Source organism: Sorex araneus, chromosome X (genome assembly GCF_027595985.1).
Source record: "Sorex araneus isolate mSorAra2 chromosome X, mSorAra2.pri, whole genome shotgun sequence".
Lineage (NCBI taxonomy): Eukaryota > Metazoa > Chordata > Mammalia > Eulipotyphla > Soricidae > Sorex > Sorex araneus.
In genome coordinates this window covers 16153406-16225494 of record NC_073313.1, presented here as the reverse complement: position 1 = coordinate 16225494, position 72089 = coordinate 16153406, and the positions used below count along the sequence as shown (strand labels likewise).

The following is a 72089-nucleotide window of genomic DNA, read 5'->3' as shown; positions in this document are numbered from 1 at the left end:
AATAAAGAATGGGAATTTTTTCCAGGTTGATAAACATCAGCATTAATAAAATAAGTTTTATTTTTCAGTACAGTAAGTATCTGGTGAAATTGTATCCTGGTCTTCGGTTGTTTCTGTGAAATGGTGTGATTTTAAGATACTAATAAAAATGTTCTTCTTGGGCAATCCCTCAAACTTTACTTGTTAGTTTAATTATTTTACTGGCAGTAGCTAATGCCAAAGGGTACAGTTCCAATTTTTTGTGTGTGTGATTTCTATGAAGAAAAACAAGTAATAGAAAGACATGATAGGCTTAATTCAACTGAAATTTTGCCATCCAGAGGACATCCGACAATGTCAGGAGTCATTTTGGGTTGTTATCACTAGAGGGCACCACTGGTCTAGTGGGTAGTGATTAGGGATGCTGTTAAACATTCTACAATGTACAAGGCAAGCCTCACAACAAGACGCGATCTGGTCTACACTATCAGTAGTGGTGCCAAGACTCAGAAACCTTGCTTATAGATTCAGTATAATCTGAGATCAAATGGAGCCAATATTTAAATTCTACTACTATAAACATCATGCATACTGTAAATATCTTGATTCTGTTTCTGGAGAAGAGGAACTCAGGGGCACAAAATATAAATACTTTCTTCTTTGGAGGATGTTCTGAGCCACACCCAAACGTGCTTGGGGTCTACTCTCAGAGTCTGCCACATACAAGTGAGCAAGAAATATCTTCTTAAAGCTAATAGGTGACAAACTCAAAACTCAGGCTATATTGCTTAAATAACTGTAATACAGACTAAATAGCATTAATAGAAGTAAACCTTCCTTAGGAAGTAATTATTTCATACAGAGCTTTATTGAAGAAAGGTAATATATTCCTGAGGATTGATAAAAAATTAGAAAACTGATCAGAGAGGGCCGGAGAGATAGTACAGTGGGTAGAACTCTTGCCTTGCATGTGGCTGACCTGGGTTCAATCCCCGGCACCCCAGATAGTCCCCCAAGCACCACCAGGAGTGATTATTTTTTCCCCTTTTCATACAATGTTCCAACACCCATCCCTCCACCAGTGTATATATTTCTCAGCACCAATGTCTGCAGTTTCCCTCCCACCCTCCTACCAACTTCCTCCCACTCCAGCCTGCCTCTATGACAGGCATCTCTCTTCACCAGGAGTGATTTTTTTTCTTTTTTGCTCTTTTGGTCACATCCGGCTATGCACAGGGGTTACTCCTGGCACATGCACTCAGGAATCACTCCTGGATGTGCTTGGGGGACCATATGGGATGCTGGGAATCGAACCCGGGTCGGCCGTGTGCAAGGCAAATGCCCTACCCGCTGTTCTATCGCTCCAGCCTCCAGGAGTGATTCTCGAGGAGCACAGGGTCAGGAGTAACCCTTGAGCATGGATTGGTGTGTCCCCCAAACAAAGAAACACAACAAAAATAAAGGTAAGGCAAAAATAAAATTGATCAAGTATGTTTTCATTGCAAAGTAGCAATTACTTAGAATACCTCTAGGTTTCATAGACTTTATAAAGATATTTAATTTTTTTGTTTGCTTTTGACTTACACCCAGCATTGCTTAGCACTTATTCCTGACTTTGCACTCAGAAATTACTCCTGGTGGTCCTTGGGGGACCATATGGGATGCTGGGGAACAAACCTGGGTCAGCTGTTTGCAACGCAAATGTTCTACCCTCTGTACTACTGCTCCAGCCCCGGGGCATTTATATTTTTAACTTATTTATTTGATTATCTAATAAGTGATTCTCAGAAACTCCATTGGCACATATGTTCCAAGAGAGGAAGAATTTTTTGTTTTGTTCTCATCTGCCTTGAGTGTTCTGATTTTTAATGTTTCCCTAGCATTGAACATAAGCGTCAGCCAATATTTTCTTTAAAAGGCCAGAGAGTGGGGCTGGAGTGATAGCACAGTGGGTAGGACGTTTGCCTTGCACACGGTCAACCTGGGTTCGATTCCCAGCATTCCATATGGTCCCTCAAGCACTACCAGGAGTAATTCCTGAGTGCAGAGCCAGGATTAACCCCTGTGCATCTCCAGGTGTGACCCAGAAGGCAATAATAATAATAATAATTTTTAAAAAGGCCAGAGAGTATTATTTGCACCATTGTATTGCATATGATTCATACTACAACTACTCAATCTATAGACACCATGTAAATGAACATATGTGGTTGAGTTTCAATATTTTTTTTTCCCAAAAGCAGGCAGTGGGATGAATTTGACTTGCAAGCGAACATTTGTCAACCCCTAGAGGAACTTACTACTTCAAAGCACATTTTATAAAAATCACAAATACAACCTGAATACAGGTTTCTCCCATTATCTGAAAGTAGAACGTTTTGAGTTGGTATGATATTGTAGGCTATTGTTTTGGTCTGGAAATGCTAAAATAGTATTTCCATATAAATCATTGGAAACGGTATCCCAACAGTAACCTCTCAAGTCATAGAAGTCAGGAGCAATCTACTTGTGGAGAGTAGGGAAAAATCTATATTGTCTTTGTAAATGAGTCAGAAAATCAGACCATAAAACATTACTCTTTCTTGGGTAACTATTACAGAAAATAGCACCCTGTAATAAAGGAACAAACAGGATCAACGTAAGGTGATAGATGGAGTTTTGCTGGTAATGGGTAGTGGTAGACATAATCTAAGTTCCTAGTCTCTGTCAATTATTTTTTACTAACTCTAATCTCTCCAAATTGATTCCCCCAAGGAGTGGACTGCATTAATGGAGGGGTTTAATGGTAAGGGTGAAGATTCTGCCTAGAATAATGCTGTTAATGACTTGTATTTTCAGAGCAAGTGCAGAGTAAGCATGGGAAGCTGAGATTGATGAAAAATGTCATTTTCCCCCTTCTTTATGTAAGTCATCAGAAATGAACTGCGTATTTCAAAGCGCTCTTTTATTTATTTGGCAATGTTGAAACAATTTCTTAAATTATCTATCATGACTATCTGTATCTATTTTCTGATGCTACTCTCCCATTACGATTTACTTTTCATATTAGGTGAATGAATGTATTTTTACCATCACTTGAAAAATCATTGCATTTGACTTAAGGCACTGCATGAAAATAATGACATAAAGTGGCACTTCCCTGCCATATTCTTCTAAATAAAGGTTTTCTTGACTTGGGCATTATTGATATTTGAGCTGAGTCATTCTTTGTTGTGAAGGATTTTTCTGTGCCTTATAAGATCATTAGCGATGTTCCTGGTTTCTGCTCAGTAAATGCTCACTCACTGTGACAACCAAAAAGATCTCTGGACCTTACTACATATCCCCTATGGGGCAAAATTGCCCCTGGCTGAGAACCTTTGTTGTAAATGAACAAATGTGCATGATATTCCTATTGTGAAAGGTGTGAAACCTTTGTATAAATGGTCAGAGCAGACTTTCAGCTTTTAAAAAAATTGTCTTTAAATCAAGAGAAAGGCCCCTTACAACCACGACAAGAATGGTTACAAGATTACTGAGAGCAAAACCAAGGGCCAGATTCTTCACAGTTATTATCTATTTGTCCTGTACAATCTAATTTTTTAATAAAGAAACAGTAGCTCAGAAGGTGGAAAAGCTTACCCAGGCCCAGAGAGTGAGGCAGTGACAGAAGGGCACGAAATCTAGGTCTTTTTGGCTCTTTGGCTCGAGGTCACTTAGGTGGCCATTTGACCCCTCGGTCAAAAAAGAGCAATGTTTGTGGCAAATCCACTTTCCCATCATGCCCACTGCATATTGGACACCTCCTCTGTGCTAGCCTCTGGGCTCCGCGTTCTATTTTACACTGAAAGTATCCTTGGGCTTGAGCGCCATCATTATTACCCACACTATGAAAGGGAGGAAGATGAGCTTGGAGAGGGCCAGTAACCTGCCTCTGACCCCAGCGTCAATAAATGGATGACCGCAGACTGCCTGTCTGCTTCTCAACTCAAAACTCACCAAGGAGCTGAGCTTGGACACCATCTAGCCTTTACACCATCACTGCCACCGATAACAGTAACTATAATAACAGCACAGTAGATATTAAAATATTTAGAGAGGGTTTACTAAGCACTTAGCGTCATTCTTCCTAATTCTTTAGAACGTTCTTGTTTTACAGAGGAAGTCACCGAGGCAAGAGAGATCGTGGAACTTACTCATAGGTGGTGTCACTATGATTAGAATATAGCTCTTGACCACTCCATGGAATAGAAAGTCCAGAGTGAAACTTCTCTCAAGAGTCTCCAAAGGCAAGGGGAAACTCATGTGTTTTGTATTTTCGTCTTTTTGTCCTGGCTTTTTGGACCACACCCGGTGGTGCTCAGGGCTTACTTCTGACTTTGCATGTAGGAATCACTGTTGGCAGGCTTTTGGGACTCTATGTGGCGGTTGGGTATTGAACCCAGGTTGGCTGTGTGCAAGGCAAGTACCCTACCAACTATACTATCGCTCTGGTGCCGGAGACTTATGTTTTGCTAGAAGATTCCACCACAACCTGCTACCCACTGCGTGGGTAGTGACTTCACCTTAAAGTTGTCCATGGCATATTCAAATTTGTCCTTTGCTTATTCTGTGTCCAGTTCACATTCAATTGCTGATCTAACTGAACTTGGGTGCCTTCTGGCTCAATTGCCAGATGCAGAGAAAACAGCTTTACATGAACTGGTCCACCCCTCAGCCCCCCCATCCCCCATAATGAAGCTCTCATCAGTAACTGTGCTTCTGTTTCTCTGTGAGCCCTGATGGGTTCAGATTTTCATCTAGAAATTATTTCCCCCCTTCTCATGAATAATTCAAGGAAGTGTCAGGCGCAATATTCTTTGGTATGGAGTCATTGAAATGGATATTTTATGTACTTTGTGTCCTAAGTTAAACTCAATGTGAAAATGGGATCAGATTATTTTCAGAAGAATCACCTTGTTCCTCAAGTACTGGTGAATTATGTTTTTTCTGATGGAAAGTTGTCTTCTGAATGGAAACCACTGAAATTGTTGATGATGTATATTGATTCAGCAATTCTAACAATCAGATTTTAGTTAAATTACTCCATAGCTGTCCTGAGAGACCCTTGGTCAAATTCTCTTTTGTAAGGGTTTAAATTATCCTGAATTGCCCTATTTGTCTTAACATTCAATATGTAGGTAGTGATTTTTCCACTTTGTGGGAGATAAATGGGACCAAAATCAACTTTTTGCACTTGTACTTACTAAGTTACACCGTGTACTTGTCTCCAAAGACTGTTTCTGTGTAGTGCAATGAACGAAATACATACTTGTGAAATAGTCTGGTAACAGGTTTCTCTTAGCCTAGAGATGGCAAGAGAAATATAATTCCTGCTGTCTCCACTCTTTGAGGAAGTCCTCTGATCCTCATGGGAAAACTTCTTTGTGTTCTTAGGTTCCCAGTATGTCTTAGGTTCCCAGTATGTCTTAATGAGGGGCTGGATTACTCTTTGTTGTGGAAGAGTATTTATTAGCATCTGGGCATCTCTTCCTACTAGATCCTAGTGGTACAACCATCATAAATTATCCAGAACTTGTCAGTTTGCCTTGGGAGTCAGGTGGGAAGAATCACCCCCAGTTAAGAACCAAGGGCGTTTTGATCTAGACATACTTGGACAATAGTTTGGGGAGAAAAGAAGTGTCTGGGGGTGTGTGAAGCCATGATGGCGCAATCTGATACTGCTTGTTATTGTTTGGACAATGAGAAAGGACACCACATGGGCTCCTTAGTGGCCCCTCTACCAAATCAGTGGGATGATCTTCCTTACTGCCAGATGACATGAGCCAGAACAGGGGGCTGTATTGCTGTGAGTTCTAGAAGACATTTGATGCCTTTGTCTGTTTCTCAGGGAAATAAATTCCTTCCTGCGGGCTTCATTCACTGGCTGCACAGTTAGTATTCCAATACTGACTCACTGTGACCAGTTACCAGGTAATATGCAAAAAGAAATACTGCTGTTAGACTTGGTTTTTGTTGTTAGGTTTGGTTTTGATCTTGGGCCACACATGGCAGTACTCAGGGGGTGCTCCTGGTACAGCCTTAGAGAGTGGGGAGACACCCTTTGCAGTGGACAGGGGTCATGCTATGCCTAGGCTCCAGCCAGTTGTACTCTTGCTCCAGCCCTGCCTTCGGTCTGTTATTTCCAGTCATAGGACAGTCAAGTTTTCCAGAAAAACTCTCCAGCTACAAACAGCTTATAATACAGAATAAAAAATATTATAAGAGCTAATACCTGACAAGGGTGAAAGGGATACACCAATAATAGATTGAATAGAGACAGGAAGCCAGAGAGCCACTGAAGCAGGCTTTGCCACGAGGTGCAGCCAAGTTGATAAGGACCTAGACTTCAGTGTGATACTGCTGTGGCATCGATTGAGAAGAAGCAGCTCCTTAAGAGAAAAAGCCTGACAGTAAAACTGCAGCCATAACACTTGGCAGTTCAAAAGGCAATAATCTTAAGGGACTACAATGAAAATTACTCTATCCGTTCACTTACTTATTTTGGTTTGTTTGGAGGCACACCTTGTGGTGTTCAGGGGTTACTCCTGGCTCTGTGCTCAGGAATCACTTGGTGGGACTCAGGGAATCATCTGGGATGCTGGGGATTGAACCTGGGTCAGCTGCATGCAAGGTAAACATCTTACCTGTTGTACTATCTCTCCAGCACCATACTCTGCTTATCTTTTTTTGATGGAAATAAAGAGATACTCTCAGAAATATGTAGTTATAAGTTGGTTCTTTAGAGCAAAGGCAGCATGCATTCATATTTCATGTGTTCAGCAAGATTATTTATTTCAGAATAAATAATCTCCATTTAATATTAGTTACTGTGAAATTACAAAGTTAATCATGATTGGGTTCCAGGGATACACTGTTTCAATACCAATCCCTTCACCAATGTCTATTCCCTTCACCAATTTCCCCTTTTCACCCTTCTCTTCCCTCAACCCCCTTTGCCTCCCACCCACTATTCTGTCTCTAGGAGGGACATTTTTTTTAAGTATGTAAGTTTTTGCGTTGTGGTTCACTGTACTCTTACCAATAGGGTTTCATACATGACACTTCACCACCTTTCAGCACCGCTTCCTCCTCCTGTTTGATCTTCCCTCCACATAGTCATTACCCCCTCCCTGTCCTATCTCCCTCAGGTGGTTTGTTTCCTACTGAAGACCAGTTCTCACGTTCTTTGTTTCCTTTGGGCATTCATTATTCCCCCATTATGTTTTCTTATTCTCTGTATTGAGAGAGGTCATTCTGTGTTGGTTTCTGTCCCTCTGACTCACTTTATTCAGAATGCTACTTTCCAGTTCCCTTCATTAGCAGCAAACTACATGACCTTATCTTTTCTTATGGCTGAGTAATATTCCATTGTGTATATGTGCCATAGTTTATTTAAAATTTTTAATTGACTATCCATGAGGTAGATGATTGCAAAACTGTTCATAATTAGGTTTCAGTCGTACAATGATGCAGCACCAATCCCTCCACCAGTGCATATTTCCCACCACCAATGTCTCCTGTTTCTCTCCCACCATCCCCTAACCCCCCACCCCCAACTCCCAGCCTCTCTCTATGGAAAGCATTTTCCTTCTTGCTCTCTCGCTTTTTCCTTTTGTGCATTATGGTTTGCAGTACAGGTGATAAGAGGTCATGGTGTTTGTTCAGGGTATTCAGTATTTTTATCGGGATGGTAAGGCTGGATTAGCTTTTTAACTCAGTTTTTGATGGTAGCTTTTGGGTTTGTATGTGACTGCAGAAGCTTCCAGAAGTACAAGAAGGTTGGAAGAGGTAGCCCATCTTGACCTGAGAAAGCCTGGCAATTTCAGTCACAAAACCTGCATACCAGAATTTTCAGCAGATTATGTCTCGGTGAGGTCCATCCTGAGATGGTAGAGTCAAGTGGAGGGTATTGTGGTGATTTTGGATTGTGGGAGCAAGAGGCTGCTGGGGCCTCTGCTTGGGTGGGCACCAGCTGACCACTCCACCCCCCGATTTACCCCAATCTGTTCAGCCATGTGTGGGTCCGAGATTAACTGAGACTTTTGGTCTTTTTTGAGATTTATTTATGGGTCTCTGAAGCAAGGCCAGTAATAGAGCTTACATGGTGGCACTGAGTTGGTTCATGGTGACTGCAAGTGCTTCCAGCAGCATTGGGAAGTGGGGGAGGTAGCCCATCCCAACTCTGAGAAAGCCTGGAGATTTCACTCACAAAACCCTGTGCCATAGTTTTTTTTATTCAGTCATCTATTCTTAGACACTTAGGTTGTTTCCAGGTTTTGGCTATTGTGGATAGTGCTACATGAAATATAGGGGTGAAAATGTCTTTTCTTTATTTTGGTTTTGGGCCCTTAGAGTATATTTAGAGAAGTGAGGTTGCTGAGTCAAATGGAAACTCAATTCCTAGGTTTTAGAGGAATGTCCACATCTTTTTTCAACAAAAGTTTGGACCAGTCAACATTCCCAACAGCAGTGAATTAGAGTCCCTTTCTCCCTTTATCTGAGCCAGTACCAGTTGTTCTTGTCATTTTTGATGTGTGTCACTCCCTGTGGCACATTATCTACTTTTGGCACACATCTTCCATCCTGACTGATTCCTCCAGCCATCATTTTCTTAGTGATTCCTTCCATGGGAGAAACTATTTACCCAGCACTCATCTGATAAGGAGTTAATATCCAAGATGTACAAAGCACTGGTATAACTTCATAAAAACAAAACAAAACATACAACCCCATCAAAAACTAAGGAAAAGATATGAACAATGAAGTATCATATATATATAATATACTACAAAGAAACTAAAACAGCAGAATGATATTGAAACAAAATGATATCATGAGTATAGAAAGACAACCAAACAAATAGAGATTAAATTTATAGTAAAGGGACCAAAAGCATACAAAGGAGAAAGAAAAGTCACTTCAGTAAATAGAGTTGGCAATATTAGACAGCCCATGTGCAAACGAATAACACTAGACCACTAACACCGTAAATAAGCATTCAGTCAAGATAAAGACCTGGATATAAGACCTGAAACATTCAAACTGAAAAATTATATACAGGGCTACAGAGATAAAACAGTGGGTAGTGCTCGCCTTTCGTGTGGCTGACCCAGGTTCAATTCCCGCCACCATATATGCCTCTGACCTCTGCCAGGAGTAAGCTGAGCAGTGTCTGGTGTGGCCCCCAAACAAAACAAACAAAAGTATAAGCAATACCCCTTCTGTCATTAATTTTTTTCCTCCAGGCATTTTTTTTTGCTACTCAATATCTTTTATAGCTCCAAATAAATTGTATAAAATGACAAAAAGAACAAGTTTTGGAGAAAACACAGAGAGAAACATACCCTGGAAAGGCACTGGTGCAGTGACTATGGGATGTAAGAATTCCTTTAAAAATTGGTGATGTAAGAATTCCTTAAAAATTGGAAATAAAAATTCCATATGACTCAGTTCTCCTACTTCTAGATACCCAATTACTAAAAACACACTAATACAAAGATATGTACTCTGAAATGTATTGCATAAATATTTTTAGACAACAAATGCAAAGAAATTAAGTGCCATTATCAGTTGGGTAAAGAAAATATGGTTTATATACACAATGAAATGCTATTTAGCTATACACAAAAATTAAAACCTGTCATTTACCAAAAAAAACCTCAACAGAGGAGTTTAATATAAATTAGATTTAGTTGGAGGAAAACTAATGAACTGGAAGATTTGCTGGAAGAAATTAACCAGAACTCATCAGAGAAAGAAAACAAGGAAAATACGAATGCAGGGTTGAATGGTGTGGAGAATAAATAACTGAGAAGATTAATATACACCTCAGCAGAATTATAAATGGCAAACAGAGCAAATAGGCAAAAGTAATACTTTGAACACACAGTTAAAAATAAAATGATAGGGCGTAATCCACATTTCATTCAATGGGAATTCGTAATTTGTTTTCACGGGGAATGATCATTCCATAAGAAAAATACAAAATATTCAACAGAAGTGTTGAACTAATTTAAAAACACAAGATTTTAAAGATATTTAGAAATGAATCATTAGCAAGGAAACCTTAACATATCAAGTCAACTCAGTAGCTGTAGAAAAAAACATTTGAAACAAATCTGCATTATTTATAATATAAAAGCTCACTCCCTTTGAAAAACAGCAGATGAGGCGGAAATTACCTACACCTGGTATAAGCATTAAACTATGTGACATTGCTGTTTTTTTTTAAATAATTTATTTATTTTTAATTAGAGAATCACCGTGAGGGTACAGTTACAGATTTATACACTTTTGAACTTATACTTCCCTCATACAAAGTTCGGAAACCCATTCCTTCACCAGTGCCCATTCTCCACCACCCGTAAACCCAGCGTCCCTCCCACCCTCCCCAATCCCATCTCCCCCCCAACCCACCCTGCCACTGTGGCAGGGCATTCCCTTCTGTTCTCTCTCTCTAATTAGCTGTTGTGGTTTGCAATAAAGGTGTTGAGTGGCCGCTGTGCTCAGTCTCTAGCCCTCATTCAGCCCGCAACTCCCTTCCCCCACATGGCCTTCGACTACAATGTAGTTGGTGATCGCTTCTCTGAGTTGACCTTTCCCCGGAACGTGAGGCCAGCCTCGAAGCCATGGGGTCAACCTCCTGGTACTTATTTCTACAGTTCTTGGGTATTAGTCTCCCACTCTGATATTCTATATACCATAGATGAGTGCAGTCTTTCTATGTCTGTCTCTCTCTGTCTGACTCATTTCACTCAGCATGAAACTTTTCATGCCCATCCACTTAACTACAAAATTCTTGACTTCCTTTTTTCTAACAGCTGCATAGTATTCCATTGTATAGATGTACCAAAGTTTCCTCACAAGGTCAATTGTCATCAAGTTTTGCATAATTCAATTTAATACAAAAAGTAGTAGTTGGTATGACAGTCAGGGCCCATATTGAGGCCTTTCCACTGGAACTCAGGTTCCAGTGTGAATTCAAGGGTTCTCTCATCACTTCCATTCAACACTGTGCTAATATCCTGGTTAGTTTGGAGACATAAAATTCACCTTTTCAGATGGAATAGAGAAGGGATCACTAAGAAAATGATGACTGGAGGAATCTGTCGGGATGGGAGATGTGTGCCGAAAGTAGATAATGGACCAAACATGATGACCTCTCAGTGTCTGTGCTGCAAGCCATAATGCCCAAAAGTAGAGCGAGAGTATGGGGAATATTGTCTGCCATGGAGGCAGGGGCAGGGTGGGAAAGGGGGGCTATACCGGGGATATTGGTGATGGGGAATGTACACTGGTGGAGGGATTGTGTGATTGTAACCCAAACATGAAAGCTTGTAACTATCTCACGGTGATTCAATAAAATTAAACAAATTTAAACAAAAAAATTCACCTTTTGTTTGTTTTTGTTTGGGGGCCACACCCAGGGATACTCAGGGCTTACTCTTGGCTCTGCACTGAGGAATCACTCCTGATGGTATTCAGGGCAACATATTGGACGTGGGGTCACCCTGTTGGGCTCCGTGCAAGGCAAGCATCTTACCCACTGTACTATCTGGCCCCAGAAAACTATTCTTGATTTTTGCCTAGCTCCTAAACTATTTTTCCCTGCTAGGGTTGGTGATTCCCTATTCCTTGGAGATTTGAAAGACCCAAGAATACAAAGGCATTTTTATCCCTAATCCATGGGTTCACAGAAGAGGTACACTGTGTTTTGTCCACTCACCTGTCAGCCATGCATGAAGCCACCTTTCCTGGAGCAAGTGCTGTAGGATCCCCTTACCCTTCTAACAAGTTCTTCTCAGACCTCAGTTGAAAGTTAGCTCTTCCTCCCTGGTTCTCACTTTGCTCATTCTTGAGCGTTTGTGTGTAAGATGTTGCCCAGGTGTAAGGCATTTGCCTGGCACCACATAGAGTTCTTCCAACCTTGCCAGGAGTGATTCCTGAGCACAGTGCCAAGAGTAAGCCCTGAACACTGCCTGATGTGGAAAAAAAACAGAGAAGGGTTGAACCCCCTGGAGGCTACAGTGCTGCTTGGCTCATGTGCTGGTGGGAACCATGAGGGCTGCCCAGCAAATGCTCATGGCGTTCCCTTGCTGTATCTTCGCCTTGGTTTGGGGAGTACCTGTGTATAGACCTCTGCAGCTCCTCCCAACTAGCCCAGAGTCCTTCCTGGAGAAAATTAGGGACACCTGAGCCTGGAGAGGATGTATCCAAGATGAATGGGCTCCTATATGCGCGACCGAGTCTTCCCTGACTTCTCCATCCTCCTCACCTGGGTCCCTGAGATGGGCAGCTAGTCTATTTTGGGGGTACCAATGAGCTGCCACCCCTGATCTGGATCCTGACTGGGGAGATCCCAGCAACCACCAGGTCGGGGGTCGAGGTGAGCCTACTCCAGTCACAACCGTCTAGGCAGGGAAAGATACAGAAGGAGTCCAGGGGACCTTCGGGACAGAGTCCTCCCCTCATTCCTCATGCTGGGGCCTTGCCGGTCTGCCTCGGCCTCCTTAGACCTAGTTTCACTGTGCCTGGGTACCCTGTGCTCCAGGGGCCTCCAGCTGCTGGTTAGCCTCTGGGAGACCACCTTGATTCTGAATTCTAGGCTGTTGCTCTCCCCAAGTGTTCATAACCGGGGATCATATCTGGATTCCGACCTCCTCAATTAAAGATCTCCCTGCAAATTTGTGTGGGGGGTGGGAGGGCTTTAGGGGGGATTGGGGCCCCACCTAGCTGTGCTCAGGGCTTACTCCTGGCTCTGTGCTCAAAGACCGTATGAGGTATTGGAGATTGAACCCACATTGGCCACGTGCAAGGCAAGTGCCTGACCCACTGGCTCCATCCCTCTGCAAACACGTGAGCATCTTTTCTGCTGCAAACCTGGCAGATAAGGCGAGTGCCCAGGCGAACTGGGGGTTGGGGATGCTGTTGGTGATGACAGTGTGTGCTGAGGATGAGTGGGACCTCAGGGACAAGTCAGGATCATCCCTCTCCTCTTCCTGACTCTCCCAGCAGTGGATGCCGCTCTATCAATTTTCTGTGGGGAAGAGACAGAGCACGTGCTTCTGTGAACATGTCTTGGGGGCCATCTGACCGCCTCTGCGAGCTGGTCACATGGTCAGTGATTCTGGTCTGGTCTTGATGCAGAGCACAGATCCACGATTCCCACGCTGGCGCAGTTTCCAAGCAGGGCGTTGTGAACTGAGGCTTGGTTTCGTGATCTAAGATACATCATTGGGCTGGGAGAAGACCTGTGAGTTGACTCACACCCCTAGCTGCCTCGGGTTGAGAGGGGCAGAGCAGGAGGGCACCGGGAGCTTTCCCGTGGGGTGTCTTGGCAGCCCTTCCACTTCCCAGTGTGAACCCTGCGAATTTTGAGTACCAGCCTTATGTGTGGCAAACTGGAGAAAACAACAAAACGAAAAAGAGAAACAAACAAACAAACAAACAAAAACACCCCTGAGGGGCTGGAGTGATAGCACAGCGGGTAGGGCGTTTGCCTTGCACGTGGCCGACCCGGGTTCAATCTCCGGCATCCCATATGGTCCCCCAAGCACCGCCAGGAGTAATTCCTGAGTGCAAAGCCAGGAGTAACCCCTGAGCATCGCTGGGTGTGACCCAAAAAGAACAAAAAAACAACAACCCCTGAGTCAGCCAAAATGCTGCTCAGTAAACTCAACACCATACTATTACTTCCTCAGGAAGTCATTTGGTGTGGGTATAGGGGCTGAGGGCTCTAGTTCCACGCACTGCTGAGCCAACGGTGCGTGAAGACCAGCCACTTTTCTTTGCTTTGGATGCCCTTGCTCTTCATCCATCCCTTTGTCCTTCATGTCGCCCCCCCACCCCCAAGTGTAGGTCCGGGGAGTGATGGTCCTGCCCCCACAGAGACTGCGGGCTGGGGGCCCTGGGACCAGTGCAAAGTGGGCTGGCAGTCCGGTGGCTGTGGCAAGTCACCCTCATTTTCTGGATGTCTCTGGGCACAAAGTGTAATACCTTGAGCTCACCTACATAAGCTCACCCACATATGGGTGGGCCCAGAAGTCCCTCCCAGCCTGCCCCAGGTGTGTGTGTGTGTGTGTGTGTGTGTGTGTGTGTGTGTGTGTGGTGTGGTGTGTCAGGTGTGGCACATTGCTCTTGGCTTGCCACAGCCTTCAGGAAGTACCTACCAGCATCCTTGCAGGCAGCCGGCTGACTCAGATCCCCAAGTGCAGGACGATCTGACCCGACCCACACCCAGCGCTGTGCAGCCCTGCTGCCTCCCCCCCACCCAGAGGCTGGCCAAGCTGCCAGCCTGCCTGTGTAGGGCGTTTATGTTGGAGGGCATCTACCTCGAATCTCTTTCCTGCTTACCTCCCCCTTTGAAACAATTTTTAAAAATTATTTTCTTGAGACACGGTGTTCTGGTGATTTTCAAAGTTTCTCAGAGTTGAGTTTAGGCTTTACCATGTTCCAGCACCAAACCTAGCGTCAGGGTCAACTTCTGTCCACCAATGTTCCCAGCTTCCTTTCCACCCTCCAGCCTGTCTCCTTGACGGGACATTTAAGTTTGGTCAACCAACTTCCAACCCCACACCTTCCACCAGTGTGTCCCCTGCTGGACTGGAGAGATAGTACAGCAGGTAGGACACTTGCCTTTCACATGGCTGGCCTGGGTTCGATCCTTGGCATCCCATATGGTGCCCCAAGCATCAGCAGGAGTGATCTCTGAGTTCAGAGGCAGGAGTAAGCCCTGGGCATTGCCAAATGTAGTGCCCAAACCCAAGTCAAAAGCAAAACAGTGTGTCCATTTCTCCCTACCATTGTCCCAATGTCCCGCACCTTGGTGCTTCAGGTTTAGGCGTTTGGGCCTGTTTGGTCTCCATGTTCCTTTCTTTCTTCTGCTTCTCTTGTGTTTGTTTTTTTATTGAATCACAGCAATTACAAAGTTCCAAAGATATTTATGACTGAGTTTCAGGTGTACAATGTCCCAAGGCTAATCTCCTCACCAGTGTCCACTACTCTCCACCAATGTCCCCAGTCTACTTTTTTTTTATTAATGTGTTTTTTTAAAATTTTGATTTCCCCCATTTTTGAAGTGCCATGATTTTTAATACCGTATCAGGCGTCTGGAATCCCATTATCTCTACCACCAGAATGACCCCTTCTCTTCACTAGCGTCCCAAAGATCCCCTCACCCCCAAGCCCCAGGTAAGCTCAGTGGTATAGACCAACTTCCTCCAGTTCTGTGGCCTGTGACCAGTAATGTGTCCCCATGTTTCTGGCAGAGGCTGCTATGTCACTTGTCAATGTAGCTCCAGACCTCTCCAAAAGGCTGGTGTTCAAGTCACCCTTGCAGGACAAATGTACAGTGGCCCTGAATTGTAAGTCAGGAGACTGCATTCCTCTCAGATTCTTGCTTGGATAAGCTAATAAGCAAATTCAGGTCCCTACTAATTTTACTAATTAGTAAAATTTACTAAATTTACTAATTACTACTAAAATTACTACTAAATTTACTAATAAAAAATTAATAGTATTATTAGTTAAACCAAAAATCACCTTTTCTTTTTGTTTGTTCTCACTGCCTCGTTAGCCAAAGATTTCGCTGTGGCTCTTCTTTCTCACCCTTTACAGCAATGCTCCCTTTCCTTGTGTGGGGTCACAAAGACGCAAGGCTTTTCATACTGTTTGGCAAAACGCAGACTTTTAACTCTCCTATTTAGCCACAAATGCGGAAGCCCCATGATGCCTAACAGCTTTGGAATCTAAAGAAACCTTACAAATAGAACACACACAGGAACACAGAAGGGCACATTTTAAAGCAGTGTATTCAGAACACCACAAAGAAGGCATGTATTAGACGTTCACCCCTGCTGATTAGAATGATGCAAAAGCACCCTTTCAGGCTTAAGTCACTGCCAGGGACTTTATCTGGGGTTGTTTTCAGACCTGGCCTGGCCACGGGCCCTAGCGTGGGCAGAAGCAGCAATTTTGGCTGTAGCTCGGGCTTGGACACGCTCTTCTTCAGCGCGCAAAGCCTCTTCATAACAAGATGAGAAAGTGCTAGGTGGTGTGCCATTGACCTTAGCCATAAATTCCAGCACCTGCATCTTACTGACTTCGTCACGGGCTCTGGGACCCCACAGGAATTCGTAGCTAGGTGGAACCTTACCAGGTACCTGGCGGTATTCCAGGTACTCCTCATCCACCAGGTCTTTGGTGATGAGCTTCCTGGGTTCCCCAAAGATGAAATGCTTCCTGCCGTCATAGATGCCCAGCATACTCAGAAACTCCCACATATCTTCCTCCGACACCCGATTGCCACTCATGAAGATGACGCCGAGGAGAGGCATGAGAAGCCCGCTCTTGGGGAAGTCCGAGCCGTCATTGTTTATGTTGTTTTCGTTGACAAGGTCGAGTTTGCTGATGAGCAGGTAAGTGTGATTGGTGGAGTCAATCTCCTTCAGGTCAAGGCCGAAGACGAGCTCCATGCGCTCCGAGGTTCTATGCAGGACCTCAGCAAAATGCGACCTGAAACTGTTGCCGATGAATTTCAGCATTTCAGCCTTGGTGATAGGCTCTTTCAGTTTGTATTTGTGCAGCAGAAAATGCATTAGAATGTCTGCCTTCTGCGTCACGGGGTCTTTGGGTGAGAAATCTGGGTAGCCCGGGGGCCGCTCATACCCAGCAGAGGTGCCCGGCTGGCTGCTGGGGGGCTGTGCGGAGCTGCAAATGACAGTCGACACAGGGTAATAGTACTCATCAGCTGCTACAATGGCTTCGGCTTCTCTCTGGAACTCAGCACGGAGTATTTGGCGCTTCTCCTGGGTACGGCGCTTGCTTTTCTGCCCCCTAGGCATGGCTGTGGGCAGAGAAGGTGGGAAGAGGGTCAGGGGCCACCTTGGAGCATCTTCAGCCATGGCCTTCCTTCACTGCCTTTGAGGTCACTCTAGAACTCCACCGTGGAGTGGTCCCTGAGTGCTCTCTGAGGTTCTCAGCTGGTCCCCTGAGAAACTCAGAGAGCAGAGAGGGGGTGTGCAGCCAGCACTGCAGTTTTCCAGCCTTGCCTATCAGCACTGGAGCAAGATCCCCCTTGTTGGTTCCTCTGAGACAACCCTCCCTGCCCTGTGGCTGGTTTTCCTGGTCTTTGGTCTGTTTCCCTCTTTCTCTCTTTTTTAAAAAAAAAAATTAAATTTATTTTTTAATTGAATACCCATGAGATAGTTACAAAACTTTCATGTTTGAGTTTCAGTCATACAATGATCGGGTACCCATCCCTCCACCAGTGCACATTCTCCACCATGAATGTCCCCAGTATACCCAGTTCCCCTGTTTCTCAGACAGGCTTACCACCCCCGTGCCCAGGACCTGGGGTGCCTCTGATGAGCTGCAGCAGCCAGGTTCTCAGCCACTAAAGCCCTGTAAGCTCAGCCCTGGGCCTGTCCCCCACAAGTGAAGCGGGGTGAACTCTCTCCCTGGAGGGGGACTGGTGGGTCCCTGTTTCCTCACTCCTGGCCTAGGAGTGCACCTCCCGTTCTGCCCTGTTCACGGTGAACTCAATGTCTTCCACTCCAACTCGGGCTACGTCTTCGGTGGGTCCTGTTCATTTTATTCTTTTTAATTTGGAGAGAGGGTTAGGTACTGCTGGTAGTGGTGTGGGAACTGGCCCGTTATCTGCATCCACATCATGCATTCAGCCCTTAAAGCCGCGTCCTTGACCCTGGCCACCCTTCTGTGCACAGAGGAGACCATCATGAACACTCAGGGCCTTTGCCTGGGAGACACTAGTTCCATCATGTCACCTCCTGCTGCAGAACGGGAGCACCAGAGACCCATGCTGTCCTCTCTGGGCCTTTCCAGTAGAAGTCAGCCACAGATACCACAGACACTGCACTGCCTCCCAGAACTGGGGTAGGAGTCGGGTAGGGGTGCACTGGAGGACAGTGTGTGTGTGTGTGTGTATGTGTGTGTCTGTGTCTCTGTGTGTGTATGTGAGTTTGCTGGGTCTCCATCTCCATATCTGGTCAGTCCTGGAGACCCACTCTTTTTTTTGTTTTTATTGGTTTTGGGGGCCACACCCTGCTACACTCAGTGGCTTTGCTCTCAGTAATCACTCCTGACTTTGTTCCAGGGACCATACGGGATGCAGAGGATGGAACCCTAGTCGGCCATATGCAAGGCAAACGCCCTCCCTGCTTCCACCCCCAGTCACCAAGTTTACTCACTGGACTGCACACTCATCTCAGAAGCCATCCCCACCCCCATCCCACCCCCTGCTGCTTTCTACTTGACAGACATATAAAAAAATAGAGCAGGGGGAGGGACTCGACACTCTGCAATGGAAGCAAATCCTGAGACATGGTCAATAGATCTGGGAGGAGAGCCTGGGACGGGGACACTGGTGGAAAGATCTGGAAACATTGGGGAGGGGATTGGTGCAGCAGCTCTGCAACTGTAAAACAGCCTAGAATTCAATACTACTGTCAACTGTGAAGCCTCGGAAAAAAGAAAAAAGTAAAATAAACCACACATGAAACTACCCTTAGCAGTATTGTAAATCATGGTGCCTTCATCAAATGGGGCGTGGGGATTAGAATCTAATAAAATAAAGTGAGAGCAAAGTGAGGTTCCTCCAGACCCGGTAGTTGGGGTGGGGGATACATCTGAGGGGCAGGGGACCGGACTGTTGGGAACCCCACTGAAACATCAAAGCCCCAGCTTCTCCCCCTCCCTCTCCTCGCGGGGTGCCCCTGCCTCCCCCAGCCTCACGTCCAAACCCTCAGGTCCCTGGGTTGCTTGACAAGTGGTGGGGGCGCACCCCCTCCCTCTCCCCCTCCCCCTCCCCCTGCCTGATGACAGCGCTGGGGCTGGTCCCCACCCATAGCCCCGAAGGGAAAGGGCCCCTCGCTCAAATCTGGGGTGCTTCCAGGACTCGGGTTTGACTGATCTTGGCGCCTGAGGCCAGGCCGGCTCCGGCTCCCGGGGCCTTCGCCCACTTTACACGCCCCTGATTGTGACGTGGCCTGTGAGCGTGGACCTGTATGACGTCATAGTCAGGTCTCAGCCAAAGGCTGGCGGAGTGGGGCCATCGGTCTACTTTCAGGACTACTTTACCTGGACTCCTGAGATTCCACGCCCCTATGGACTTTCCCTCAACTCCAGATAGTCCACGCCCCTTGGGGCCTTCCTACCCAAGGCCTCACTGCAGCCTCGGCTGCCCCGGCGCCCATGACAACGGGGCTGGCGGTGCGGGCATTCTAGGAACCTGAGTGTGACCAATCCCGTGAAGCCACGTCTCCCTTCCACCTCACACCCTCTCTGTGGGCCCCAGAAAGCCAGCTCGGGCCCCTCAACCCCCCCCCACCTCTGCCATTACCTGCCTTAGACTGCACTCTTGATCACAGCAGTCCCTCTCGGCTGTCGCATCTCCATCAGAGGTCCGGGTGCAGCCGGCGCTCCTCTGACTCAACAGTGGGCCACACCTTCCTCCGGGGAACGTCACCCCCACCCCACCCCCACACTGCTGTGACGCGCTGGACGGAAACCAGGCCTGAGCCCTGGGGGTGCGTGCGCCTGTGGTGGCAGTGGTGGTGCTGGTGGAATCTTTGCAATTGTTACATCCTCACCCCGACGCCTGCTACTTCCTGGGTCTCCTCTGTGGGATGGGCCACACCCAACGAAAACTCCCCTCACAATGACCCTCTCGAACCCCTGGAGGCCCAGTGCAAGGACTCATTTAGGGCCCAGCCTGATGACTCCCTCCGATTCCTCTAGGTCTCGGGGGGGAACTGTGCGGCCTTCTCCATAGAGTGGTGGTGGGCGGGGTCATTTCTTCATCCTTTAGGAAGACGTATCACCAGTCCCAATTACAGTCAAAGGGAACCCAAGTATTGCTGTAAAATTGGTCCTGGCATGTGAAGGCGTGCCCACCCCTGATGAGTGATTGTGCTACAGATGAAAGTTCCTTGGCGGTTTTGTGATTTTTAAAAAATCATTTTGGCGCCACACCCAACGTTGCTCAAGGCTTCCTCCTGCCTCTGTGCTCAGGGATCACTCCTACCAGGCTCCAGGGGTTGGTATAGTGTGCCGGGGAATCAAACACTACTCAGCCCAGGGCAAACACCCTATCCTCTGTACTATCGCTCTGGTCCCTGTTTGGCAGCTCTATTGGGGGTGGTAAGAAAAGTGAATATTACTATTTGCCAAAAAGGTAGATGGACTCTCACTCTTCCTGCCTTACTTCACCGACCTGTATTCCAGGCTTTAGTTGTGAGGCTGATACCATAATACTCCACAAAGAGTTACAGAATAGTCCTGTATAGAATAACTTTCCCTCACAATGGTTCCCACTGTGAACCTTGCCACTGGCCAGAGGGGTGCTGGGAGGATTGGGGGGTGGTAACTGAGCAGGGTGCTTTCTTTTTTTTTTGAAATTTTAAAATGTATCTCTTTATTTTATTTATTTATTTTTTATTGAATCACCATGTGGAAAGTTACAAAGCGTTCAGGCTTAAGTCTCAGTTATACAATGCTCCAACACCCATTCCTTCACCAGTGCACATATTCCACCACCAAGAATCACAGTATACCTCCCCCCACCCCCCAGCCCCCAACCCTTCCTGTGTAGCTGATAAATTCCACTTTACTTTCTCTTTACTTTGATTACATTCAATATTTCAACAAAAAACTCACTATTATTGTTTGGAGTTTCCTCCCCACAAAGTCGGACCGAGCAGGGTGCTTTCTGTTATTTACTTAAAGAAGGTAGCTAAAGGGTGTGGGGGTCTGATCAATTGTTTCTCTGGAAAGGAGGTAGTAAGTCAAATCAATTTGTTTGTTGGCTTTTGGGAACATGCCCAGTTACCCAGCAGGGTTCGGGGACTATTCCTGACTCTTTGCTCAGGGGTTACTTCCAGTAATAGTTAGGGGACTATAGGTTGTGCCGGGGATCGAAACAGGGTTAACCATAGGCAAGGAACATGCTTTAGCCCCTTGTACAATCTCTCCATCCCCAGAACATGAATCAACCTTAAATATCAGTTTGGGTTTTTGTGTCCTGTTGTTTTCAAAGATTTTGTCTGCTTATAGTCCCATCTAATCCAGGAAAACTAGAGATAGAGAGTCTACTTGAGGCACAATTATGAATCGCTTTTAGCTGTAAAGCATGACACTCTCAGGAAGCAATTAAAATGGAATTACTTAAATGGTGGGGGTTACATGCCAAACACCCAATGAGGGCAGGGTCAGGCCGGCGTGGCAGGGATGCTGAGGTATCTAGGAAGCAGAGGCTTCTCCCAAAGTAACCCCCCTGGTGCTGCTTATACAGTCCCCCACACTTGGTCTGGCTGTCAATGTGACCCTCAAGGAATCTTCTGATTGGTTAGTCATGCCTGATTATGCCTTCTCATCATCAGTGCTGGGGCAGCCCCCATTTGCAACCGATTATTGCTTCCTTTCTTATTCTCTGATGCCTTGAAGCCAAGGCTTTTAAAACTTACAACTCCAGTCCCCCAAGGCAGCAATTGGGACTGCCTATCCAAAAGATAAAAGTCCATGCTCTTTCCCCCCTGCAATTGGACATTTTGATTTCTTCCTACGGTAACACTTGCTCATGCATGAAATATGTTATTCATCGCAGCATGGTTCCTACTGACAAAGTAGCAGAAACAACCTAGACGTTCATCAAGGAAGGTGGAAAAACTACAATAGGAGGGAGATACCATTTGGGGAAGAACGTCATATAAAGGTATGGAAAAGCCTCCAAGATACGGGGTGTCGTGAAACAAGCAAGGGGTGACAAAATGCATAACAATATGCTAACATTTGAGTAAAATGCTGGTGAGAGGCAGAAAATCACTGCAGAGAGTGTCTGAGAGGATACAGATATATTTGAAATGGTCGTAGTGGTTACCATTGCAGGGACTGGTGATGGAGGTGAGAAGTGGAAGGGCAGAGTTCACTAATGACTTCTTGGGAAAACTTTCTAGGTTTTGGATGTTACACCATGAAAATAGCTTACTTATTCGATAATAACTCAACTGCTTATTTTAAAACTAAAAAAAAAGAGAAAACTCTAATGTTCTGTGGAAACAGCTAGAGTCCTGATGAAAAAATGCAAGATTGCATTTTTGGCCTCACCCCTTGATGTTCCAAGTCAATACGGATGTACATTTTGCTACAAGCTTGCTGATTTTGATGTAAATGATCCAAAGAACGGAGGAACTAGGTGGCTTAAGATCACAGACTATATTCATGCAGCAGCTGTACTTTTATTGAACATTGAACACATGCGTCTCCCCATTTCATCCATTAGGCCTTATATTAAGAAATCAAATTCGTGTTTATCTTCCATGACTTCAATATGTAGGCCTAGTTCACTGGAGTTGACTCGGTGTCACATGGATCAGGTACAGTGTGATAGAAGCAGTGAAAACATTTCTTGAAAAACAACACAATCAAATCTACACACTTCACAGGTAGTTTCACATGGTGACACAGTTAAGTTTACACATTTAAAAAGGATTTGAATCATTACATGAATATTGTGAACTTCATAAATAATTTATTAGTCTAAGGCGTCTAGGGAAAGCCAAGCCATGACATTATTTATATTATACCACACCTGGAACTTGTTCTGAATTATTCAACACCGAGCACATTTTAACTCAATAAATATTTACAATTAATAATAACAAGTGCAATGATAATTTATAAAATATGAGAATGGTGTTTAAAACCAAAGCATAAAATGATATTAGTTTGTGACATGGATTTTTTACAATTCACTGAATTGACCCCAAGTCCTATTGACTTGAATGCACAAAAGATCATTTATGTTTGAATCATTTAAGCCCAGACAACAGAAAGATTTTTTAAAATAAAATAATCTTTACTTGCTTAATGTTACAGTCTATCCATGTCAATATATAAATGATAATAGCTAAACTGGAAGCAAGTGATGAAAAATTGAGATCCACAACAGGCCCACATTATAGAATGTATCTTAAACACTGAAATCCTGGGTTATACTAAAAACTGCCAAGCTTGTCTGGGAATTAATGAGTAGTGGAATGTTTGAGGTTTCACTGTTCACCAAAATAATTCGCGTAAAAGACCATAAAATTATGTGAGTCCTTTCATGTTATTATATGACCTTGGGATGAATTTTAAATGGGTGAGGGGGAGTAGTCTTCTAGAAATGTGATCTGAGAGAGGGCAGGGAGATGGTGATGTCTGGGTTTATCCTAGGAGAACTAGGGCTCAGCATTCAGATGCCCACATCCATTCCTGAGCTTATCACCTTTGCTTTAGTCCAGGAGAGAATTTTCTATTACAGGCTACTCATATCTTCATGTATTAATTTTCCAAGCTCTTGGAAACCATCCACTGTCATATCTTACTCTTGGGAATGAAATAGGAGTGGGTGGTTATACTTCTTCCTGACACCATTTTTTCCTCTTCACCAATGCTTTTTAAAAAAAATTTCCTTAGTTTGTCACAGAATCAAGTGAGAAATTATTCTGATGTCTTCCAGTTTTAATTGAATTGTGTATCTGGAGGGCAATCACATGAAAGGACTTCCTTGTCCACCTACTTTATACTGCATTTCAGTTCTTCTTGTATCAAGTCCTTAACTTATGTGCTTAGAGACATATGTGATCAGCTTTGTGTATATTCTTTTGACTCTACAATACTTCAGGCCTTTGGACAAAAATCTAGAGAAGGGTACCTAGCTGCCTAGTATGGTCTATAACCTAATCTCTTGTCTAGGGTATGTTTGTGAGGAGATGCTAAGCCATGGAATGAACACGGACTTCAAAGAAATCCAAGTCGACGCTGATACTCTGTCAATCAACTGTGCTCTGTGACCCTGGGAATGTGAAGGAGTATCCATGAGCTCAGTTCACCATCAGAACACTTTCGACGGTGCTTGCAAGAGTGAACAGAAATGTGTTGAGCTTCGTATCTGGCATATCATCGCTGAAGTGAGCTCCTCTTCAACTCTCCTAGAGCAAGAGAACTCCAACCAAGTGTCATCTCAGTGTGGCTTGTGTTTCTGCTTCTGAGGCTTCCGCTCTTCTCTTAGACTTCTACTTCTTTGTGATACAGAATGGTGTTCGCGTTGAAGTGCCTCTCTCTCCTGGAAAGACCAATAACGACATTATTCACTTCCTTATGCCAAGTGAGTGTAACAGACTCAATTTGAGGACAACAATCAAGCTTGCAAGCTTGAGAAATGATGCCTAGCACTGTTCTTTAGCAGCACCGTAGGGGCCACGAATGCAATCCAGTCGCATAATAGGGAATCCCCTTTCATTAGTCAAATAAGACACAATACTGGCAGTTTCATATGTGACAGCCACGGGCCTTTTAATTCAATAGAATATGATCACTGTATAAGTGAATTTAATATTTACAAATTCCCATAGAAAGGGATGCATAGTAGCTATATGGCTAGCAGGGAAGGCTTCAGTTAGATGAAACGATGAGCATACAAGTAATTTATAGACCCTGAACAATGCCAGGCAAAGGCAAAATATTTTTTAAATTAATCATGAACATACAATAGTTTAATCCAGGGACACTTAGACTGATACATGCAATAGTGGAAGTTTTTGGTTGTGTGTGTGTGTGTGTGTGTGTGTGTGTAAATTCCACTGAATTCATTTCTTCTTTTCTGGGGGTCACACTTAGGGATAGGTTAACTCCTGGTTTTGACCTCAGGAATTGCTTGCGTTGGTGCTCAAAGAACCAGAGAAGAATATGGGATACTGGGGATTGAACCTCAGTCGGCCTCATGCAAGGCAAGTTGCCCTACCCACTGTACTATCTTCCCAGGCTCAGAACTCATTTCTAAGGTGAAACTTCAGAAAAGAAAAGTCTGTTTCCATGGGGGCTATTTGCTGATTGCTCTGGATATATTCAGCTAGTGTTAGTGCTTAGTTCCTGACAAAATAGGGGTATCTTTGAAGGTCAAACTTATGGGGAAAAGCTACTTGAGATGGTCTTGTGCTGCTCATGTTTGGTGCGGAGGCTCCAGGGGGAGGAGGTGAGAGCCTGAGGAGGATGGCTGTCTGTGGAGGTACAGGATAAAGCAGAGCTGAAGCGCTCACACAAAGACTGGGCCCGCGAGAGTGACGAATTTCTTTGTGTTCAACTATTAATCCATTGTTCTAAAAGTTGAGCCCCGAAATGTGCCAAATGTGCCACATTCCTCCCAGCAACCCAGAGTTCATTCTAAGTTATTCTCTGGTAAGATCTCCTTCCTGGTGTGGCTGTGCAGACACAAGCAAGACCATATCCCTAGGATGTGGCAAATCCTATCAGTCAGCTCTCATGCCCGGGCTCCCAGGCCAAGTGTTTCTAGTTCGTTTCTGGGAAAAGTGGCTTAGATACTATTGAGCCTACAGATTGAGGACGTCATTCAACTTTGTAGTCCCCAAACAAAGCTAATCTCTCTGATTGCCAGCCATTTGGTACATGGATAGACTCAGAAGCCAATAACGAGTGGCGACTTTTGGCTTAAATGAAGACGTCATAACCGCATTGCACGCCCATGCCCTATGGCCAAGTTCATTTCCTTCTGCTCCATATGCATTTTTAGACCGAGCTGAGCTCGGGTCATCTGATGTAGCCTTGAAACTGTTTATTGACCTACGGGTCCTGCATCTCTCAAGATGAAACCGAACTGTGGGGCCAAGAGGGGAATCCGGGGTTTGTTAATGAGGTGGAAGGCTGGGTTTGCGGGTGGCCAGACAAACAGGGCTTAGCCGTCCACATTTATGGGGACTCATCAAACCAACAACAGGGAGGGGCTTCGAGTGTGCCAAGCTGGCGGGAGGGTGAGGGGGGGGAAATCATCTTGCTGTGGAATATCACTCCTCACGGCAGCTGCAGTCTCCCTGCCGGCGGCAGTAGCTGGTGGAAAGACTGCTTTGTTTATTGCTTAATCTATCACTGTTGAGTTGCCCGCCTCAGGGAGGCTCAATTTAAGATAGATTGAAAGGTAGTGTCTGTCAATTGAATAAACACAGATGGTTTTCCACAGCAAAAATTGATTTTTTTTCCCTTGCCAAAGACATAAGCGCTAAACGTGATTATCTTTGGAAGCCAGGCGTGAAATGTCTTAGCTCCAGTCCCTGCCACACTTGTGTCCTAGCAGAGGGGTAATGCCACCTGGGGGCTTGGGTCTCTGTCTGTCTCTCTCTCCCCAGGATTTTAGGTTCTGGAGGTGAGGCGGATATCTGACTTTTTCTAGCAAAGGGGTTGCGATCCCAGGAGGAAGGTTTGAGTCCATCCATCAGTGGAGTCGTAAGATCCTTTTCCAGTTGGCTAGGGAAGCCCTCCTTGACTGGTTCATTTCAGAACCGATAAGATTTGCCTAAGTAAGTTCCCCTAGACTTCAGCCCCCTACTGCTTTCTCAGAAACTAGGAGAGAGGCCTGACACCCCCTTTGCCATGGTGTTACCAGAAGACTCAACTCCCGAAATAGAAGTTGCTTCTGAGATGGGTGAAGAACTCCTTTGGGAGCCTCAAATGCTGCACATTTTAGTAAGCAACTGGGCCCAGAGACATGGATACCCCAGAGTTTTGAAGAAAGCTAAGGGTGGAAGTCAGGAGCAAAAATTTAAAATAATGGGTGCACCAAGGCTGAAGAGAGGTGATGAGGAATGGAAACTGATGTTGGATATTTTCTTTGGGGTGTTTCTCTTGAATTTCCAAAGGCAACAAGCCCTGGGGACCGCCTTCATCCCCCAGGCCCAAGGAGCCCCTGGAAGTGATAGAAAGCCTTTCGCAGTGTTGCTGTGAACAGAGGCCGGGTGGTGGCAGAGGATATACCAAAAGGGGTAGTGGTAGCAGCCTTGCAGTTGCTGGAAGCACGCAGGGAAATGCTTTGGGGGCAGAGCTAGAAGCAACGAAGAGATTCAGTGGCCAAGAGCAGGAGGTGGAGCTGGAGCAATGTCCTCTCATTTTGAAATTGGGGAGAAAAAAGGGAACTTGATGGTCAAGGGCATATAGCTAGAGACAGTTGGGATGGCAAGCTGCCATTGCCTTGTCAGCGAAACGGTCTTGCTTTTCAGACCCGCCGATGGAGGTAGAACTTCTAGGAAGGCAAGTGGCCACAGGGTAGTGGTGGCTGTAGCAGTCAGAAGTGGCTGGCTTTTTCTCCAGCCAATGCACCTGTGAACACAGATCTTTACGACTGTCTTGGTCATAACTTCCTTAGCTCTGCAAACGCTATGCACTTTCTCCTATCAATAGACAAAAATCTCGTAACGTGTCCTGTGGACCAGAGAGCTGACAGTTCTTTCTCTTTTGGAACGAGGATAGTCAGAACTAAGACCCTCTTAGGGTGTAAGGGAGCTACTTTACAGCACACGGGCAGATTTTTGTTTGTTTGCAGGCCACACCTGACCAAGTTCAGGGCTCAGTCCTGGCTCTGTGCTCAGGGATCACTCCTGGCAGGCTCAGAGATTGTATGGGGTGCCAGGGATTGAGTCCAGGTTGGCCCTGTGTAAGGGCAAGCGCTCTCCCTCCTATACCCGCCCCAGATTTTGACTATCTGAATGTGGGTGTATCTGTTTGCAATCTGTCAGAATTGGTCAGCACTTCAGCTGAATTCACTGGGGGGTAAATAAAGTGAAATAGTCAAACTCTTCTACTCAGAAAAAAAAGGTAAGCCTGGTATTAAGAGTTAAGCACGTGGTCTATTTCAATAATACACTTTAAAAGCAGAAACTATATCTGTAGCTGCCTTTCAATCAGTTCTTCAAGGATCAGTTCTTAAAGGTAGCACCTACCCCCCAAAACTTTCTAGAAAGTGTATCCATCTCCTCCCACAGACTTTAGGCGAAGCCTATGTTAAATAAAATCATACTTCTCTGTATGCTTAGACCAAATCCCTTTTTCCACCACATAAAACTACTGCCTCAGTGCAGCCAACGAAGACAGCCAAATCTAAATAAACAACATTTGGCTGGAAATCCATATACCCAGAAGAAATGCTGTAATTTAGCACCTATAAACGAATTGCTATTATCATCAACTTCTCCGCTAAAAAACCTTTCTCTTCTCCAGTGACAGTGAACCATGGATGCTGAGAGTTGGGAAACCGCACAAAGAACCTTCATAGTGTTAATGCTCAGATTGTAAGCGACCCTCCCCTCACCCACATTCACCTCGTGGTCAGTGGCAGTTCTGCCTCAAATGCACAAGTTTTTCCATGTCCTGAGAACAGATATTTTACAAACAACCCATGCTCCCCTGAGGATGTGTTTAAAACTGACTTTTAGTGTTATCAATTTGAGGACTTCTCCTCATACTCAGGCCTCTTTCATAAAGTTGCTTTTTCATACTACCAGTGAAGATAAAATTTCCTTCATTTGTGATTAGGAATATTTCTATAAAATTACTCAAGTAATATTTTTGGATTTTTTTCACCCAGCAGTGCTTAGGGTTTACTCCTGGCTCTGTGCTCAGGACTCAACTCTGGCAGTGCTGGGAGTCGGGGGCATATGTGATGTGGGGATTGAACCCAGAACAGCTGTGTGCAGGGCAGGTATCTCAATACCTGTACTATCTCTCTGGTCCACAAATTTTCATTTTTAAATCACAAACTTTTAACAAAGATGTGACAAGGTGGGACCTGGCACCCAGGGGATTCTCAGTATACAGTGTCTCTTATTGAGATCTCGTTGAGTGTGTAGTCTCTATGAATTCAGAGGTCACACCTGTACATTGAGACTGGTGGCTTAGAATAATAATTATCCAATTTGATCCCTTTTCTGAAAATGGGACACTTGTGGTCTCCATCAGTCTCAGTATTCACACGTTGCAGTGGCACCTGGGCTCTTGTGGGCCTTTCAGCATAATACACGGGCACCACTCATGAACCTCCAAACGGTGTTTGGAGGATACAGAGAGGAGCCCAGGTGTGAGAGTTATTTACCAACCATAAAGCAAAGAGACAGGGGTCTCTAAGGGGTGGGGTCAAGGGTCAGTCTAGACATACCCTTCGTGACAGATGTTTCCATTGATGAGGCTGAAGGTGGCCACGGATGGGTGGGTGGTCTTGAAGGAGGTCACACACGTGGTACTTCTGCCGGTGCTATGAGAACGACCCAGCAGGCCAGGTCGGCAGCAGATGAGCTGAGTGTTGAACTGTTTCCTGAAACTCTTGCTCAGGAGGTAGAGGGCAAAAGGGTTCACGCAGGAGTTGGTAAAGGCCAGGAGGCGGGCACAGATGCTGGAGACAAAGTGAAGCATGGAGGTGTCCACCTCTGAGTAGTGGTAGGAGCGGTACAAGTAGATGACATGGTTGGGCAGCCAGCAGACGGCAAAGAGAGCCACAAACACCAGCACGGTCTTGGCCAGGCGCTTCCGGGATTCGATCTAAGGAGAGTCACACACAGAAAGATAGATGCAGGGACAGTGAGGGGACCGGGGGGTGCAAAGAGACAAAGATTTAGAGAAGGAAGGAAGGAAACCAGCTCACAAAGCCACAGCATATGAGAGAGGACAAGAGGGAATCCATGAAATGGGAGGAAAAGAATAAAGAAAGAAAAAGTAGAGGCAGGAACAGAGAAATGAAGAAGCCCAATCAGTAGCCCTCGAGGCAGAATGCAGGGAGGTCTCATGAACACCGTGGATGACATGCTCCAAAGGACCGCAGAAGGCAACTACAGAGGTGCCCCCTTCTCAGGGAGCACTGGTATGCTTTAGCAGCTACAACCTTTGTGTCTTTCTTTGCTCCACAGGGAAGAGAGAGGGAGAGAGAGGGACAGAGACAGAGACAGACACAGAAAGAGAAGCAGAAACAATTTGGCTCTTCCACATTGACCAAACCTAGAGAACTTCCTATTATTGCTTCTAAACCTCAATTTATTTCTGTATTGGACTCTAGAAACAATCTCTTCAATAAAGTGGGCTTCTCCTCAACCCCCGCCCCCAGGGAACTACAGGTGGGAACTATGGTCTCCTGGATCAACTAGGGTCCCAGTGACCTTCCTCATGGAGAGTGCTTTCCAGCAGGGAAACATGACCCTGAGCACTGTCATTGAGAGCAAATAAAGGCCCATGACAAGGTGATGCCTCTCAAGGAGTCAGCTCTCCACTGAAATGGATGGCGCCATTCTGCTTTCCCATGGAAGTAAATGTGGACTAGCAGGTAAGAGCTGACGAAGAACCGAGTCAGACTCCCTTGTGGCAAACATCCAGAGCTGAAGGGTAAAATTACAGGCCTGACAGGAGATGGAGGGAATCCTGTGTTCAGGTGGACTATGAGGCTCTATGCAGGCTCTTCTGTAGAGGCTCCACCCTAAGTCAGGGATCAGAAAATGAAAGGTCTGAGAGGTAAAGTCATGAGACCTGGAATTCAAATTCATGAGAATCAAACGACTTTGTCTTCCACCAGCTTCATTTTCCTGCTCTTGGTTGTTTTGTCCCAGTGTAGTAACACTCTTCCTATCCTGAAGATGTGATTGGAGTTTAAATAAATCATATTCTCCTGAGTCTCAACATTCTATTATTTTTAAAAATACTTTAAAACATTTTATTAAGAACAAGCATAAAACCTCTGTCACCTTTGCCAGTCATTTTCCAAAAAGAAACACATATTCCAAATCTTCCAGGTTTTTGATCACTCCCCCAGCTTAGGTCTTTAATAAGAGTACAAGATTACAGGGCTGCGGAGATGACTCAAAGGCCAGGATACATGCTTGGCCTGCATGAGGCTCTGAGTTTGATCCCTGGCACCACGTGCGCCCTCCACTGTGTATCTGAACACTCAATGATCACCAAGCTCTGGACTGCCAGGCCCAAGTATTACCAAGTGACCTCTGGGCTCCAGAACACTGCTTAGGACCACTGCCCCCCACCTCCCAAAGAGTACAGCCTTACAAACAACTGGATTCCTGAGCTTCTGTAACTCGAGGTTTCCATTTGTCCTGTCGCTAGATCTATCGGAAAGAATCATGTGACGTGACTACTAAAGACGTGTCAGCGAGTCACAAGTGGCCAATAAGGACCCACATTCCCCAGGAGACAATGAAACCATCCGCGGAACCCACCTGCTTCTTGATGTGTATGTTGCCTTCCATGGGCAGATTGTAAGCACTCTGGATCAGATTTTTGGCAATGAAGTAGTAGTAGACAGAGATGATTGACAGTGGGATGATGTAGAAGACCAGGAAAGAAGCCATAGAGTGGATTTTGGGGTGCAGATCATTGGAGTGTGGGTACGGGGCACAGCTAATGAAGGTCTGGTTAGTGCTTTCTTCATGGAAGGGATGCAGGTCAGAGAAAACAGCCTCTGGAATGGCCAGAAGCATGGAGATGATCCAGATCAAGGCAGCTTTGAGGCAGATCTTCATCAGAGCATGAGAGGCCTGGATGTCCATGGGCCGGACAATGGCTTTGTACCTGTGGCAGGAAGGAAGGAATACTTTCTGTCAGTTGTTTATTTCGTATGAGTGATGCCAGGACCAAACCTCATGTGAGGTGAGCCAGGCCTCTGGGAGTAGGATTTAAGGAGTCTCTGCTCACTCTCTGGTTCATGCAAGTGCTTCTTCCAAACTCATACCTCGCCCCCTCCAACAGTAAGCGCCTCATTAAATTTTTTACCCGGTTCTGGCCCTGAAAACTGCCTTTCTCTTTCTCCAGCAGTAACAGTCTGCCCACGCTTCTTTCTCTCAATTTGAAGACTTCTCAGAGACACAGAAGCTCTTTTTATTTTCCTTCTTAAATCTTAGGAATTAATAACAAAGCATGTTTAAACAAGGATTGGGATACAAGAAGATTGGCTTTTTTTTCTTTTGCAAAGCCTTTGTTACAAGAACTCAAATATAATTTTTCCTCATTGACATTAGTCATTGACTATTTGCTACTTGATCACCTCTTCTTCTGCAAAGGTTGAGAAAGTTGTCCATGGGAGCATCCCTATTATTCTCACATTAACCCTTCCCCTGCCCTCGTACTCTCCTGCCTCATCTTCTCTGAAGTGTGTAGGTCCTTCCAGACTTCAACCCTTTAGTGAGGTATTCCTTCATTAGGTCAAGTGCTTTCGGAAATAGACACTGAGATACAATCTGGAGGAGTAAAGATTGAGTGGGGAGTAATATCTATGATAAAAGGGGGGAGGCATCAATCAGGATGAGCAGAAGGGTCTTCTGGATCCTGATGTAGATTTGAAAGAGTCCACATCAGCCAAAGTGTCCAACTCTACTATTTTGCCTTAGAAGAAATCTCCCAGTCTTCATACCGAAAAGCTGATGTCCTGAGCAATCTCTTAGTCCTAGTAAAGTGAGACAAATGGTGACCCTGCATGAACCCTTTGGGAAGTCCAAGAGTGAAGATTGTCCAACAGGAGTCCTGTATGGATGGACATGGTTGGACCATTGTAACATCACCTTGCTTAGTCATTGGCGTGGGCAACCCCTAAAGAGTGTGACTTTAGTTACTATCGGGTTCAGTTCCTGCACAGGACACTCCCTTTCCCCATCAAAAAGTGCATGACTAGAGCTTGAAGGCTAACTGGGCCTTGGTGGACATAACAGCGAGAGGCTGTCAGCCATATCACTCAGCGATAGACAGTAAGTCCCTTCTGCAAGGGAGGCCTGTGTAGGGCAGCCCACATTGCCCCCAATTCACCAGACAATGCCTACCACAGGAGGCTGCACACCTATCTTCATCAGATGACTTTCAAATCAACCAGTCTCATGTCTCTCCCCTCTGCTCCGCCACTTCTCACCATTGCAGCAGTGTGATGGCCTGAGACTACCCCCTCTCACCCCCGCCTCCCAGAGATTAGTCTCTCTGGTTGCCAAAGAACCTGTCCTTCTCCATCTTGTTACCTAGGAGTTCTGTGATTTGCATACACTCCATGACATTGGTTCCATTCAACATGACTTACCACACTAGTGCCACACTTGATATGAGCTGGATCCAAGTCGACATGAGAGTTACCACTGCTGTAACATTGTGTTGACATTGGGTTTTACCTGTGATGTGCTGTAGTTAGGACACTGGTGTGGGGAGCAGTTATTTCACTTGTTATTGAAATAACTTCATTGAGTTATTATTTTTTTTAAAAAATATTATTTTTATAACGAATCACCATGAGGGTATAGTTACAGATTTTTATATATTCATGCTTGTGTTTCAGTCATATAATGCTCGAGTACCCATGAGTTATCATTCTTGACCACACCTTAACCCTTTAACTTACTTCCCTCCTCTCTTCAGGGAATGGGAATAAGTCTTTAAGTTATAACTTTTTTAAGTAGTGGGACTAGGGAAAAGGAATCTGGTATGTGCATTGGACTCAGAGAGACCTATGGTTGTCTAACTGTCCCTGACTTGAGACTGACACATTTTGTATAGGTAGTCACAGTGTTTACAAAGCCATTGTGTGTGTGTATATACTAAGTCAATTCCCCAAATGGCGTTAGCATATGTAGACACAACTATTTTCAGTGTCATCCATCTTACATTCCCAAGCCAGAAAAGGCTGTTATATATTTATTGGACACTCCTGACCTCCAGAACTCCAGAACACTAGGTTCTGCTTCAATATACTGGGATTATCCTTACCATCCATACATTTTATCAGTCCATTTTAAACAATTATCAAAAAACAAACATTCAAAGCAAACTCTTTTCTTTTGCATTTTCTCTAGAAACAACTCATTTTATTTTTGTTTTGGGGGCCACATCCAGTGGTATTCAGGACTTACCCTTGACTCTGCACCTGAGGATCACTCCTGGCTCAGAGGACTGTATAGGATGCCAGGGATCAAACTCAGGTCAGCCAAAATAAGCCAAGTGCCCTGTGTACTATACTATCTCCCAGCCCCCATTTAAAAACATTTTTATTCCTTGATGAAAATGTAGACTAGGAATTAATATCTTGAATTAAAAGTATGTGAGCCTCTTCAGCCAAAGATGTTTATGACTAACAAACTGATTAGAGATGAAGTGGTAATTATGACTTCTATCTGCATTTTCTAGCAGGTACCAGGCATAAATATCATTAATTTCCCCAAGTGAAGTAGATTTCTATATGTGTCAGAAACTGGACTGAACAGCTTACCACCTTCTCTCTTGGGAATCTTGTATTTCTTGTGACAAATGTCATGAGAACTAGCGAGCTGCTATTTCAGAATCATAACGTTTGCCTTTTTTATTACACTTTTTAAAAAATGAATCACCGTGAGATACGGTTACAGACTTAGAAACTTTCATGATTATGTTTCACTCATACAATGAGTACCCATCCCTCCATCCGTGCCCATTCTTCACCACCAATGTTCCCAGTATCCCTTCTGCCACCCCCCAACCCCTGCCTCTGTGGCAGGCACATTCCTTCTTATTCTCTCTCCTTTTGGGTGTTATGGTTTGCAATACAGGTACTTGGTGGCCATCGTGTTTGGTCCACAGTCTACTTTTAGCACGCATCTCCCATCCCAAGAGAGCCCTCCAAGCATCATTTACTTAGTCCCTTCTCTATCCCAGCTACCTTTTCCCCCAGCATGTAAGGCTGGCTTCCAAGCTGTGGTGTGATCCTCCTGGCCCTTATCTCTACTATCCTTGGGTGTTAGTCTCTCATTATGTTACTTCATATTCCACAAATGAGTGCAGTCATTCTATGTTTGTCTCTCTCTCTGACTTATTTCACTGAGCATGATACTCTCCATGTTGATCCACTTATATGCAAATTTCATGATTTCATCTTTTCTAACAACTGCATAGTATTCCATTGTACTGATGTACCAAAGTTTCTTTAACCAGTCATCTGTTGTCAGGCACTTGGTTTTTTCTCCCATCAGAATCATGACTTTTAAAATATAAAACATAACATGAAACTTTTTTTGTATCTTTTCCAGAAAAATAATTTTTTATTAGTTTATTTTTAATTAGAGAGTCATCGTGAGGGTACAGTTACAGATCCATACATCTTTGTGCTCATGCTTCCCCCATACAAAGTTCGATAACCCATCCCTTCACCAGTGCCCATTCTCCACCACCCGTAAACCCAACATCCCTCCCCCCTCCCCAGTCCCATCTCCCCCCACCCCACCCTGCCACTATGGCAGGGAATTCCCTTTTGTTCTCTCTCTCTGATTAGGTGTTGTGGTTTGCAATAAAGATGTTGAGTGGCCATTGTGTTCAGTCTCTAGTCTGTATTCGGCCCGCCTCACCCTTCCCCCACATGACCTCCAACCACATTTTACTTGGTGGTCCCTTCCCTGAGTTACCCAGAATGAGAGACCAGCCTCCAAGCCATGGAAACTATCTCCTGGTACTTATTTCTACTATTCTTGGGCGTTAGTCTTATAGTCTATTATTCTATATTCCACAGATGAGTGCAATCTTTCTATGTCTGTCTCTCTCTTCCAGAAAAATAATTTGAATTTAAGTCTAATGATGCCTCCATATCAGTGTACAGCTTTTTGTAAAATGTGGGCATAGAAGAGCCTGCTAAGAGCCATGACTATATGTCATGATATAGTCATCCAAGTCTTGAACTGTAATAGTCTACAGAAAAAACAATCACCCCATTTTCCAATAACTCTATGGTCAAAAACCCAGAGGGAATAATTAGAGATCAACTGAGATGTGTGAGGAGTGTCAAAGAACTGCAATCAGTGGATGGACTTATCTTGGAATTTGATTTACATCAACTAATGATAAAAAGTTAGTTTTAAAATTGCTGCTGGAAATAAAACATTGATTTGTATAGGTGGTATCAGAGAATTACTTTTTTTAGACATGACAGTGTTGTTTTCAAAAGGGCTTAGGCATAAAAATACAGCCTAAAATATTTACCAGTGAAATCATGTAATGCCTAGGATTTGCTTTAAAATATTCAGATATGCTTACATATCATTTTTGTAATTAAAAGATAAGTAAATATGCATTGCAAATAATTTTCTGTCATGTATTATTCATGAAATATCAAAGAACAAGAGCAATCATATTTGCTATACTTTTACCACACAGTATGCAGAGAATAACCCTTACATGATCTCATTTTTGTTCCAGACAATTCAACAGGTAGATGCTACCATCCCCATTCTACAGGTGAGAAACTGAAGTTCAAATAGTTTCAGAGGCAGAAGACTCAACATGCAATGTAGGAGCACCTATTTTTTGCAATTTTATTTTTTTAATTATTATTCTTTAATTTTATTGATTCATCGTGAGATATAGTTATACGATTTCATGTCTGAGTTACAATTACACAATGATCAAATACCCATACCTCCACCAGTGCACATTCCCCACCACCAATATCCTCAGTATACCCCCACCTTTCCCACCTTTCCACTGCCTCCATGGCAGACAATATTCCCCATACTCTGTCTCTACTGTTGGGCATTATGGTTTGCAATGCAGATACTGAGAGATCATCATGTTTGGTCCTTTATCTACTTTTGGCACACGTCTCCCATCCCAACCGATTCCTCAAACCATAATTTTCTTAGTGATCCCTTCTCTATTCCAGCTGTCTTCTCCCTGTCCACTCGTGAGGCAGGCTTACAACTATGGAGGGATCTTCCTGACCCTTCTATCTATTGTTCTTGGCTGTTGGTCTTGTGTTATATTATTTTATACTCCACAAATGAGTGCACTCCTTCTATATCTGTCCCTCTCTTTCTGACTCAATTCACGTAGCATGTTACTCTCCATGTCTATTTGCTTATAAGCAAATTTCATGACTTCATAAATTTCATGACTCCATAACAGTTGCATAGTATTCCATTGTGTAGATGTACCACAGTTTCTTTAACCAATCATCTGTTTTAGGGCACTTGGGTTGTTTCCAAATTTTGGCTATTTGTGAACAGTGCTGCAATGAACATACAAGAGGAGCACCTTTTTAAGGTACCACAGCTCTTTCAAAAGAAAATTGGAGGCAGATCCTTCTAGAAGCAGAAAAACAGGCCCTTCCTAAACGCATACATAACCAAGGGTCCCCTGAAAGTATAATGGCTCTAAAGGCACATGAAAAAATGTTCCATATTGCTAGTCATCAGGGAGATGCAAATCAAAACAACAATGAAATATCATTTCACACCACAGAGATTGGCACACATTCAAAAGAGTAAAAGCAACCAGTACTGGCATGGATGTGGGGAAAAAGGGACGCTCCTTCACTGTTGGTGGGAATGCAGACTGGTCCAGCCTTTCTGGAACACAATATGGACAGTCCTTCAAAAACTAGAAATTGAGCTTCCATATGACCCTACAATACCATTTCTGGGAATATATCCTGAGGATGCAAAAAATCACAGTAGAAATGACATCTGTACCCATATATTCATTGCAGCACTGTTCACAATAGCCAAAATCTCGAAACAAGCTGAGTGCCCTAAAACAGATGACTGGTTAAAGAAACTTTGGTACATCTACACAATGAAATACTATGCAGCTGTTAGGATAGATGAAGTCATGAAATTTGCTTATAAATGGATAAACATGGAGAGTATCATGCTAAGTGAAATGAGCCAGAAAGAGAGGGACAGACAAAGAGGGACTGCACTCATTTGTGGAGTATAAAATAACATCACATGAGGCTGACACCCAAGGACAGTAGATACAAGGGCCAGGTGGATTGCCCCATAACTGGAAGGCTGCTTCATGAGTGGAGGGGAGAAGGCAGATGGAATAGAGAAGGGATCACTAAGAAAATGATGGCTGGAGGAACCAGTTGGGATGGGAGATGCATGCAAAAAGGTAGATAATGGACCAAACATGATGACCTCTCAGTGTCTGTGTTGCAAGCTCTAATGCCCAAAAGTAAAGAGAGAGTATGGGGAATATTGTCTGCCATAGAGGCAGGGGAGGGTGGGTAAGGGGGGGTATACCCGGGATATTGGTGGTGGGGAATGTGCTCTGGTGGAGGGATGGGTGTTTTATCATTGTGAGATTGTAACCCAAACATGAAAGCTTGTAACTATCTCACGGTGATTCAATAAAATTTTTAAAAATTTTAAAAAAGAAAGTATAATGGCTCTAAAAGGCATGAACTATATCAGTCTATTTGCTCTTTTTGAGCTTCCAGTACAGACACCCCACTGGCTGTTTCTTTTGTAGGAGCTATGATGGGTTGAACTGTGGGGGATGGTAGCTAGACAATGAATATCTGATCAGCTACTAAAGTCTTTGTCTAAATCAGTTACACTAAAATTTGACAGATTCATCAATGAAAGATGCTAAGTATATATATATATATATATATATATATATATATATATATATATACACACACACATATGTATGTATCTCTTTCCCAATGAAGGGATAAGGGCAGCCATATTTAATCATGTGCAAGATGAATAAGCAGAGCAGGTAGAATAAGAGAAAGAAAGAATGAGGCGGCCTATGAGGAGTCACTCAATTTTGTGGACCCAATTCTCACAGAGGGTTCTTGGTTAGTTTTCAACACTTCAGCCCGATGAAGCTTCTGCTGACTATTTTAGTCATCAATGACTCCTGTTCTTTCTATTAATCTGTTTGGTGTGTGTGTGTGTGTGTGTACATGCAAGTGTGTGTACCAGGGACTGGACCCAGGGTCTCATAATTGCATACTCTTTACTACTGAGCTGTTTTTCCATCCCTACACTGTCTGACTTTTATGACACGTTTATAGACCTTTTCAATTCTAGCCTTACTATGCTCTAGCTTGAATTATTTGCTAGCTTTCCTTAAGTTTACTATGGTTAAAAGCTTACATCATTTCCTCCTTTTTTCTGTCACTAAAAATGCTCCAGGTACCTTGTTATGCATACTACATATTTTAAAATAGGAAATGAAACATATATGTATATGTGTGTGTATATATATGTGTATATAAATGTATATACACATATATATGGGCTGGAGTGATACCACAGCAGTAGGGTATTCGCCTTTCACGCGGCCGACCCGAGTTCGATTCCTCTGCCCGTCTCAGAGAGTCTGGCAAGCTACCGAGAGTATCACGCCCGCACGGCAGAGCCTGGCAAGCTACCCATGGCGTATTGGATATGCCAAAAACAGTAACAAATAAGTCTCACAATGAGAGACGTTACTGGTGCCTGCTCGAACAAATCGATGAGCAACGGAGTGACAATAAAAAATTATATATGTATATATATGCACATATATACATATATATATATCACTGTCTTCCGGTTCATCGATTTGCTCAAGCGGGCACCAGTAATGTCTCCATTGTGAGACTTGTTGTTACTGTTTTTTTTTTTGGGGGGGTCACACCTGGCGATGCACAGGGGTTACTCCTGGCTCATGTGCTCAGGAATTACCCCTGGCGGTGCTCATGGGACCATATAGGATGCTGGGATTCAAACCCTCATCAGCTGGCGTGCAAGGCAAACGCCCTACCCGCTGTGCTATCACTCCAGCCCCTTGTTACTGTTTTTGGCATATCAATACACCCCAGGTAGCTTGCCAGGCTCTTCCGTGTAGGAGGGATACTCTTGGTAACTTGCAGGGCTCTAGAGGGGCGAAGTAATCGAACCTGGGTCGGCTGCGTGCAAGGCCCTACCTGCTGTGCTATCACTTTAGCCCCTCAAGCAGATATTTTGCTAATTTACAAATGCTATGTATTCCAGTTTTGTCTCTTTATCAAAATTCACTTTTACACACTCCATAAAAAACATAATTCCATAAACAAATTCACTCCTCTGATAATGAGGCTCAACACAACTACTTCCCACTTCCGAAAACATTTCCACTTAATTTTTCTTATGCAAATATAGGAAAGGTAAAAATGTTCTCTGTAATGTTTCATGTGTCAGGGAGATTCTTCCTATGTAGAAGTTGTTGATTATATCCAGGGTTGGAAAACTATCTATGGAAAGGTGTGTCTTTTATTCAAATATGGGCAGTTTGCTTATTTTTTGGGGGGGTCATACCCAGCGATGCTTAGGGGTTACTCCTGGCTCTGCACTCAGGAATTACTCTTGGCAGTGCTTGGGAGTCCATATGGGATGCTGTGGATCGAACCCAGGTCAGCTGTGTGCAAGGCAAACGCCCTACCCACTGTACTATCACTCTGGCTCCAGTTTGTTTATTTTTAAGAGTTTAGTATTTCAGCCTGTGTTTTTTTCCACAATTGCCTACTGAAGTTATCAGTAATTGTTGAATAACAATACTTAATTTTTTTCCTTTAAAAATAATTTTTGCTAGAATAAAGAAGGGACCACTATGATAATGATAGTTGGAAATGACCACTCTGGACAAGAAATGAGTGCTGAAAGTAGGTAAAGGGACATATACATGATAAATCCTCAGTACCTGTGTTGCAAACCATAATGTCCAAAAGGAAAGAGAGAAAGAAAGAAAAAGAAAAGTTCCTGCCATAAAGGCAGGCTGGGATGTGGGGTCTGCAGAGGGAAAGTGGAGACATTGTTGATGAGAAATGTACACTGGTGAAGGGATGGGCATTGGTACATTGTATGACTAAAACCTAATTATGAACAACTTTGCAACTGTGTGTCTCATGGTGATTCATTTAAAAAATGTTTAATTAAAGAATGATCAGGGCTATTGTAGCAGAGAGAATTTTTTTGAAGATTAAAATTAAGGAAGGAAATGACAAAAAAAGTGGTTTTGTTTGATGCATGTTTACCACACTTATATTTGCAATAGGAGAATAGACTCTTCCCCCACTCAAATTTATGTCACCAAATATCCTCCACCACACAGAATTTTAAAATCTCCATCACAATACTATGGAGAAGGCTGCAGAAAAGAGAAAACCAAAGAAGCTAAGTGGTCTCTAAAACGATTGACATATTTTCATTTAAATTAGAATGTGAATATCTAATACAATTGACAAAACTATCAATTATGGACTTCCCCCTGCTGAGAATAACACCAAGAACTTTTCTGAAGAAATGTAAGGCAGTTAGTAGCTGAGTTGTAAAATGACTATAGTCCGGAGCAATGGAATCTTATCTCCCTTTGAGCTATTATTTGGAAAATGGAAACTTGCTGGTCCTTGGTACCCATCCGACCGTTATCCCTAAGCACGAAACAGATTATAGTCATCCTTTTCTGTTTTCTCCAGGCTAAATAATTCCAATGCTCTTTTCCACACCTTTCTAATATACTCCAATTTTCTCTGGGCCCTAATGTGGACTCCAATGCACAGAGATATCTCTGAGGATGTTTGTACTAATGACTTTTATGTATTGGACCATAAAATCAGTCATGAGATAACTTCTCAAGACCATCAGTATGACAACGGATTTAGGCAAAATTATAAAATATAAGACGAAGAGGCTTTAGGGGAACAGGATGTTCTTAGAATCTCAGAGTCCTCCCCTGGATCCTCAAATAATTGCAAAGAGATAATGTACCTTAGGATGAGGAAATCTGAAGAACCTTTTAATAAAGCAGGCAAACCCAAGACAAAGTTAGGCAGAATAGGGATAAGGTCTGAGTGCCATGGTACCTTATAATTTCTTTTAAAATCAGGGGTAAAAATAAACATAACACATCTTTGGATGTATTTATCTGTATACCAACACTATTGTAAAATATAATCACTCATTTTTTTTTATGGACGAAAGGATCTCCTAGAGGTCTAAGTGTCTAGGGTTCATGAAATTCATAGAGTGGCCCTGACCGAACACAGCATTTTCAGTCATGGGACAATCTGAGATAGTGTGCCTACTGGTACATTGCAATGGAGAAATTCACCATTGGGGCTGGAGCGATAGTACAGTAGGTAGGGTGTTTGCCTTGCATATGGTTGACCTGGGTTCAATCCCCTGAGCACCACCAGGGGTAATTCCTGATTGCAAAGCCAGAAGTAATCCCTGAGCATCGCTGGGTGTGACCCTAAAAGCAAAAAAAACAAAAACAAAAACAAAAACAAAAAACAAAACAAAAACAAAAACTACCATTGCCTGTGCAGTGTTCTTGCCAAGAAAATCTGGATCAAACAATGAAGAAACAATCAGAGAAATTCAATAATTCAATTCCAGCACATTTACAAGACAACTGGCTTGGATTCATCAATACAGTCAACATCTTTTATTTTTTTAAAGGAAAAATCAAGAGATGCAAGATGTTCTACCTTAAAGGAAATTAAAGGGATATATCAACTAATCTCTTTCACAATATGCACAAATATCAAATCATGGCACATAACTTAAATATATGCAGTGGTTCATGTTCATTACATATTAGTAAAACTAAGAAAGAGCTATTTATTGAATTTATTGGTGGAAGAAAAATGGCAGAGAGAATAATAAACAGAATACCACTCCTTTACAAAATTGTACCTTTCTAACAGTTCACTCATTGTGGTATCATGGAAAGTATCAAGGTGAAAATGAGAAACTAGGTAAATTTCTATGTACATTTGTAGGAAAAGAAAGATATAAAAGGAGTGAGAGTGACAGTATAGCAGGTAGACTGTTTTCCTTGCACTTGGCAGACCCAGGTTTAATGGAGCACTGTCAGGTGTGGTCCCAAAACCAAAAAAGAAAAGAAAATTGAAAAGATACAAAGAATAAAAAAGCGCATTCTTGAAGAATCAAGTGAAGCTGAAAAAACTGTTCTTGCAACTCAATTTTTATAGTTATGTGGGCTGGACTTGGTCAAGGACAGCACCAATGCTTTTAGAAAATCACAGTGGAAATAAAAAATTTGAGCTCCCTTGTAAACTCCCATTGTCAGCTGGTGTTAGAAGTAAGGTTTTTTTCCCCAATTTCATGCAAATGCAACACATATTTTGAGTTATTTTACTTAAATATTTAAATAATATTATAAATATATTGATTTACAAAAACTTGGAAGAAAGTTTATAAATTGATATTGTAGATTTAAGTATTTTTATGTGTACATTATTTGTGTATATTATATGGGGCTGGAGCGATAGCACATATAGTTTTTGTAATTTTGGTGATGCTCAGGGATTATTCCTGGCTCTGCATTCAGGAATTACTCCTGGCTGTACTGGGGACCATATGGTATGCCAGGGATCAAATCCGGATTCGCTGCATGCAAGGCAAACACCCTACCTGTTGTACTATTGTCTGGCCCCCATTAGTTATATTTTTAAAGAACAAATAGTATCAGCTTTATATTTCCATTTATTTATATAATATTCAGTATATTTCAGATACCGAGAGTATCTCCCCTGCACGGGCAGAGCCTGGCAAGCTACCCATGGTGTATTCGATATGCCCAAAACAGTAATGATAGCTCTCATTGCCCTGACTCTGAAAGAACCTCCAATCATTGGGAAAGACAAGTAAGGAAAGGTTTCTAAAATCTCAGGGGTGAGAGGAATAGAGATGTTACTGGTGCCTGCTTGAGTAAATCAACGAACAGGATGACAGTGATACAGTGAAGAAAGAGCTATAACCACTAAATGTAACCTACATACTTAATTTTCTATTTAAATTTACTATGAAAAGCACTTTGGGTATAGTGGGAGAAACTTGGCTATGGATTGTATATTAGAATGTATTAAGGAAGTATTGCTCATTGCATGAGGTGTGGTCACTTCAATGAAATTCTGTAGAATAGTGTTCTTGTTGTTATGAAATTCTCAGTGAAATACCTCGGAGAGAACGGTGAGGATGTTTGCATCTTACTTGCCAGAGTCCAGCAAAATAAAACATTACAAACAAGCAAGTAATGAAAAGATACATACACTAGAAATAGAGAACAAAAGCCAGTAATTGGTGTTGATTCTGGAGGGAATAAAACACACTAAGATACAGAATTTTGAAAAGATTCTACTGCAAAATAGCAATTTAAGAATGTGCTATCCAATTCCATTCCCAGTCTGCCCTCTGATTATAAGTTTAATGTGACTGAATGTGTGCTCTCTGATTAGCACTGACCGAGGATGGAGGGCAGTGCCTTCTCTGTTAGATGTGTTGGTCTTTGGAGCTAGGAAATTTCGGTGTCATTGACAATCTGTGGGAATTTGGTTTTGCTCTGTTCTGATATAGAAGTAATGATTTTTAAGCCACCTGCTTCTTTGGGAGGTTAGTTTAATTAAAATGAGCTCACTCTTGCATCCATATGCAGTCTCTCCTGGAACTGCAAGCAGGGAGAAGGAGCCCGTGCCGCCCTTTTCCTGGTTGGCCCCCACTCCCGTTGACAGAACTACATCGGATCAGGAATCTCCTGATACGAGTCCCAGAGATGGGTGTCTCAATTCAGATTGGATCTATCACCAACGTCTATTTCATCACAGCCAAACTCAGGTTGGCTGTGTGCCAAGAAATCACCCTATCTGCCATGCCATCACTCCAGATCTCGTCATCCTTCTTTTGAATCAAGCAACAATCTAAGTCGGAAGTTTGTTGTTTTCCTCTCTTACTTGTTTAGATTAGGTTGCACCTCTCTTGAAAAGGGTGAACCCCACTGAGGAGTCCATGATCTCAGAAGTTATTTTCCAGAAGTTTAACTAAAATGTCAGTGGGATGGGGCTTTCTTAAGGCTATGAAGCTGAGACCCTTTTTCCTCCCTGGGAAGGAGGCCAAAGCAGAGGAGCTCACAGTGCGGTAGGAAGAGCAAGGGATTCTCTTTTGCTTTTTCTCATTTTCTTCAGAGACCAAGATAGAGATCACAGAAACCAAGTTAGGTCATCCCAGAGTAAATCCCTGAAGCGAATCACAATTTGTCCTGCATCATCTTCTCTCCCTAGACGTACACCCAGCAGCTCCCTAAGAGCAAACAGTGCTTTGGAACAGAGAGATCCTTTCAATCTTTTGCTCTTTTCTTTTTTTCTTTTCTTTTTCTTTCTTTTATTTTTCTTTTTGGGTCACTCCTGGCTCTGCACTCAGGAATTTCCCCTGGTGTTGCTCAGGGGACCATATGGGATGCTGGGAATCGAACTCGAGTTGGCCGCGTGCAAGGCAAACACCCTCCCCACTGTGCTATCGCTCCAGCCCCTCCCTCGCTCTCTTCTTGATGCTGAAGTCAATGCAATCACTTTCCTAAATGTAAAGCTCAGCCTCTAATTATAGAAAGAAGTAAAAGAATGGTTATGTCTCTGGCAAATGGTGTGGGTATTTGTGGGGCAAGGACTACGTATTTATAGATATCTGCATATTTACTTCCCTCCAAGGCTTACTTGGAAGTTACCTATGGGAACTGATTCTTTGTAATAAATTGCAGAGGAATAAGACCATTCTCTATATGGGTTTTAATTAGATCGATTCCATAAACAGTAGCAAAAGTAATAGTTAAAACTCACTGAGAGCTTACAAGGTAACTTTGCTCTGCGTTTTGTTTCAGTGATTACTTTTTACCACAACAATTCTCTGTGGAAGATAGAGTTTTTTTTATAGATAAGGGCACCGAGGTGAAGTAACTTATCCAAGGTCATAAATAGCAAGCACTGGCTACGGGCAGCCATGCCCTCAGCCTGCCCCAGGCTCTTTACTTCCTATCATGAGGGTCCTGGGGCTGGCCAGACGACTTGAGCCTTGAGACACTGGAATAAAGGGAAAAAAAACAAACACAGAAGGAGAGTGTTTGTAGGTTGATACGAAATTCCTGTTCTTCCTTGAGCCCATTACACAGAGTCTTGTGCCTTTCCACTCCATACAGGTACCGGAAGGTGCTTTCATGAATTCAGAAGCCTTGTGAGACCATGGAATTGGGTAATCAAGGAAGAATTAAAATCCACAGGCTTTAAGGATGCTGGGAGAGGTCTCTGAAGTACAGTCTGGGACTTGAGCGTGACAGCAGTTGGGGTATAGAAATGGGAAAAAGAGGCAAGCAGAGATGGACATATAATAATGCTTCAGCCAAGGGAACTGGGGAAATATAACCTTGGACCCCCCCGTGGGTTTCATCAGGATGATCTATTTTCCCTCTTCAGGGATAATGCTGTAAGGGAGCCATCAGAAGGCATAGAAGGCGGGTGAAAAACTGCAGTTGTGGGTGAGTGTGTTGAAAATGACAAAGGAAAGCAGTGACCCCAGCTGCATTTCAGTAGGTTCCGGCGCCCGGCGTGGAAGGCCATTCCTCAAACCCGTCGTTGAGGGAAGAGCATATATTGAGAGCTTGTTAGACTTTTCCCATCAATTTATGAGCCACAAACTTTGAAGAACATTAATAAATCGTATTTGCAAGTTGTCAGAGGCATGGCCCGCAGTAACTCTGCCACATGGCATAGAAGATACACAGAGAAATGCACGGCGGGAGGGGCGGTGGAGGTGGAGGCAAGGACAGAGAAAACCCCCAAGGTTCCGAGTGGAAGGTAAACAAACTCTGGGTTGTAAATCATCTCCCCGAGATGTGCTTTATTCCCAACAGATCCCAAACCCAGGATTAATGTGCAAGTAGCATATTTGGCAAGGGATCCCAAACATGGGGAAAGAGTGGGGAATTGACGCATGGATGGGACAGAAGCCAATAAAGCATTCTCCCCAGGACAAGGGAGAGAAGACTTGCCTAGGACCCCTGAGGGAACATCCCAGAAGGGTGCCACCTGCAGCTGTTGGGGCTGGGGCATTTGACAGCCCCCAGTTTCCATTCTTGAGAATTGCCTCTGCTGTGTTCATTCTGGGACACCCGGCCTGTCCCAAACCTTGGCTTGGCCAGAGATGGCCTGGGTCAGATAAGTGGACCACAGTGAGTGTTAGGTGTGTGGCCAGGACACAGCACCAATGCACAGCACCTAGTGTGTTGTCTCTGTGCTCAGAGAGTTTCTCAACCCCACAGCAAGAGAGAAAGAGAAATTAAAATAGCTGTGACCAGTTCAGATCCTAAATAGCTTTCAAATTGTTGGGGATAAAACAGAATTTTAAAATCATCTCAGTAATAATCATTAATGTTCTGTGAGGTTTCCCCCCATCCCCATGAAATAAGAATCACTCAGGCACAAAAATGCTATCCTATATATGAGTCCTTCAGATTTTTAAATTATGTGTATGTGGTGTGTGCGTGTGTGTGTATGTGTAAATTAAAGAGCCAATGATATTGTAAGCATAAGATCCCAACTACAACAATCAAACTCAAAATTACCTGTCGCTGAGGTGTTGGAGGGTAGTTGACAGTGGTGGTGAAATTGTTGATGGAACATTGTATACTTGAAACTCAACTATGAATAACTATGTAAATCATGCTACCGTAATATTTTAAAATGTTTTAATCTAAACTTTCATTTAAAAATTTAATGGCGGGGCTCTGGAGTGATAGCACAGCAGGTTCGATTCCCAGCATCCCATATGGTCCCTCAAGCACCGCCAGGAGTAATTCCTGAATGCATAAGGCAGGAGTAGCCCCTGTGCAACACCAGATGTGACCCAAAAAGCAAAAAAAAAAATGGTGCTGTATTTGCAAAGCCTTTTGAGATTTTTCTTTTCAATGCAAGGTGAGCCAGTTCTGTAGCTGTCCCTGTTGGAGGGGGTGTGGCTAGTGTTGTGATGGAGCCAGGTCAGAGAGAGGGAGAGATGGAGCCAGCAGTTTCCACTGCTTCTCTCGTTATTTAGCCAAAACGTCTGTACACAGACTAGGTGACTGATTCGAGTCCCACCACTTCTCTAGTTTTGACTAGCCATACCAGAATTGTCAGACTATTGCTGCCAGTCACTTCTTACTGGAGAAACTGAGGCATAGAGAAGGTCAATGACTTGCCCCAGGTCACAAGGTAAACATGTGGGCAAAATCCGATTCTACAGCTCAGATGGGCCTCTGACTTCTGATGGAGGGCTGGGGGTGATACACCCAGCGGTACTAGGGAATCCTGGCTCTGTGCTCAGGGGTGAGTCCTGGCAGTCCACCATATGCAGTGCCAGGGATTTGAAAGTCTGCTGCATGCAAGGCCGCTGTCTTTTGTTTTCATATACATTTCTTTATTTTATAAGGTAGTTCACAATATTTCATTACGTTTAATGCTCAAACACAAATCCCACCACCATTACACCTTCCCACCACCATATTTCCGGTGTTACCATCCTGAACCCCAAATCCCTGTCCCAAAGCAGAACCGAAATAATGTATTTTGTATTGTTTGTTATTAAAAACCACTGAAAATGTTACAAAAAATTATCCTTAGAGGAAAGAGGGTGAGATTGTTGTATTCCACCCAGGGGCCATTAAGCCCCTCAATAAGAGATCACTAACATGTTGTTGGAAGTCAAGCCTTGTGTGCTTATATATATATATATATATATATATATATATATATATATACAGATATATATATCTGTAAAAATATTTCTCTCCAAGATTGTTGCCTGCTACTTTGAACCCCATCAAATGTGGTGTGGTACTCTTGGAACATGGGTAGGGTATGTGGTATAAAGTTCACTTGGCTGCGAATGTGCAAATGTGGGCAAGGCCAGTGTCTTAACCCCTGCTCTTCTCTCTACTCCCTGAGTCCAGGTTGCCAACAGCAAGACTCAAATGTCTCCACTTCCTTCATTTGTGAAATGAACCTGCTCTCAGGAGGAGCTAGGGGAGGTGCTTCAAAATCACTTTGAAGACGAGGGGGCACTGTTTAAAGGAAAGTTATTGTTCCATAGGAATGAGCAGCCCCCAGAATGCAAATGGGTCAAGATTCTAGCAGTACCCCTCAACATCCTTATGAACAGAAATCAGAGTCATACTAATGGGTGCTCACTCGTTTGATTAGGAATTCAAATATTTCATAAGGAAGTCGGCATGCAATATTTTCTTTCCTCCTTACAAAATTACCACAGTCCTAGGATATATTGAAAGGAGAAATACTTATCCCTATTTTGCAAATCAGAAAGTTGAGCCCTGTCTAGCCTGATTTGCCTAAAGTTACAGATGAGAATCAGGACTCAAAGTCAGCCAACTCTTCAAATTCAATGCTTTTGAATTTAACCCTACTGGATATGGTGCTCTACTAAATGTCACCTCCAAAAATTTAATATCAAGGAGAAAAGGGCCAGGGAGGTAGAACAGGGGTTAGGCCTTGTACATGTCACACCAGGCTTATGTCCCTGGCACCACATGGTCCCCTGAACACTGTTGGGATGGTATTGGAAGCCTGTGAACACTGCAGGGCCTGAGCAGCAGCACCGAGTCCTTGTGTCCTAGCATCAATGGTTGGCTGGTTGGCTCAGCCTGGTTGGCTGAGAATTGCTGGGATCAGTCTCTAGGAACTCCTGAGTATAACTTGGGAGTACCTCCCCATGTAGAGAGAAAGAAAGAAGGGGGAAAAGTAGGAAGGCAGGAAGGCAAGCAGGAAGGAAGGAAGGAAGGAAGGAAGGAAGGAAGGAAGGAAGGAAGGAAGGAAGGAAGGAAGGAAGGAAGGAAGGAAGGAAGGAAGGAAGGAAGGAAGGAAGGAAGAAGGGAGGGAGGGAGGGAGAAAGGGAGGGAGGGAGGGAGGGAGGGAGGGTTTAAATTAGTCACTCTAAGACTTGGGTAATATCTTAGGTAATAATGGAAAAAACACTGCTTTGAGTCAGCAAAATCATCTGCCAGGAAGCTAGTCTAGAACAGTTAGTTCATTTCAAGTACTTTTTTTTCAGTTAAAAAACAGTATAGATGTGTTAACAGTTCACTGCAAAAAATTTAGACAGTAGGAAATTCTAAAAACATCCATACAAGAAAACACTGTGTCTACATGTGATATTCTTATATATTCCCCTCCAATTTCCTTTTGTCTCTTACACTAAGTCAGTGCACTGAATTCCCTATTGATTCCTGACCTATGGCTTCAGCACGCTGGCTCACACAGATGCCCAGGACCTCTCTAGCAGCAGTGCTCTGTGGATACTAGGTGCTTCCTCCAGTCACCATGTTCATTGAGGTCCCGGGAACCAGGTGGTCATTGGAGGGCGATAGCCCTGCTTTCTGAGATGCTTCCTCAGAGGTGCTGGGCCACAACACATCCCACCTAAAGGAAGCCAAGTACCAAGCACTCTTCCCAAATGAACATATCCAATAATGAAAAGCACCTCTTGAGCACCGAAGTTTGCATGGCCCTGTACTTGTTTACAAAAGGGGTCAAGAGACACCTAAGTCCTGGGCACTCGGTGGCATTTCATCTTGTTCTATTCTAGAAGTTAAAGAGGCTCATGTACCCTAAGAGTAAGGGCTGTCTCATCTTGATGTTACATCTTTTAATTTAATTGAGCCGATCCATATATAAAACCAGAAGCCTAGAATTGTGTTCTCAATTTCTCTGGCCTATCATGCCTTACTTCCCCCAAAGGAAGAATTTCAAGATGCTCAGGATAACCCATTCCTCCCCCGCCTCACAGCACCCAAGTCCCAATCCACGACTCACCATCTTACTCACTTTCCCCAAAGAGATCTTTGTCCCAAACATTTCCTATTTCTCTAACTACTGCTAGCCCAGAAGCATTGCTGGGTTACCGAGGAAAGGATTCTCCCTGAGCACAATTCCTCTTTTTGAACAATAGTTAGGTAACTTGCTTCTGTGAGCTCGAAAAGATCTCAGAGAAGACAGTGTGTGCAGGGGTGGGAGGAGGTAGTGAGAAACCCAGTGTCTGCTTCCATCATTCCTTCCTCGAGGAGCAACAGGAAGTCTATTCTCTACCTGCACCGCGCAAGGGCTTAGCCTTGATGGAAATACAGTTGCATTGTCTTCATTTGAAAGAGATGGGGGGGAGTGCAGCAGTAGAGTGCATGGATAAGGGAAAATCAAAGCCCTGGCTTTCATCCCTGGCTCCCACATACACATACGACTTAGTTTAGCAGGGTCATCGAGGAGCCAGTCCATGCTGGGAAAGAGACATGGCTTGAAGATGACTTGGCTCAAGGGTCAGAGCCACAGGACAGCGCAGTGGGTAGGGCGCTGTATTGCATGTCCTGATCTCATTTCCATCTCTGGCACCACATGTCGTCCCCTAAGTACTGCCAGGAGTACTGCCTGAGTGTAGAACCAGGAGTAAGTCCTGAGGACTGCCAGGTGTGGCCCGACCCCCTAACTGTTCTTTTTTTTTTTTTTTTTGCTTTGTGGGTCACACCTGGCAATACACAGGGGTTACTCCTGGATCTGCACTCAGGAATTACTCCGGCAGTGCTTGGGGGACCATATGGGATGCTGGGGATTGAACCCGGGTCAGGCATATGTAAGGCAAACGCCCTACCCACTGTGCTATCGTTCCAGCCCCCACAATTTTTTTTAAAGATGACTTGCCTCAACTGTTTATACGATCCTAAAAGTTAATGTGGCTTGGGACCAGAGAGTTAGTACATATTTATATTTATTATATCCCTGCAGGAAATTTATCCTGGCCCACTGTGAAGGGGCCATGAAATTCCCAAAGCCCCACGCCATTTCAGCAGGAAACTCCCTGCTACTGTTCCTTCTTTAAATGGTGGGAGGAGGGCCAGCTGCCATTTTCTACTCCTTAAACTTATCAAGGGTGGGGCTGGAGTGATAGCACAGCGGGTAGGGCATTTGCCTTGCACGTGGCCGACCCAGGTTCGATTCCCAGCATCTCATATGGTCCCCCAAGCACCACCAGGAGGAATTCCTGAGTGCAGAGCCAGGAGTAACCCCTGTGCATCGCCGGGTGTGACCCAAAAAGGAAAAAAATAACTTATCAAGGGTGGTAATAAACGCTAGAGCCCACTGACCACTACCATTGCCTTTCCAGTATCAGATACTTGCTGTGAGAATCCTGGTCAATTTATCATCGCATTTCAGACTCTGCTTGGCACGATGGATATAAAAGTCCCTGGCCACTAAGGATTTAAAATCTGGCTGAGGAAATGTGCCATGCCCATGTAAAGCCCTTAAATAGGAATCAAATGATACTGTAGGGGAGGAAGAATGATTCTCCCTTTTCTCTTCTAGTTTCTTGGCTGAGAACCCCCTTTTAATAAAAGATAGATTAGCAGGAGAAAAACAAACAGAAGTTTAATAACAAAGTATATCTCCTGGAGACATGGGAGAGCCCCAGAAAAACTAACTTCCTGAAATGGCCCAAGTCATCATCTTAAATGCCATCCTCAGCTAGGGACAAAAGCTACTGAGAAGTGGAGGACCTATGGCGGGAGACGGTTAGCCAACGCAAAGCACAGTAAACCGGAAGATGTTGGTTATGTTCACTCGCCAGATTTCAGTTGGTGCCTTCTCTATTGATAATTTTAGTCCCCGTTCTCCTTCCTGGTACAGAGAGGGACACCCTTACAAATGGAGATTTCCCATAAATATGAAAAGAACTCTTACCAAAGAGAACTCTGCTTTCAGAACTCCTCTGTCTGCAGTTACTTAAAACTAATCAGCCTAAAATGATCCTCATGCCAAAAAGGTAGACTTTGAGGTTACAAACACTGTTCCATTTTAATACTTATATAACAAATATTCCTTTCATAAAGCACTCTTAGAACATATGCTACTTGGCTAGTATGTGGCGTTCTTTCCTAGTACAGACGTGTAGGTCCATGTTTATGTATAGGTCTGCTTTATATAGAAATATGAAATATAAAACTTAGGGGACATCAGTTCCATTTCCTTAATGACCCTGGTTTGAAATACTCTGAGAACAAAAACAGCTAGGAAAGGGGAAAAAAGAAACCTCATGAACCTTAAAGCTGATCTAGAACTATTGTACATATATGTTGAAGACCAACAAAATCAGTGAGTCTCATGGACATATTATTGTCACCGTGAATTCTCACACTGAAAATAAATGTCTTCCCAAGCCAATTTTTTGAATTTTCCCTCTGTTTATGTGACCTTCAGCTATGACTCCTAACCAACTGGTCTAAGTGCAATACAATATATACTTTTTTTAATTTTTAAAAAGGGAGAGAGAGAGTTGGCGTATATGCTGCCTGGGCCCATGAGCTGCTTGCGCCTATGTGGCTGAGCATGTGTCGCCCGCATCTCCCCTCTTGAGATGTGTACTTTCATGCTTTCGTGTCTAGTGTTAGATGTGTGTAGGGGCTCTCTCCACCCACGGAGAAGCCCACATTCTCTCTTGAGCGTGTTACTCTTATTATTCTCTCTTCCACTTATCCCTTCCTCCTTCCCTCAAAAAGCCTCTAAATAAAATCTGTTTACTTAAAAAAAAAGGAGAGAAAGAAAAAGGAAAAGTAATAAAGTTTAAAGAAAAGCATCTTAAAAAGAACATTTTGTTTTTTCTGTCCCATGACATTTCAGTTGTCATCACTAGTTGTCGGCTCCAGCACCTGCTTCCTGGGCTCAGAGTCTGGGCCTAGTTTAAAGTTCCTCCAAGGCTCCGATGTAGCTACAGGGTTGGCAGTGCCTACTGCGGCAGCCAACAGCTGAGACTCCCGCCTTCCTCACTCCAAGCTTAGCCAGAGCTCACGACTCTGACTCAAAACTGCTGAGATGATTATTTGCTAATAGCACAGGTCTAACTAGGTAGTTCTGATTCTTCCAGGTCTCTAAAAGAGATTCTCTAGGACTCTTCTTCTTTTTTGGGTCACACCCGGCGATGCTCAGGGGTTACTCCTGGTTCTGCACTCAGGAATTCCTTCTGGCGACGCTCTGGGGACCATATGGGATTCTGGGAATTGAACCCAGGTCGGCCGAGTACAAGGCAAATGCCCTACCCGCAGTACTATTGCTCCAGCCCCAGGACTCTTACTTCTGATCATGGTTCACTAGTTTGTTGTTGACCAACTCTTCTAAAATTAAAAGTTTGAAAGTCTCTGAAAACATCAGAGAAAGACCAAGGCAGTAAGGATTTGAGGGCCTAGAATCCTACATAGAGGGAAGTGAAGCTGTTCTTCATCATCATTTTCCCCTACAGGCATTTTCCAAATTTTAAGCAGTAACAGAGAGACTGAGAACCAAGTAGAATTTCTCATAATTTGAAAATGAATGGGGGACAATGTTTGAGAACTTTAAAATACTGACTAAAATAAAATTTAAAAAAATGTTTAAGAGGGCTAGAACAAAAGTACAGTAGTAGATTGCTTTTCTTGAATGCAGAAGACCCAGGTTTGATCCCCAGCAGCCCATATGGACCCCTGAGATGCCAGGAGTGATTTCTGACTGCAGGGCCAGGAGTAATTCCTGGGCATCATGAGGTGTGGCTCAGAAAACTAAAAACAATAACAAACAACAATAAAATGAAAAATAAATAAAAACTGGCTAAAAGTCCCAAGCTGACACTTTACCAGGGTATCACTTTATAATATAAATACATTTCTTTTAAAAACTGAAAAGAAAGAAAGCTCAGGAGAGAGTTCAGTGGGTGGGGCACTTGTCTTGCACATAGTCCACCCAGATTTGATTCTTGGCACTCCATATGCTCCCCTGAGCACTGCCAGGAGTGATGCCTGAGCACAGAGCTAGGAGTAAACTCGGAGCACAGTAAAGTGTGGCCCCACAAAAATGAAAGACAAAGAAAGAAAGGGAAGGAAAAAGAAAATTATGGCTCTGGTGCAGGGAAAAGTAATAAAAAGAAAATCATAGCCGAGTGTACCATAATAAATCTGCTGAAAACCAATGATAAGAGAAAATATGAATAATATTAAAGAAGCAACAATAAAAGTGGCATGTGCCTTTTTAGAGCAAGTCATGGGAAAAAGAATCTTAGCTTCACGTGTGAAACCTAAGAACTGCCAGCCTAGAATTTTATGCCCAGTGAAAATATCCTACCCCATTTCACCTACCCCTGAGGCACCCTCCAGCGCCGCTCCTGTTTTTCTCCCTCTCACAGGTCAGTAATCGAACTGGGTATGCCACTTCCCCAGAGCCCAAGCCGAGCCTCAGGCGTCTCCTCGAACCCTGAGCCACCCCATTTCCCTGAGCACCATCCCATCTGCCTTTGAGTCACCCTCCAGAGCCGCTTCCGGTTTTCTCCCTCTCCCAGGTTTCTGCCCCCCCACCCATCTGGCACCCCACCAACATCGCGGTAGTGGCCTCTGCAGAAGTTGGCATGGCCTCTTTTGGGGAAGGTGGCTGCTCAGGAGGCCACAGTTATTTTCCCCTTTCCTGGCACTTGGAAATCACATCTTCATTTCCATCACGTAATTCTGTGGAGATTATCCTGGCCATCTCAAACACATTAGAGTAGCATATTCCAATTGCAGTAGCATATTCCAATTGTACCATAATATTGGTGTCACTAGAAGCTCCACAAGTCCAATATAAAAGAACACATCCTCCGAAGCTTCACTAGAGACCTCAACTAAGCCACTGAGGAGCACCTGAGAGGAAGAGGGCAATACAGATAGTGAACTGGAAGGTTCCACCACCACACTACTACAAAAACATGAAGAAACAATGAAAATCCCCACCACAAGGAGAAGATGATGAAAAGGGTCCAGGCGCCTCAATAAGCATTATGATCTCTTTGATAAAGAATTCAGAGAAGAAATATTGAAGATGTTCAATGAATTCAAAGAAATGGCTCAACAGACATCCAATAAATTAAAGGAGGACATGAAAGAAACAATGGAATGAACAGCTGAGAAAATACAGGAATAAATGAGAGCAAAAATAAAAAAGCTATAAAATGAAGTGTCACGAATTAAGGATTCTGTAGCTGAAATTAAAAATTCAGTGGGTATCCTTAATAGTAGAATGGCCACAGCTGAAGGCAAAATTAGTGAACTTGAAGATGAGCTTCAGGAAGCTTACAGGCAACAAGCTATGGGAAAAGACCTCAGAATAGCTCTTAGGTGAATCAGAGACCTAGGGGATGATTTCAAGAGGAACAACATTAGAATCATCAGAGTACCAGAAGGACAGGGAGACAACCCCAATGAAAAAGCCATAGTTAAAACTATCATTGCTGAAAAGTTTCTAGAGCTGGAGAATGTAGGCATCAAGATCCAAGGAGCTCAAAGGGTGCCAGCTAAAAGAGACCCTAGTAAAAAGACTCCAAGACATATCATAGACAGAATGATGGATGTCACAGATAGAGACACAATACTGCAAACATCAAGGTCAAAGAAGGAAATCACATACAAAGGAGCATCCCTTAGATTTACAGCAGACCTATCAGAGGAAACCCTCCAAACCCGAAGACAATGGTAGGATATAGTGAAAAAAAAAAAACTCAATGAACTGAACGCCTCACCAAGAATACTATATCCAGCTAAACTCTTAAACTCGATGGAACGATACACCATTTTATAGATAAACAACAGCTCAGGAACTTTATAGACTCAAAACCAAACTTAAAAGAAGGGCTCCTGTAAGACAATAATGAGAACACCCATAAGCACAAAAACCCCTACAGAAAGATGGCACAAAACCCCATGACAATAATCTCTCTCAATGTCAATGATCTAAATGCACCAATAAAGAGAGTGGCAAAATGGATCCAGAAACTGAAACCAACATTCTGCTGCCTACAAGAAACACATCTGAACATCAGAGCAAACACAGACTCAAAGTCAAAGGATGGAAAACAGTCCTGCAAGCAAACAACTCCCTCAAAAAAGCTGGGGTGGCCATACTATTACCCAACAACATAGATTTCAGGTTGAAAAAGATTAAAAGGGACAGTGAAGGCCATTTTCTATTTTTCAAGGGATATGTACAACAAGAAGAAATCACACTCTTAAATGTATATGCACCCAATGAGTGACCAGCTAAATACTTAGTACAACTGCTAATGGATTTTAAGGAGGACATTGTTAGCAATACAATAGTAGTCAGAGACTTCAACATTGCCTTGTCATCTCTGGATAGATCAACAAGAACAAAACTCAGCAAGGAAACACTGGTTTTGAAGGAAGAGATAGAAGAGAGAAGGCTAATAGGTCTATACAGGGCTTTGCATCTCAAAAAGAAATAATACACTTTTTTTCCCCAGTGCACACGGGACATTTTTCCAAAATAGACCATGTGCTGGGTCACAAAACATACCTCAATAGAATCAGGAAGATAGAAATTGTATCAACAACCTTTGCAGACCATGATGCACTGAAGATAGAGGTCAACCACGCACAGACTGCTGGTGGGAATGCCGAGTGGCTCAGCCCTTTTTGGAAAATAGTATGGACGCTTCTCAAAAAATTAGAAATCTAGCTCCCATTTGACCCAGCAATACCACTTCTGAGAATATATCCTGGAGATGCAAAAAAGTATAGTAGAAATAACATCTGCACTTACATGTTCATTGCAGCTCTGTTTACAATAGACAGTATCTGTAAAACCAGAGTGCCCCAGAACAGATGACTAGAAAAGAAACTTGTACATGTACACAATGGAATACTATGCAGCTGTTAGAAAAGATGAAATCATGAAATTTGCATAGGGGTGGAGCAACATGGACAGTATCGTGTTAAGTGAAATGAGTCAGAAAGAGAGGGACAGACATAGAAAGATTGCACTTATTTGTGAAAGGTAAAGTACCAGAATGAGAAACTAACACCCAAGAACAGCAGAGCTAAGTGCCAGGAGGATTACTCCACAGCTTAGAAGCCAGCCTCGCATTGCTGGGGGAAAAGGCAGCTCAGATAGAGAAGGGACCACCAAGTAAATGGTGCTAGGAGGGCCTGCTCGGGATGGGAGAGGAGAGTTGAAAGTAGACTATAGACCGAACATGATGGCCACTTAACACCTCTGTGACAAACCACAACACCCAAAAGGAGAGAGAGAGCAAAAGGGAATGCCCTGCCACAGAGGCGGGGTGGGGGAAGGGAGTGGGGTGGGGGTGGGGGTGGGAGGGATGCAGGGACCATTGGTGGTGTAAAATGGGCACTGGTGGAGGGATGGGTACTCAATCATTGCATGATTGAAACGCAAGCATGAAAGTTTGTAAGTCTGTAGCAGTACCCCACGGTGATTCACCAATAAAAAGATTTTTAAAAAAGAAAGAAAACATCCAGAGTACATGAAATTCAGACATTTTTCAGGCAAATACCACCATAAAATATGCCTGATTGGATTTAGAATAAGTGAAATACTTAAGTGGTTTTGGAAAAGAACTAAATGATCTCAGATAAACTTATAGAGATACAGAGAGGAATGGAGAACGAGAGAAATAATAAATGCATGAATAAATCTCAGTCTTAAAATAAATATGTGTAAAGTACGGAAAAACAATAAACTTAATGAATGTGGATTTTTAAATTAGAGGGAATTAAAATAGACAATAATCACCACACACACAACACCACCATCACCAAGAAAATAGGAGTTAATGTCAGTGAAGTTAAAATGTCCTATTATCTGTGCATTCATTATCTACAAAGTGGAGAACTTCTATAATAAATTCTAATAAGTCAAGGATACGTGTTGTAAACTGTAGAGCAGTCCCTAAAAGAATATTCAGTTAGTATAATCCACAAATTTATAACAGGGTGAGGAGGTGGGAGAAGGTGATGAACAGGCTAATCAAAATATTTAATTTATTAAAAGAAGAAAAGAAGGGAGGGAGAGGAAAAAAAGATCATGGAACAGATGAGACCAACAAATACCAAGAAATAAGAGGGCAGATCTAAATCCAAGTCCATAAGCAAAATCAAGGTTATCAAATTGTCTGTGTTGATAGGTCAGAACCCTGTGGCCAAATTTCAAAGAGGAACTGTGTTTGTGTAAACGTACTCATGCTATGCATAGCCACAAAATACAGAGATTGATGAATATAACATAGCACAAAACTCAGAAATCAAAGACATTATGGCAGATAGGCTAAGGGGTATCACTAAGTGAAATAAGTATTTAAGACTATTCAAGACAGCTGAAGACTTGAAATGAATGAAATTTTACAGAAATATAGGAAAGAAGCTTGAAATGGCTCTCTTAAATAATCATATCAACATTTATATGATATCAGCAATGATGAGTTATGAAATTGAAACAAGCTTCTCTATGCTCTCATTAATAAGTCAACTTCAATCACGCCACTAAACAACCATCATTTTAAGAGAAGACAAATGAGAATGAAAGTCAAAATATATAAGGAAAAAAGCAGGAAAGCTATGTGCCTACCGGTTAATTAATGAATGCGATGTCATTTTTCAAGGTTTGTGAAATTTACCAGTTTATTTGAATGCATGATTTATGATGATATTAAGTCACATATATGATTCCTAAGTACATTTTAGACATTTACTTCCCTATTTAACTTGGTTTCCATAAACTTATTTTTATTATTTAAAAAATTGTGGGGGCAAAGTGATAGAAAGGAGGTGAGGCACTTGCTTACTTGCTTGCATATGGCTGTGGTAGTCATGGCCCCTGAACACAGCCAGGAATAACCCCTGAGCACCTGAATTCTGGAGGGTGGGGTGGGGTGAGGGGTGGGGGGATAGTCACAGGTTTCCAGGAGCTGAAAGTAGGAAAATTGAATAAGCTAGGAAGGGACATGAGAGGATTCCTGGAGATGGAGGGGAAGGACTAGTCTGACCATCCTTCCTCCTGACCATCCTTCCTCCTAAAAAAGGGACAGATGGACTTTTACTAATATGCTCATTGAGGCTTCCTCCAATCAGCGTTATCTTGGAACGAGGACTGTGGGACTCGGAAAGTCAGCCTTCCTGACTTAAAGAATGCAAGTTATTTTAAGTTCAAAGAAAAGCAGTAAAGGTCCTAGGGTGTGAAGAAATTCCTTTAGAGGCAGGCAGTTAGATAGGAGAGGGCCCATGACAATGGAACTTTTGAGAAGTAATAAATCCAATTAACACTGAAGCTGGGAGAATTAAGGCCTAGCCTGATAAATTCTTCCCGGAGTCAGTGATGACCCTGAGGAGGCTGGACCCCACAGAGACACAAACTTCAGCAGAGACAGAGGCTGCAATTAAGGATCTGAAGGAGATTTAGGACACCTGAATGACCCCCACCTCTGCCAGAGAAACTCCAGACCAAGGCAGCCCTCTTGGCAACAGCCCTACCAACGAACTCTTACCTAGCTAGAAAGCCCCACTTGGGTTGGAGAAACCCTATAAAAGCCACCTTGAACAAAGGAAGTGTGCACATATGCTGCCAGAACCCATGTACTGCTTGTGTCCCCGTGGCTGAACATGTATGTCGCCTGCATCTCCCCTCTTGAGATGCGGACTGGACTGGGGCTCTCTTCGCCTTTGGAGAAACCTGCCTTCTCCTTGAGCACGTTACTCTCTCGCTTTCTCTCCTTCCTTCCCCTTCCTAAAAAACCCTTCAAATAAAATCTGTTCCACTTCACTGCTCATCCACTCCTGAAATTCCTTTCTGAGAGCTAGGACAAGAAACTCAAAGCCTGGGTCAGGTCTCGGACTGACTTTCCTTTCCTGCAAAGAGCACTGTTCCTAGCTCTAGCCTGAGTCTGTGGCATCCGGAGAGAAAGCTCGGGTGGTGGGGATTAACTCCCTTGCCCAGAAGACAGGTGCGGCCCGACGGTCACCTGGCAGAGCTGCTGGGGCTCTGGCCCCTACTGCAGGGGTTCATTGCAGAGTCCTTCACAGAAGGCCGAGGGATGGCAGAGGCGGATGGGGAGAGAGTGACCGTCTCTCTCCTCCCCACCTCACGTAAGCCGCCCCACAGAGGCCAACCGACTTCACTATTCTGTTCTCAATTCTTTGGCTAAAGAAGTAGTCACTGGGGCTGGAGTGATAGCATAGCGGGTAGGGCGTTTGCCTTGCACGCGGCCGACCCGGGTTCAAATCCCAGCATCCCATATGGTCCCCTGAGCACCGCCAGGAGTAATTCCTGAGTGCAGAGCCAGGAGTAACCCCTGTGCATTGCCAGGTGCGACCCAAAAAAAACCAAAAAAAAAAAAAAGAAGTAGTCACTGTTCCCCCTTTGAGAAGATAGTTCGAGGGCATCTCCCTGGTGCAGGTTTATCAGTGAAATGTCCTAACTCCGGGAGATGCTCATCTTTTTCCTGTCAGAGTAAAAGTGAAGTGCTCCCTTCTTGTCATAGCAAGTTCCCCATCTCTCTCCTCAATTCGTCAGGAGTAAATATGCCGGATAACTATTCTGGATTCACCCCATTTGGTTTTAGAATTCATAGCTACGTATATCCTCCATTCAGATGTTATGCAATTGATTTTTCCTTGGTTAACCCATCTACCAAGGTATTGAAAATCAGATGGGCCAGACACGTAATGTGATTTAGAGATGACCGCTGGACTAGAGCCATTACCGACTGGATTCCACGGGACTGGAAGACTGCGTGGCCGCCCACCTATGAGATGGTCAGACATCTTTGTCAAAACCCTGAATGAATGGTTTGAGGCTCTTCATGTTCCTGGAATGAGGAGATACCATTGGGCTACACTAGCACTCGACAGGGACGAATGGAGACGTTACTGGCGCCCGCTCGAGCAAATCAAAGATCAACAAGATGACAAGTTGCAACCCATCTAAGTCTATTTTGATTTCATGTCCAGCCTGAGAAGAACCCAGAGAGATGACAGATTTTCCTTACACGCAGAGAAAAGAGAAGTTCTGCTTTGTGGTGTGAGTGTTAGTTTATCAGCTATTAGAGAAGTGTATTCCTAGAAACGTACTGTATATATGGACCAAACATGATGACCACTTAGTACCCATATTGCAAAGCATAACACCCAAAAGGAGAGAGAGAGAGAGAGAGAGAGAGAGAGAGAGAGTAAAAGAAAATGTGCCTGCCACAGAGGCAGGGGTGGGGGTGGTGGGAGGGATACTGGGAACATTGGTGGTGGAGAATGGGCACTGGTGGAGGGATGGGCGCTCGATCATTGTATGACTGAAACATAAATATGGAAGTTTGTAAGTCTGTAACTGTACCTCATGGTGATTCATTAAAAAAAATTTAAAAAAAGAATATCACTTCTTCATACTTTTTAAAGGATTTAAGCTGGTACTTTCTGTAAAAGAAATAGCACAGTAGTTGTCACAGAGTAAACAGATGCTGCAAAAGTAAGTTTATGACACATTTGAAATCATACATGTCCCAGAATATAAATTGGGCTCTACTTATAAAAAAAATACTGTATGTAAATTACACCTCAGTCAACCTGGGTAGGGGACCAGCGATGATGGAATAGTATTGGTTTTTCCTAGGTTTGGGGAAAAATAATAACCTGTGGCTGCTGACATTTACTATGTAAAATGAACCAGCAGCCTCTGAGCAGCTTCCAGGCCCATCAAAATTAGATCCTAAACACAGAACTTAGAAGCTAGCTACAACAGATAGAATCTCTCCGTTCTGTTAGAGGGTGGTAAAGGTGGGAAAAGAACTGGAATGGACATATTTGGGGTCCTTTCTTTTGCAAATCCTGGGTTGTAATTAAGAGAGAAGTCACGCAGACGTCACACACCAGGAGAAGTGCAAAAGAACAGTTTCGTCTGTCTTCCAAGATGTTATCATCAACAGTTCCATAAAACCACACCATGGAGTCATTCAGGGCTATGCTGCTTCCTGATACACTCTGTGACTTGAATTTTTGCTTCTATGAATATTCAGTTTTTGGAAATGATAAGGAATTATATAAAAGTCTAAGAGTTTCAAAGCTAAGGTACGCAAAGGCAGGGTCAAAGTTCTCTGCTGCTCTTTCCCTCCACTCAGCCCACCTCTCCCCTCCTTCTGTCTCGCTTCCTTCTTTTGTCCCAATCCCCTGCACTGTCCCAATCTCCAGCACTGCTGAGTCCCAGCTGATGCCAGTGTTGTCTTATAGAAGAGGCAGCACAGGCTTGAGGAAAGAGGAAGATGCATCCCAAGAAATTAAATGTAGTCTTCCTTTGTGAAAAAGAGCCCATCTCCTCACAATCAGTGAACGGGGACTTTTCGAACAGTAGAGAAGCCTGTGGAATCATGGAGGTGGTCCCTTTTCAAGGAACCAACTTGGAGTTGTCTCGTAGGAAGTGTGCCCTAAGACAGCGGGGTTGGGGGTAAGAGCTTTGGTTCGGAGAAGGGACCTGGAATCACTTTGCTTTGATGAAAATCTAAAGATCAGTTTTTAACTCCTCTATAGTAACTTGGCTGTCAAGGGGCTTCCAGTCTGATTCTCTGCTGATTTGGTGTGACAAGACCGAATTCCCGCACCTCTGTCAGTCTTTGTGGCAGACCAGGGCTTGTTTGGACTTGAAGAGGACTTCCAGTAGGTCACCCTTGGTTGCTTTGTCCCTGTGCTGAGCATCAACTACGCTACCTTATTGTCCTCTACTAGCTGTAAGGTATTATAGAAGGCAGAGCTCTCGCCCACACCCCCCAGGGATCCGGAGGTAGAAAACAGAGCTATTGAAAAGACCTAGTAGGAGTTGAGAGCGACAGCACAGCGGGGAGGGCGTTTGCCTTGCACACGGCCAACCCGGGTTCAATTCCCAGCATCCCATATGGTCCCCAAGCACCGCTAGGAGTAATTCCTGAGTGCAAAGCCAGGAGCAACTCCTGTGCTTCGCAGGGTGTGACCCAAAAAGCCAAAAAAACCCAAAAAGCCAAAAAAAAAAAAAGACCTAGTAATGCAAGGAGACATTCAGTTGTTAACAGACTGCCTTGGAAAGGGGAAGTAATTAGCTAAAGCAAAGGATCTGGGAAGTGCCCTGGAGGACAGGACTAGAACTAAGCCTCCAAGAGTGGAAAGGACCGGAGACAGGGATGGACTAGCCACCAGGGAAGGGGAAAAGTCAGACAAGGGAGAAGCTGGAAGGCGCTTATGAGAGACAGTGAGCACTGTCTGTCCCAGCAATCTGGGTATAGGAACAGAAAGTCGGGTGGTGGAGGCGCAAGGCCTGAACCATGTTCTTTATCTTCACAGTCAACAGACTCACAAGTGGCTACAAAGCATTTGATAGGCAGCTGGAAAGAGTAGAAAACTGAATTTTGAGTTTTATTTCAAATTAAATTTAAATGTAAAGAACCACATATGGTTAGTGGTCAAAATGCTGGACCATGCAACCCTGAATAATAAGAAAGACTGAAAACTATATTATCTCATAAATTCCCTGCCATTAAATCAGAGAAAAATCTATATTTCAACATGCTTACATAAACTTAAGACTTTTATTTCCCTCCCTCCTTCCCTCCTTCCCTCCTTCTCTCCCTTCCTCCCTCCCTCCCTCCCTCCCTCCCTTCCTTCCTTCCTTCCTTCCTTCCTTCCTTCCTTCCTTCCTTCCTTCCTTCCTTCCTCCTTCCCTTCTCTTCCTTCCTTCCTTCCTTCCTTCCTTCCTTCCTTCCTTCCTTCCTTCCTTCCTTTCCTCCTTCCCTTCTCTTCCTTCCTTCCTTCCTTCCTTCCTTCCTTCCTTCCTTCCTTCCTTCCTTCCTCCCTCCCTCCCTCCCTCCTTCCCTCCCTTCCTTCCTCCCTCCCTTCTCTTCCTTCCTTCCTTCCTTCCTTCCTTCCTTCTTCCTTCCTTCCTTCCTTCCTTCCTTCCTTCCTTCCTTCCTTCCTTCCTCCCTCCCTCCCTCCCTCCTTCCCTCCCTTCCTTCCTTCCTTCCTCCCTTCCTTCCTCCCTTCCTTCCTCCCTTCCTTCCTTCCTTCCTTCCTTCCTTCCTTCCTTCCTTCCTTCCTTCCTTCCTTCCTTCCTCCCTCCCTTCCTTTTCTTCCTTCCTTCCTCCCTCCCTCCCTCCCTCCCTTCCTTCCTTCCTTCCTTCCTTCTTCCTTCCTTCCTTCCTTCTTCCTTCCTTCCTTCCTTCCTTCCTTCCTTCCTTCCTCCCTCCCTCCCTCCTTCCCTCCCTTCCTTCCTTCCTTCCTTCCTCCCTTCCTTCCTCCCTCCCTTCCTTTTGTTCCTTCCTCCTCCCTCCCTCCTTCCTTCCTTCTTCCTTCCTTCCTTCCTTTCTTTCTTTCTTTCTTTCTTTCTTTCTTTCTTTCTTCTTTCTTTCTTTCTTCCTTCCTTCCTTCCTTCCCCTCCTTCCTTCCTCTCTCTTTCTTTCTCTCTCTCTCTTTCTTTCTTTCTTTCTTTCTTCCTTCCTTCCTTCTTCCTTCCTTCCTTCCTTCCTTCTTTCTTTCTTTCTTTCTTTCTTTCTTCTTTCTTTCTTCTTTCTTCCTTTCTTCTCTCTCTTTCTTTCTTTCTTTCTTTCTTTCTTTCTTTCTTTCTTTCTTTCTTTCTTTCTTTCTTTCTTTCTTTCTTTCTTCTTCTTTCTTTCTTTCTCTCTCTTTCTTTCTTTCTCTCTTTCTTTCTTTCTCTCTCTCTTTCTTTCCCTTTCTTTCTTTCTTTCTTTCTTTCTTTCTTTCTTTCTTTCTTTCTTTCTTTCTTTCTTCTTCTGTCTCTTCTTCTCTCTCTTTCTTTCTTTCTTTCTTTCTTCCTCTCTCTCTTTCTTTCTTTCTCTTTCTCTCTTTCTTTCTTTCTCTCTTTCTCTCTCTTTCTTTCTTTCTTTCTTTCTTTCTTTCTTTCTTCCTCTCTCTCCCTTTCTTTCTTTCTTTCTCTTTCTCTCTTTCTTTCTCTCTTCTCTCTCTCTCTTTCTTTCTTTCTTCTTTCTTCTCTCTTTCTCTTTCTTTCTTTCTTTCTTTCTTTCTTTCTTTCTTTCTTTCTTTCTTTCTTTCTTTCTTTCTTTTCTTTCTTTCTTTCTTTCTTTCTTTCTTTCTTTCTTTTTTCCTTTCTTCTTTCTTTCTTCCGATTTTTGGGCCGCACCTGTTGGTGCTCAGGGTTTACTCCTGGCTCTGCACTCAGGGAACATTCCTGGTGGTTCTCAGTGAACCATATGGTGTGCTACGGTTCAAGTCCCAGTGAGATGTGTGCAAGGCAAAAGCCCACCCTACCATACTATCATTCATACCCAGCACTTTCCCTTGTTTTTGCACATTTCTAAGTGTAAGAGTGGAAAAATTCTAGGTAATCTTTTCCATGTAATGGAAGAAGAATCATGTTACAGTGAAAGTCTGTCTTTGGGATTCATTCTGCCAGCTCCATTCTAGCAGAAAGAATATTGACTAATAATACTGAAACAGACACAATATGATTGGGGCATTATATGCAGTGAACATTAAATCCAGCTTTAATTTTTCACTTAATGGAAAAGAAAATGCAAATCCTTTTTACCTTTTCTCTGTTGGAGGATCCAACTCAGTTTGTTAATTTCATAAAGCTAAGACTTCACATAGAAATGTAAAACATACACTTTACATAGAAATGAGCCTCTTGCAGGAAAGAAAAATTTGTAAAAAATATATCTACCCATCCATTCACCCATACACTCACCTATATATTCACCCGCCCATCCATTCATCCATTGCTACAACTACCCACCCATCTATTTATACCCCCAATCTACTTACTGACTTACAAAGTATAATTTTTCCCTCATTTATGAAAGTTTAACAGAGAGGAATGAATAAGAATGAGGTGACTGAATGATTCCTTTTTCATAATATGCTTTCAAATGGATTACCAAAAGAGAATATTAACAATGAAAGAATAACATGCATCAATTAACTGTATGCTTAATTAATCAATATTTATTGATCACCCATTCAATGTAAGAAAGCATGGGAGGCTCAGTAGAAAATTAAGGATATATTTAAAAAATTCCTGCCCTCAACATTTATAATAATCTACTTTAAAAGGTAAAGCAATGAATATCTGAGAGGCTTTGAAAAGATGAATGCCATATATCCAACTGGCAAGATGAAAGGTATCTCAAGATAATTAATGCCTCAGATCATTTCATCTCTAGAAGGTCAGAAAACTTGGGTTAGAATGGTCCAACTGAGAAGTATAAGAAGATTTGAACCAGATTCTGACCCACAGGCAAGATGATAGATTAAAATTCTAAGGTTTGAAAACTTGGGACAAGCCTGAGAAATAATCATCTAGCTCAGCTCCACCAGATTATTCAACTAAAGGTCAGAGATTTCAATTACTTGATCCAAGTTGCTCATATGGGTAGTGGTGGCAGAAAAGAGCCTAAAATGCAGGGCTGTTGTGGCCCATCTGAAGCCCATACATCACCTAGGATGGAAAGCAGAGTCTTTAGAAAACGAGAAAACAGTCTGGAGAGTGGGTGAGACCCAATGTAAGCAAGGAAGCCAAGCCAGAAAGGAGACTGTAACCACCGTGCACCAGGACCCGGAAAGATGCAAGGCGAAGGAAGGAAGGTGGAGGGTGGGGCCTGCTAATGAGAGAGCTTGCATGTTAGTCTGCAGTTTGTCAGCTGTGTGAAACTCAAATTCTGGTTTCTGGAACCGGCTTGATGTCTGCCTTTGACATAGAGACAGCAGTATAAACTTTCCTAGAAAATAATGTTACTTTTTAAACTAACAAAGGTTCAAGTTCACCAGGGGAAGGAGAGAACTGCAGGAGGGGGGTTGGGATGAAGCCTAACTCTGCTGTCCAAATAGAGGGAGCGGGAATCGGAAGAAGATGGTGCTGCATGTCCTCACAGAACCTGATGCAGTTGATTGAGGGTGGAGGCTAAGGATCTGCTTATTTTTATTACTTTATTTATTTTAGTTTAGGAGTCTTGTCCGGGTGTGTTCAGGGCTTATTCCTGGCTCTGCTCCAGAAATCACTCATGGAGGGGCTTGAAGGACCATATGCGGTGCCAAGTTTGAAATTATGGCACGCGACTTACTGACTGTACTATCTCTCTGATCCCGAATCTATTTTTAAAACTCCCCGAGACTGTGAAAATCATTATGTTTGGAGAGTCTTCCAGTTCACCCTTTTATTGAATGCAGATCACCACTTTGGAAAACACTTGGATGCTATTTACTAAATATATGTCCCCTAGGGTACAACAATTACATTGTCAGACATATACCCAAGAGAAAACATTTCTCTTTCCCAGAGGCATGTATCAGAATCTTCATAGCAGGTTATTAACAACTCCAAACTGGAAACAACCTAAAAGTCCATCAGAATGACTAGAATGGGGAGAAACTGATGTACACTCATACAATGATGAGCACATGGCAATTAGAGAACAAATCATTGCTTGGGGTGCCAGTCACAAGCATGCTGACACCAGCATAAAAAAGATGGTTCCATTCATAGAAGATTAAAGAACTGGAAAAAATAATCTGCGGGCACTGGACTCAAAGCAGTGATTGGCTCTTTCTGGGTTGGGCCTTAAGTGGAAAGGGGAATAAAAGACATCCCTGAGGTATTGACACAGTTCCCTGTCTCCACCGGGGAGGTGCTCAGGCTACTATGAAGATGTAGAGTAACATCTGTGTACTTGCTCAGTTTGCTGACACAGCTCACACCTTGTGTAGAAGTGTGTGTTACATATTTGCCCTGCCAACCTCATGAGAAGACTCTGATGGCTTTTAAAAATGATATGAATAGAACAATACAGTCCTATATTCCTCTTTTCTTTCTGTTTATTCGGCAGGGGATAGAGGGTTGCCAGTGATTGAATTCCAAAACGGCATGCCCTTGGTCACTTAACTATACAACCCCGTTCCCCAGCCAAGTACAGTCTTATTTTATTCAACTAAGTCAATACCCATCCTTGCTGAAATTGATGAGATACTCTAGCTCCCCCATGACTCAGTTAATCCACTTAGCAAAAACCTTCTAGTACTTTCTGATCTAGCAGTGCAATCTCCACAATCCTGAATACAGTGAAGGTATACCAAAGGGTACCCCTAGCCTTTGCCACAGCCTTTTTGCTGGTGGTGAAGTGGGTCTACACTGAAAGGCCAACAGGAGGTTCACACAATTGCATCTTTCTGTTGTCCGAGCTCATGCCCACCCCCGCCCCATTCCAACCCTCCATTCCACCCCTCAGCCCAGAAGACAGAAAACACCATCTGGACCACTGCAGTCTCCAACCCGGAAGCCAGTGATGTCTCATCTTTCTATCAAGAAAACCACCATCATTCTGAGATGCCCTGGGCCATGGGTAATGAGCCCCCATCCTTGTGCCAGTTGCAAAGTTTTCCTCTCTTGCCTCAGTGCCTGAACTGCCTAGGGTTAGCTGCTGAGCAAATATGTGCAAGGCAGATAAAGGAAGAGACAAGCCCTGTCCAGCTAATGCAATGTGCCAGCCTTCTTTCTGGGCTAGTTCTTCTCAGTTTGACAATGCCACATGTGCTGAGCTAAGTCTAAACATACAGCTAAGTCTAAGCACATGTCTATAGCATGTCTGATAAAACTATCTTTATTTGTCCATTACTCCACAAAGCCAGATCACCTGGGAACTGAGTCGCTGCAGAACAAGATTGCAGTACCATGTGGGGCATTTTCTTCAGGAAACAAGAACTTTTAAGAGCCGATTCTCTGCCTTGTTTGGTATACTCCCAAATCCCGAAATAACATTAGCAGTGCGTAACAAACGTACAACTGGCTTTAAAATAAAGTTTATCATCTCTGATTCACTTTACCAGTTTCTTATTTTAACCATATGGGATGTGATGTGTTTGAGGGTCTAGTCCTGCCTGTGTTCAATCTCAGAAGGTCAGAAGTACACAAGGCACATTCAGTGTTAGTGTCAATAAGCTGAAGATATTGTCTGACTGGTTAGTGCAAGCAAGTGTTTTCTTTTCTTTTTTTTACATAAGAAACTCTGGAGAGATATATTCAGAAAGTAAATATACAATTTTCACAATGAATCAATGGGAATTTTAGGCCACATGTTCATATAAGAAATGCATTTCACAAATACGTATATTTCCCCAATAAAACACTATACGAAACTCCCTCCCCACAACACAACACAACACAACAAGCAAACCCCAAACACATCCAAAGAGACAATAATATTAGCTATCCACCTCAATATCCAGTTTTCTCCAGAAACAAAGTTCAAATCATGCTCAATTTCACTTGGGCTATTTGGGAAGTCCGAAATGCAAAGTGCTGAGCTACAGGCAGTCAAACACAAACATCAGCAGTGACAACACTGAAACCATCCGAGGAAAATGAATTTCAAGGAAAAGTCGCGTGTCTCCTGAATTGCTGGAGGGATATTTTGAAGAAGCAATACAGGGGAACATCCCTGTTCTCTGGCGATTCCCAATTGCTTCTGAGAAGCACATGCCTCCGGGTTGAAACTCAATCGGGGGGGCGCTTGTTTTTCTCCCCGGTCAATTAATTTTGCCAGGAGAAAAAAAAAGGTAGTAAACGACAATGCTAAATCAATTTGTCCCCTGAAAAGGCAAGGATGCCCTAGGATCCAGGGGTCCTCTGCCTGCCCCCCTTCTGTTTCTGTCCCTGCCAGGCACTCACTTTTTATTCTTAACCCAACACACCAAACACGAGAAGTCTCCCCTGAAGCAAGAACAAGCCTGAAAGGGAATCTGAGTTTGAGTCAAACTTTCCCGGGTGCCAACAGCACCGTCTGTGCCAAGGGCAGCTCAGCTGTCCCATCCCTCAAAGGACAGGTCCCTGGCATGCACCTGTGCTTACCTGTCTGCCGAGAGAGCCGTGAGTGTGAACACTGACACTCCCACCGAGGTGAGCTGGATGAAGGGGATCAGCTTGCAGCCAATCCTGCCAAACAGCCATCTGTCGGCCAGGTACCTGCTGGCGTCCACCGGCGCGCAGGTCACCAAGAGGAGCAGATCTCCCAGAGCCAGGCTGGAGATGAAGAGGTTGGGCACACTGCGCATAGACTTGACCGTGCAGAAGACCTTGATCAGGGTGATGTTGCCCACGAGGCCTATGAGGATGATGACCCCGTACACGGCAGGGATGACATAGAGGATCTCCGGGTGGAACCAGTCATCGTTCTCCGGGGCGAACGTGCTGTGATTGGTGTCGTTGTAGGCCACCCAGGAGTCCAATTTCAAGTGCCAGGGGAACGATTCATTCAGAGCCATCCTCTTGACTCTTGGCTCACCGGGGAGGTGTCTCGAGTTGCTGGCTCTTGAACTTTCGATTCAGCAGTCGGCTGAAGGTGAGCACGAGGTCTGTGCCAGGGTCATCCTGCTCTTCTCTACAAATGCTCAGAGTCCATGGAGATACTGGGGTTCGAGCACGACTGTCACTCTACTGAGGCTGGCACTGCTCTGGCCTTCCGGTGACCAAGGCGACACATCTCTGAGTCCAGTCAGCTAATAACCTGACAGCATCCCAAACTCAGCCCTCGCCCCCCAGGCCTCCCCCGCACCAAGGCTTCGACTTAATCCTTCCCTGTGGCCAGTCTTTCTAGTTCCATTCTCAGCTGAGTCGGCCTGGCTGCAGTTTACTAAGAACTTTTGGTCAGCTCTTTCCACACAGCCTTTCCTGCCTTTCCTGATAGTTAGAATCTGAAGGTTTAAAGTGGGTAGAAAAAAACAGCACTGAGGAGGCCTCCGATCCTATAGGCAGGCTGCTGTGCGCGTCATCGCCACACCAGCAAACGGCAGCTCTGCTGAGCTGAGACTCTGAAGAGGAAGCTGGACTCCTCATAGACAGAGAATGCCAGCCCCCTGCTGGACGCTTCGATCACTGCCCAGTCTCCGGCTCTCCCCAGATGTGAACCCGGTCAACTGTGGCTCCTGTGGTGTCCTGGTGGCTGTGCAGAGACTGGCTTCTCGTTGGAGAAGCAGAAGCTCTCACAGGTATTTAAGAAGAGACGTGTGTGCTCCGCAAAGGCGCCAGAGAGCTCCCTGATACCACGCCCTTGAATCCAGTTGGGACTTGCAGCCTCATTTGCTCCTCATTCTGGAGCCATAGCACAGCGAGTAAGGTGTTTGCCTTGCACGCGGCTGACCAGGGTTTGATTCCTCCGTCCCTCTTGGAGAGCCTGGCAAGCTACTGAGACTATCCCGCCCACACGGCAGAGCCTGGCAAGCTACCTGTGGCGTATTCGATATGCCAAAAACAGTAACAACAAGTCTCACAATGGAGACGTTACTGGTGCCCGCTCGAGCAAATCCATGAACAACAGAACGACAGTGCTACAGTGCTCAATACTTTAGAAGGACATGCTCAAATTGGTCAAAAGACTTGCAGGGCAACTGCCTGTGAATTTAATGTGCCCAAATGCACAGCTGTCTGTGTGTGAGCCCTCCCACTCACTCAGTTCTCTCACCACTACCTCTTAGAATGGTGATTTTTTTTTTGCGAACAAGAGAAAAAAGGCACAGAGCTCTTGTCTCAACCTTCTATCAGTCGAAACTGGGGAAAGCTGAAGCAGAAGGAACACCTGATCTTTCCTGCAGATTTCTACAGCCGACCTTACTTCCTTTAGCAGGGATACAGGAAATCAAGAGCTGAGGGCAGCTCGAAGTTCAGTAGTCCTTGCAACCCACAACACCCAAAAGAAGAGAGAGAGCAAAAGGGAATGTCCTGCCACAGAAGGGAGGTATGGTGGGGGGAGGACGGGGTGGGGGTGGTGGGAGGGATGCTGGGACCATTGGTGGTGGAAAATGGGCACTGGTGGAGGGATGGGCAGTTGACCATTGTATGACTGAAACAC

General features: G+C 43.9%; 2 protein-coding genes across 3 annotated transcripts; both read right to left on the bottom strand.

Annotated features, from left to right (window-relative positions):
- Positions 1–15908: 15908 nt before the first annotated feature.
- On the bottom strand, positions 15909–16901 carry MAGEB17 (MAGE family member B17). Its single transcript, XM_004612262.1, has one exon. The coding sequence runs from the start codon at positions 16899–16901 to the stop codon at positions 15909–15911; it is 993 nt and encodes a 330-aa protein (XP_004612319.1).
- Positions 16902–22230: 5329 nt separating this feature from the next.
- GRPR (gastrin releasing peptide receptor) lies at positions 22231–70901 on the bottom strand. Of its 2 annotated transcripts, XM_055121944.1 has the most exons (4): positions 70094–70901; positions 31050–31401; positions 28994–29373; positions 22231–24121 (listed from the first exon to the last, which is right to left on the bottom strand). In XM_055121944.1, the coding sequence occupies exons 1-4, from the start codon at positions 70504–70506 to the stop codon at positions 24064–24066; spliced, it is 1203 nt and encodes a 400-aa protein (XP_054977919.1). In that variant the 5' UTR covers positions 70507–70901; the 3' UTR covers positions 22231–24063. The 2 variants fall into 2 exon arrangements, with proteins under 2 accessions (XP_054977919.1, XP_004612269.2); XM_004612212.2 differs by lacking the exon at positions 22231–24121 and having other exon boundaries at positions 28984–29373.
- Between the last annotated feature and the right edge of the window lie 1188 nt (positions 70902–72089).

Bases quoted from the DNA above. Each gene is read 5' to 3' on its own strand.
- GRPR (XM_055121944.1), bottom strand. From the start codon at position 70,506: ATGGCTCTGAATGAATCGTTCCCCTGGCACTTGAAATTGGACTCCTGG. The intron at 31,402-70,093 runs GTAAGCACAGGT...TTCCTGCCACAG, and splicing joins ACGGCTCTCTCGGCAGACAG to GTACAAAGCCATTGTCCGGC. The intron at 29,374-31,049 runs GTGGGTTCCGCG...GACTCTCCTTAG, and splicing joins ACATACACATCAAGAAGCAG to ATCGAATCCCGGAAGCGCCT.
- MAGEB17 (XM_004612262.1), bottom strand. From the start codon at position 16,901: ATGGCTGAAGATGCTCCAAGGTGGCCCCTGACCCTCTTCCCACCTTCT.